The sequence below is a fragment of the Lissotriton helveticus genome, chromosome 12 (genome assembly GCF_964261635.1).
Source record: "Lissotriton helveticus chromosome 12, aLisHel1.1, whole genome shotgun sequence".
Classification (NCBI taxonomy): Eukaryota; Metazoa; Chordata; class Amphibia; order Caudata; family Salamandridae; genus Lissotriton; species Lissotriton helveticus.
The window spans coordinates 136829268-136901356 of record NC_136073.1 but is presented as its reverse complement, the minus strand read 5'-3'; the positions used below and the strand labels follow the sequence as shown (position 1 = coordinate 136901356).

Below are 72089 nucleotides of genomic sequence, written 5' to 3'. Positions count from 1 at the left end.
CCAGGAGCATGTCTACCAAATCTCGTATTTCTTTGGATTGGAGTTGTGGCTCTAGGAATCCGGTGATTATCCCTGCTAGCCCTCGTTGTATCTGGCAGCCCGTGATCGAGTCTATTAGGTTATATACTTTGCTCCAGAACGCTCTGACTTTGGGGCAGTCGTATATCATGTGGGCTAGGTCTCCCCTTGCTTTGTGGCAGTTCCAGCACTCGCTGTTGTCGGTAGCCCCCACTCTCTCTAGTTTCGCCGGTGTCCAGTGTAGTCTGTGTAGTATCCAGTATTTTGTTTGTGCTAGCTGTGGTGTGATCTTGTTTTTGGACGCAGATGTCCATAGTCTGGCCTTCTCTTCTTCACTTAGCCGTCTGTGGATGGTCTCTTCCCAGAAGGCTATTGTTTTGTCATTAAGTGTGGTGGTGCCTGGTATGATTATTTTGTAGATCTGCGCTGTTTGGTGACCTGTTGTGTTAAGGCTCTGTGCGTATTGTATGATGGTTGGTTTGTGTTTGGAGAGGTTCGCTTTGGTGATGGCTGCTTTGATTCTTAGGAACTTGTAGAATTCCTTGTCTGGTAGGCCAGTTGTTTGTTGGATCATTTTGTAGGTGAGTGGGTTGTCCCCTGCCTCTAGTTGTGCCGGTGTTGTTATACCCCTGATGAGCCATTCTTTGCTGTCTAGCGTTTTCCCTTTGTATGTGATTTTGGAGTTGTACCATAATGACTCCCATTTGGTGCCTCTGATGCTTACTTCTAGCTCTTTATCTAATCTCAGTAGTGCTATTTTTGTGTTCCGTATTATTGAGTTTTTGGCTTCTGGGTGTCTGTTTGCCGTGAGGGCCATGATTGGATCTGCTCCTCCTAAAATGCTCCTTTCTAGCTCCAGCCATACTGGCATATATTCTGGTGTTGGTGCTAACCAGTGTAGCCCTTGTTTGGCAAGGCATGCCGTCTGGAAGGCCTTATAGTTTGTGAGGTTCAGTCCCCCCTGCTCTTTTTTCAGCCTTAGCTTTGCTAGACTTATTCTAGGTTTTTTACCCCCCCATAGGAACAAGTTAATGGCTTTGTCGATTTGTTTGTGGAAGTCTGTCGTTAGTGATAGCGGTAGCATGGACAGCAAGTAGTTGAGCATTGGGGTGATCATCATCTTAACTGTCTCTACTCTGCCCCACCAGCTGACGAATTTGGGTCCCCATGTGTCTAGCTTCGTTTTGATCTTTTTCAGCATTGCTTCCTCGTTGTGCTCTAGTGTTGATCTAAGGTCCTTCCCAAAGAGGAGTCCCAGATATTTTAGGGGTTTCGTTTGCCACGCCAGGCCTGACTTGCCTAGTACTGCTCTGGTGGTGTGGCAGTTCATTGGTTTGCATTCTGATTTATCCCTGTTGAGTTTATACCCTGAGATGTGTGCATATTCCTCTATTGTTTGTACCAGTGCCTCGATTGACTCCCGTGGGTTGCTTGTGGTGATCAGGATGTCATCCACATAGGCCGCGAGTTTGAAGGCTTGACCCTCCACTTCCACACCTGCGATCTGCGTGTTAGTTCTGATCATGTGGAGAAGGGGTTCTATTGCCAGCAGGAATAGTCCTGGCGACAGGGGGCAGCCTTGTCTTGTCCCTCTACTTAGGGTGAAGGTTTCTGATGTTGCTGCGTTCACTACCACTCGAGCTCGGGGGTTTTTGTATAGGGACATTATCATTCCTCTGTATCTATCTCCAAATCCGAATTTGCGCATGCATTCGTTTAGGAATGGCCATGAGACTCTGTCGAAGGCTTTTTCTGCGTCTAGTGCGATCATTACTGCCTTCTCTGTGCTGTTTGCCGTGCGGTTTATTAGGTGGCAGAGCAGTCTTGTGTTATCCTGTGAGAGCCTATTTCTCAGGTATCCAACTTGTGTTTTGTGTATGAGGGTGGGTAGGTATGTGTTTATTCTGGCTGCCATTACTTTAGCGTAGATTTTACAGTCTACGTTTATTAAGGATATTGGCCTATAGTTTTGTGGGAATTGTAGGTCCTTCCCTTCTTTGGGGATGACAATAATGTTTGCCTCTGCCATTGAGTCTGTCATGCTTCCTTTCTCTGCACACGTCTGGAATACTCTCACTAATATGTCCTTAAGCTGTGTTTGGAACTTTTTGTAAAAGGTCACTGTAAATCCGTCCGGCCCCGGGGCTTTGTTGGGTTTAAGTGTGTCTATGGCCCTCCCTACCTCTACTTTTGTTATGTTTTGTCTAGCGCCTCACTTTGTTCGCGGCTTAGTTTGGGTAGGTCAAGTTTCTCGAGAAGGTTCGCCCCTCCATCCGCTTTTAGTGCTGTGTCTGCGGTGTATAGGTCTTTGTAAAACCTCCTGAAGGTTTAGAGGATTTGTTTGTTCCCTGTGTGCGTTATGTTGTCTGTGTCGGTGATCGCTGCGACCGAGTGTTGTCTCTGTTTGGCTTTTAGGTACCCTGCAAGTGCCCTTCCTGCTTTGTTTGCTGAGCATAAGTTTATGGATTTGTATTTGTTTATCCATGTCGTTGCTCTCTCGCTTAATAGTCTGTTGAGTTCATACTTTTTCTTTGTTAGTGCCGTGAGTGTATTCCTGTCTAGTATGTTTGCGATGTGGTTGTTCTCTAGTTCCTTTATCTGTTCTTCCAGTTCTTTAATGTGTTTGTTCCTTTTTTTGTTCATTCTTGCCTTAATACTTATAAGTTTCCCCCTTATTGTGGCTTTGAGCGCGTCCCACAGTGTCCCCTCCTCTGTGTCTTTTGTGTCATTAAATAAGAGATATTCTTTGATCGCCTCCTCAATCTCCCCGGTGTTGGCGGGATCCTCAAGTATATCGCTATTGAGGCGCCACCCCCTGCTCGGTAGCTCATTGTGTTTCCCGCTAATGGAGAGGGAGATGTGGGCATGGTCTGAAACTGTTATCGACCCTATTTCCGTTCTGTCCGTCAAGTGTGTGTGTGAGCTTGACATGAGGATGTAGTCTATTCTGCTGTATGAGTTGTGTGGTGCTGAATAGAATGAGTATTCCCTGGCGCTGGGGTGTTGTAGTCTCCATGGGTCCGCTAGTGCGAGCTTGGTGCAGAGGTTTTTGAGTATGTTCTGTTCTTGTGTGGCATGGCTCGGCCTGTGCGGGTGCCTGTCTGTGGCATTATCCATCGCCTCGTTCATGTCCCCTGCCATTATCACCAGTTCTCCCAGTGGTATCCTGCTGAGCTCGCTCTCTACCTCCTCCCAGAACTTTTTTTTTTAGGCATTCGGCCCATAGATGTTAGCTATGTGCATTACTTCCTCTCCTCTTTTGATGCTTGTGACTAGTCTCCTGCCTTCCGTGTCTGCTGTACTGCCCAGAGTCTTGAATTTCCCTTTCTTGCTTATAATGGTTATCACCCCTCCTTTTTTGTTGATTGCTGGTGAGCAAGCTATGTCGCTTATCCAGTTTGCCTTAAGTTTGTTAGCATGTTATGTTATGTGATTTTTATTTGGCGCACAGATGCTCCAGCTAAGGAGCGTCCTGGCGCCCGACAAGGCAGCTACACAACACAACTAAACTAAACTAAACCATAAAAGCACAAGCATACAACTAAGGAAATAAAAACGTTTTCACAGCGCGACGAAAGGAAAGCAAATCGCTCATAGCGCGAATTGCCGGGGGTAAGGAGTTCCACAGAGCAGCTGCACGCACTCGAAATGAGCGTCCACCAGCCCTACTTCGCTTGAAGCGCGGCACAACGGCCAATTCGAGGTCTGCCGACCTTAAGGGTCGGGCTGGGATGTAATTGGCCAGGAGGGTCGTAAGGATCATTGCCGGGGACCCCTTCAAGATTTTATAGGCGACGCAGAGGACCTTAAACTGGATCCGCTGGGCCACCGGGAGCCAATGCAGCGCCCGTATGGTACTGGAGGTAGGACAGAATCTTGGAAGGCCTACTACCGCTCTCGCTGCGGCGTTCTGGATCCTCTGTAGGCGCCCGATTTCTGCCACATTCAGACCGGCCAGCAAGGAACTTGCATAATCCAGCCTAGAGATGACAGTAGCTTGGATCATGAGTTGCCTGGTGGGGGCATCGAAGAACTTTAGCACAGGACGAAGCCCACGCAGGATGCCGAAGCAGCATGCAGCCGTGCGTTTAGTGTGGCAAGCAAACGTAAGGGAAGGGTCCAGCCAGACCCCGAGGTTCTTAAGCTCGGCGACTGGGATGGGAGCAGGACCCAGCTCCCCCGGCCACCATCTCTCTCCCCACAGTTCCGGCTGTCTGCCAAATACCATGACCTCGGTCTTACTAGCGTTTAGCTGAAGACGATTGGACGTCATCCAGCTAGCGACCGCCCTCAGTCCTTGTTGAAACCTGGAGGCGTCGACTTCGGCATCCCCGCTGATCGTGACCGCTAGCTGGGTGTCATCGGCATATGACACCATGGTCATACCCCATTGTTTGACAACCTCAGCTAGCGGCCTAACGTAAAGATTAAACAGCGTAGGGCTCAGCGAGGAGCCTTGGGGGACGCCCAGGTTCAACAGATGGAATTTGGACTGGTAAGGCGGGACGGTCACGCTAAAGGCCCGGTTGGTTAAGAACGACCGGAACCACTCAAGAGCAGTGCCGGTAACACCAGCCTCCTCAAGACGCAGCAGAAGGATAGGGTGCGAGACGGTGTCAAAGGCAGCGCTTAGATCTAATAGCACAAGCGCTGCCGTTTGTCCCGCGTCAAGCACGGAGCGAAGATGCTCCACCATATAAAGCAGAGCCGTCTCCGTGCTGTGACCTGCCCTAAACCCATTCTGCGTAGCGTCGAGAATATCTGCTCGACAGAGATGTTCCGAGAGAACAGCATTTACGTGTGCCTCCATCACCTTAGCCGGCCACGGCAAGAGTGAAATAGGCCGATAGCTCTCCGGCTTGCTCCCGTCCAGGCTAGGTTTTTTAAGAATAGGTCGAACCATGGCTCGCTTCCACTTCAGTGGAACTACACCAGATGTTAGCGACAAATTGACCAAGGAACAAAGCGGTGAGATGTCAAATACCGCTAGGTCCTTGAACACTGCAGGGCAAAGTGGATCCTCTGGGGACCCAGACTTCACTCTGCGAGCCAAAGTGCCTAGGCTATCCAAAGTTAGCAAAGGTAGAGAATGTAATCCCTCAGATGGCGGTGGCTTAAGAGGTGGATTCGCCGAGGGGATGACCGACGGAAAGGCTCGATAGATGGCATTCACCTTTTCCAAGAAAAACTCTGCCAACTTTTCACAATGCTCCACAGAGCTCTGATGTGATGTTGTGACTTTTTTGGCAGTAAGGTCTTTCAATACCTTGAAGATAGCCTTTGCCGGGTTCGAGCTATTCCTGAATTGTGTCGCGTAAAAAGCGGCACGCGTTCTACATACCGCCCGATGGTACACCTTCACCGCTGACAGATATAGAGCTTTCTTTGAGCTGGCGTAGGCTTTACGCCACGCCTGCTCGGCGCGCCTACAAGAGACCTTCAGAGCCCGCAGCGAGTCGTCGTACCAGGGGCTGGCCTTGCCGGTTCTAGTTTTGCAGGTTACCAAGGTGGTTACTCTAGTCTCTTGGAGCACGTACACGTCGGCTTTGAGCCTATTCAGGTAGTCTAGTGTTTTCCGTCGCTTGACGGGGTGGTTGAGGCCTTTGACGTTCAGTGACACAATCTTGATGTCAGATGTAATCTGTGCTAGGCCTTGAGTGTTGTGAGTAGTCATGGTATACCTATAGGATAGCTGCTCTCTGGGTTGTGACCTTTGTGTGATCTCTGCCTCCGGTGTAGACTCACCTCTCTCTCCCCCTCTGTGGGCCCCCCCCGGGGTCTGGGTTGGGATAGGGAAGTGTGTATAAGTAGGTGAAAGGGAAGTAAGAAAGAAGAAAAGAGTTTATAGCCCCACCGATCATGGATTGTCCGCGCTGCATGCCCCACCCCCTGCCTCCACCCCCCCTCCCTCCCCCCCTCCCCCCTCCCCCCTGTCAAAGTACTGTAAACGTGCGACAGCAGCGGTTCACTGCCCTCCGCCCCCCGGATACATTAGATCCTCCCCCCGCACCCTTCAGTATTAAGCGTTGATAAAAGGATATCTTGTCTGTCTCTGTTCCCCAGTCTGGCTCAAGAGTTCTGGGTGTAACTGTGGTCTTGGCTGGGTCTCGTGTCCGTTCCCTGGGGCGACTCTCTTTTGTCTTAGCTTAGTTCTATACTCCTTTATCTTGAGGTAGGTGTGTCTTTTTTCCCAGTTGAGGTAGCAATGTTCAATTTTGGGTAATAGTCCGATCTGCCCGGTCTCTTGACAGTGTCCTTCAGCCACGACCTGCTGTGCCATTTTCGCCTGTCTCCGAGCCGTCTGAGGATGCTCTTCTTTTTGCCGTTCCCGGACTTCTTTGTTCCATCTCCTCTTGGTCTGGTTCCCGAAGGTATTTGCGTAGCTCTGCCGGATCATCAAACGTTCGCGTGCCCTTCCTGTCTGTTATCCTCATTCTTGCTGGGCCCACAAAGCTGCAAGTTATCCTGGCTCTCTTCATTGCCTCCCTTAGTGCCAGGAACGCCTTCCTTGTCTCTACTGTGCCCTTAGAGAAGTCTTGGGTGATGACAATCTTTTTGCCCTTCCAGTTGAGGGGTTGGCCTTTACGTGCATAGGCAAAAATGGCTTCCGTGTGGTTGGCTCTCAGCGGTTTGCAGATGATTGTTCTCGGGCCCTTCATGTGTGGCTGTCTTGTGGCAGGCACTCTGTATGCTTTGTCAATTTCGAATGTTCTTTCGAAGTTTAGCCCTGTCAGCTTGGGTATCAGAACTTCGAGTAGAGCTGCGCATGAGCCTGCTTCTTCCTCTTCTCCTTCCGGTATGCCCAGGAGTCTGATGTTCCCTTTCCTGTTTTTGTCTTCTTGTTCTGCTAGCGTTCTTTGCAAGTCGCTGGAGATCTTGGATATGTAGCGAACATCTTTTTCCATGGTGTCTGATTTGTCTTCCATATCACTGATTCTCCTCTCCGTTTCACCTACTCTGCCTGCTATTTTACTCTGGTCGGCCCGTATGGCTGTGAGTTCTAGTTGAACATTGTCCATGGAGATCTTTGTGGCTTTTGCCAAGTCGTTGGCTTCTGTTATTTTCTGTAGGAGCAGGTCCATCGCTGTCTCCGTGTTCTGTAAGGTCTTCAGCTTGATTGGTGACTCTTGATTCGTTTTAATCTTTTTGATGTCGTTGGTCGTCATCCCGCCAAACCCTTTTGTTCCTTGATGCACGGGTGGCCACCCCTTCTTGTGCTGATCCGCTTGTTGCGCGCACTGTGTTGGGCTGGATTTGGCGTGGTTCGTGGGTTTCTCTGTCTTTGCTGTGTTCCCAAAAGTGAACCTGCTGGGCCACTTTATTGTCCTTGTTCTGGTTCGCCCTGCCGCCAAGGCTGCTTCCACGTTGTTGCCTTCGCCCCCTTTGCTTCACTCTATCTTAGATGGCCGCCTTGATATCATGTCGTTTGCCCAGCCCCCTCGCTTGTGCCTTACTGTGTGATCTAGGGGCACCTGTGGGTACCTGTTCCAGCGATCGTTGGCCTGTGCCACACCGTTTATTTTTGTGTGGTACACCCACTTCCAAGATGGCCGCCGTCGATGCTCGGTACCTTGGGTACTGTGGGCATGGGACCTGTACTTGCTGTGTTCGCTTTCCCTGCCGCTCTCTGCCTGGCTCCTTTTGGGATCGTTCCTAGCGCTCTGCTCCCATGCGTGCTGCACGTGCGCTCGAGGCCCGTTCTTCCTTGGCTTCCGCCCCTCACAAGATGGCCGCCGTTTATATTTCCTTCTCTTTTAGGTGTCTTGTGGGTTCAGTGTTGGGCATTTACTTGGTGTTGTGCGCAGAGGACCTGCGCCTGCTTCCCTTGGCTTCCCTTTGGCCCGAGAACTTCGCGCTCTGCTTCCATGCGCTATGCCTCGGAGCCTGTTCTCGCTTCTGCCCCTCCCAAGATGGCCGCCGTTGTTTCCAGACGTCTGTTTGCACTGTCTATGCCGCTTATGCTCAGCGCTTCAGATTTATTTCCTTTTAAAGGGAAAACGCCAGCGGCTTACTTGCTGAGGCTGCGGTTGCGGTTACTCCCTTGAGCGGCGCCTGGCCTTGTTGGCTACCTCCGCTTGGCTGGTGCGCGTCTAGGGTAGGTGTATCGCTCTGGCGCCTCTTCTCCGCATCTCCGCTACCCCACCTCAGTGTCTTGCGTTTTGTGTAGCTGCCCACTTGTGGATGTGGATGTGGAGGTTTCTTCGGTCTAGACGCGCTTCCTGTGCTACCTCCCCGTAGCCCACTGTTGTTGTTTGGACACCCAAGATGGCCGCCCTTGTTGTCTGTTTCCTTGCATCTCCGTCTTTATTCTTTTTCTTTTCCGTCTCGGTCAGACCTCAGTTGTTCTTCTACGGGGCGCCACACCTTGCGTCCCAGAGCTGTCTTGACTCAAGCTTGCTATTGCTGTTGCTTCCGCTGTAGCGATGTTACCGGGTTTTACGACTCCGCCATCTTGGGCAGCATCCTTCGTATCCCCTGCCTTGGAGGATTCAGGCTGTTTCTGCTTCGGGCGCGATGTTCCCAGATGCACTTGCCGCTCCTGTGTTGCGCAGTGTGTTCCTACACACCTCCTGCCGCTTTGTGCGGGGGTTCGATCCGTTTCGCCGTTCTTTTCGCTGGTTTTTTGCCCGGGGTCACGGAGCTCGCGAACTTAGGCAACCGCCTGCGCTGCCATCCAAGCCACGCCCCAGTGCGCTGTTATTTATTACAACCATTACGCCTTCCCACAAAACAACCTCTAAAATAATAAAAATAACGAATGAAATTATCCTTACACTAGTAATGCTGTGACAGTGCTATAAAAGATTACACACACACCATCTTTTCCAGTCTTTACAAACCAATAAACAATTAATATGTGAGTATGAACGCTTTAAAAAACACGGGTGATCGAAGGGCCTGTCGGAGTCAGTCAATTCGCCCCTCTCTGTGCAAAATGTTAATTCCTCTCACTGTGTGCAAAGTTGTAAAGCAGCAGTGCCGGCTGCACCGACTCTCGGAGGCGGCAGTGTTTGTTCTGTGTCCGACCTTGGGCTGTGCTCTATTTTTGGTCACAAGTAGGAGGGAAGGGTGTCGAGTCACCGGCCACATCACGCACTTTATCTTTGTATTCGCTGTCTCCGTTGTTTGGAGTTTCCTCCGCCCCTTGTGGGCCTTTGCTCTGGCTTCGCATATAGAAACGTCACCGCCCTTGCATTTCATAGGGTGTGCTCTGGATTGAGCGCTGAGATAAGGGCCTGTCCACAGGGTCGTGTCATTGCTTGATTGAAAGACCCACTCAGCATCTTTTTTGGTTCAGGTAACATAGCTGGGCAGGTACAGAAGACAGGTGTTGTGGCTTCTTCCCTGCGCCCGACGTCTACAGCCTACTGCTTCCGCCATTTTTGGCCACGGGGGGGCATCGGGTCCAATGTGGGTCGAACACCCAGCCGGAGTCACATGAACTCAATCTTTGTCTGACATGCATACCCAGGAACAGCGCTGGGGTTTTAGGGCCCTACAGGTGTTGATGACTTGCCAGGCACGGGCCCTCTTCGCCAGGGTCGCTTAGTGCCAATATCAGCAACACTCCCCATCCCCTCCCACAGCAATAACGCGGAGAAATAATCGGACCAAAAACTTTCTTAGTGGAGAAAATTTGCCGCAGGTTTATTTCTATAACAAATATGCCAACATGGTGGGTTATCTTACGGGCGATCCCAGGGCAGGCTGCCCCTCGCCGCCTGCCCGCCTGAAGTGCCAAATTACACCGTTGCCAATCCAATCGGTGTTTGTCAGATTTGGAGGAGGGGTGACCCCTCCCACCGGCGGAATGCCAGTCCACTCCTTTGCTCACGCCCCAGAGGGGGGCAGAACCTTACAGGCAACCCCAGTTGCTCAGGTCCACAACCGCCCGTAGGACTGACGGGGCGCAGTCGCTCCTCCAGTGTCCAACGCGAGGACCTCCCTGGGGATATTTGGTTTTAGAACCCTTACTGTGCTCCTGCAGAGGGTACCCCTCTGTACCATACATTCTCTGGATCGCCCTGTAACTCCACCTGCAACACAAAATAATAGGTTAGATAAACACCCCCCCTCCCTGCCTGTACGCCGGGTAAGCAGTGGGGAGGGAAACAGCGTCAAGGGAGCATAAAAGAGGGCAAACAGTAGGCGGGAGAGGTATATGTACCCCTCCCCCGCCCCCTCCTGCCCAGAAGTGACGCGGTCATGGGGGACTCTCGAGGGTCCCAAACACTGTGAGGCTGACTCATGTGCCATCCTGTGGCACTAAGGAGGGGCCGCCCTCTTAGGAGGCCCCCTTTGTGGGCCCGGGGCAGCCCTGCATTGTCATCTTGCAAAGAAGGGGGTTTAGCCTTGATTTTGAGTTGTTTTTTTGAAAGGCCTACATAATACTTGGGTGTGTCTCGAATTGATGAATTGTGGAGACTGTAATGAGTCTTCTGGTGACCGTCTGAAGGTACATCTCGGCTTCTGCGTATTTATTTCTAACCAGATGCATGCGGCTAGTGAGTTTTCTTCTGCCAGTGTAAATCTGTGACAAATTTAGAGAAAAAAAATTGTGGCCCAAGTTTGTATTAGTAGCCTGATCTCCAAGTGCAGTTGTGCTGTGAAGTTGTGCTAGATGCATTGTACTTTGTTTCTCTTGTAGTCCATGTTTGCATGTGTACATGTGCATTATTGTTATTGGAGTTGCCCACCATGCTACACAAACGGTCTGTGGGGATTCCAGCCAGGGTTCAGAGAGCTGTTAGTATCCATATTGACAGGACTTGTCGCATCGTGAGTATTCTCATTTATGGAATAAACCAAGTGAGAAATGTGCTATGCTTTGTAGACATTCATCACATCACAGAAGTGTAGCTTGATAGCTTATACACAGACTGATAAGCTTTGGCTGTCAACAGATCTACCTACCTGGCCACCTTGCGCACTGTGATATTGCATCCGTACGTAATAGTTGGTAGGAATGTTGCTGCTATGGCCTTCTTATAAGGGCCCTAGAACGGGGCCATGCAATGATTTTGAGAGGGGTTTGAAACCTAATGTCAGGGATGCAGCCTTAGGGATGCAGCCTCCATATGTGGGGCAAAGGAACCCCTAGATTAGAATACAATCCCAAGATATCTCTAGTGTGCTTCGCAAATATGCCGCAGTCCAATGGTGTTCCATGAGCCAGGTATGCTTAGATTCACACTAAACCTGACAACTTTGGTTTTCATGGGATTGATTTTGAGTTTTTTCCGCTGCTTAAAGATGAAGAGAGTATCAAGGAGTTGCTGTCCCCTTAATGGGACAACCGTCTCTGTCCAGGCAATTGAGAACGGGAAGCATATTTGAGAGATGAATGTTTACCTTTCAATAGGGATGTGTCATTAATTACAGTTTAGTCTGAGCGCATAATAAAGCTTAAAAAAAGGTTTCTGTGCATATATGCGCAGAATTTGTACAGGGCAGATCTTCAGTATGAAACATTATAACACAAGCATTGGCATAGCCAATAGGTCTGGCCTATGGGGCCTTATAAGTGTTTATACAGAGCTATTGGCTTTTAATAATGTCTTTAATCTGTGTTGTAGAGCATTGTGAATGTTGTGCAGCATGTTGAAAAGTTATAATTAAAAAAGTGTTATAATTATTTTTTTCACCCTATATCAGAGGTCTTCAAACTTTTGTAGGTTGAGCCCACCCAGCTGAATTTTTTTTTATGTTGCTCCACCACCAGCTGACAGAAATTTCTGGAATCTGGAACACTACATAATCGACAGCCACGCGCATAACCTGTGCCATATCCGTTAAATATTGTTCAACACAATAAAAGAATTTAGTAATTGCAGGTTTGTGAGCGGGTGTGGTGAAATGACAGAGGCGTATTACACAGCTCAAAACATAATTTTTCAAGAAAAAATGTGTGCACATTATTTTAACTTGGATGCTTTGCTTTACACATGGCATAGATTGATAGTAACACCAGCAACATAAATGTGACGGGTGTGCCTGTTTTGTGCCACAGAGACAGTCAATCTGTGGATGGATTTTTGCTACTGCCATGCTTAGGATGTGCTCCACATCCAGTCTTGAACGGTACTTAGTCTTTAATACCACAAGTGCTGATAACCCAATCTCACATAAATAGGATGATCTGAATGGCAGGAGAGTTTTGATCAGAGTTTCTCTCAAAGCTGAATATGCTGCAGACATTTTCAGCCAAAACAGTAACTGTAAGGGAGACAGTGCTATCAGATTTTTCAAGCACTCCCTAGCTCAGAGCTCGTACATGAGAAATAATTCTTCAATAGAAATCATTAACAAACATTTTAGGCAGCATTATAATCGGATAATTGCCCACCAACGAGTTATGGATCTGAAGACAAAGGTGAAATTCACAGAGAGGGTGCTGAAAGAACACCTAATTAAGAATACCTTAGAGTTACGATAAGGTGCTTGCCTGAAGCAGTGGCAATTTAGTACACGTCTTGCTTATGTTTAAAAAAAAATAGAACTAATATTAAAATAATGTTGTTGCCTATTTTACTTCAGAACAATGTTGTCTGACAGCCTTTGTCGTGGCAGGGACATATTAAGGATTTTGGGTGACCTGGGCCAAATCTATTTGGGGGGCCCCTGTTCAGATCAGCTGTGAGTTTAAATTATTCACTTTCAGCTCTGCCATACCCTCTTTAGCCAGGCTACTAACGGTGCGCAGGCACAATGGTCGAAATTCTAAAAGTGTTTACATATAATATTCATACATAGTGATGTGTGTTTTCACTGTTGTAACAAAGCAGCAGCCCACTAATTTTACAGCGAATAATATCTGTGATATCCTCCAATTTCTCATATGTGAGGACCCGCTTTGATCTAAAATAAACTTTTTTATGGTTGTTGCATGAAACAAACACAATTCTATGCAAATAGTAATAGACTCTCTCACATTATTCACATAAAAAAGAAATTAAACAAAACGGTATTTACAAGAATCTTTTTAGGAATAATTCTAGGCCATCAGGGCAAACAACAGAGCTGTCTCTATCAAGGGGCCCCCTAAAAGGCTGAATTACAGAGCATGTAAATGTGTACTTTGCAATTTAGGACAACAACCTTGATGGGGCAGGACATGCCCCTACATGTGTACAGGGGCGCAACTAGACCCGAACTTCAAGTGGGGGCTAACACTCCCAGCCAGGGCTGGTCCTAGCACTGGTCGCACACAGTGCATGTCTTTTTTGGTCCCACTCCCCTATTTCCTCCTTCTCCATGAATTTCCTCACTGCCACTCACCAACAATTTATTTATTTATTTATGTTATTATTTATTTATTTAATGTGATTTTTTATAGCGCGAACATTACCCGAAGGTGTCAGAGCGCTGTACAAAAGAACCAGCTGCATTACATAAGGACTTTGGATTGCATGAGTTATATAAGAGATACAAACAGAAAACATTTCAAATGTACACATTTTAAAGTCATTCAAGGAAAAGATACAAACAGAAGAACATTGCAAATGTACAAGTTGTAAAGTCACTCAAGGGAGAGATACAAACGGAAAAACTCAAAATCAAATAGGAATGGTAGTAAGTACAAAGGTCTACTACATATACTAGTGATTAGAGTTCTATATATACAAATAGTAAATTCACGCAGAATTACATTTTAGCACTGATTAGACTTGGACAATTGTATCTTACATATTTACATATATATATTTATGAGTTACAGATGCATGGCTCAGGCTTAGGGAAAAAGTAGGCAAGGGGAAAGAAATACAGGGGAGAGAGGAAAAGAATAGGGGAGGTAGAAAGAGAGTGAGGGAGGGTAGAGGGAGGGGGTGATGAGTGATGGGCTTAGGGCCATCAGCAATATTCACAAATGAGGAGTAGATCTGAGGAGAAGATAGACGATCGAAATGTCGCCCAGCTAGAGACCGGCGGGACGGGAGGTACGGACCAAGGTCGCTAAGATGGCGGATAGGGCAAGAGTGTCTTTAGGAGATGGTCCTAAAATGGCAGGGTGCTAAATGGTCCGAGTCCAAAAGTTGCTCTCAAGGGTGAAAGCGGTGGGCGCCATGTTTAAAGATTCTCTCCGCTCCCCTGGCTTCCAACGGGTATTGAGAGTAATCCTGGCTGCCCCTTTACTCACCATCTCCAGGCTCCCACAGAATGTCATGAAGTGCCTCCGGAACACACCTCGCCACCCATGCGGCTCCCGAGGGTCACCTGTGGTATTTCCAATAGTCACACTCTCAGCTCTCCACCGATCCTGCTGAAAGGACAGTCTGCCTCCAGTCACCTTGGTTTCCATGTGGGTGACACTGGAGGCATGCCACAGATTTCAGCTCTCACCCGGCAACCTCGCGAGTCCGCAGCACCATCTTGAGGAAACTCTGTTGCTCTTGGGTCCCGTCATCTCGAGCTGGAGTTTTCCACAGACCAATGTCTGATTTCGTCCCAATCGGCTATCCAAGGTGTCAGGATCAGACCGCAGCTCACAGCAGCCACTCCTGTCTGCAGAATAGAGCGAGGTTCGGCGGCATCGCGGTGCACCTCCTTCGGCACAGGGAACATTCTGACAGCTCCCTGGGTGCCATCCCAGTATCACAACAGCCGGGGACGTCACCTCTGAGATTTCCACGATGCTCAATCGGAGCAGGGCGAAATCCAACTCCAGGTGATCCACCCTCACTCCAGCGGCGGAATCGCTGCCCTAGGTGGGAAAACAGTGCGGCGGAACGCCGCTCAGGAGGATGGAAAGAGGGTTAGCCACAGAGCAACAGCTCCGAGCGGCCATGATGGAGCTGGCTCCTCCTCCTAACAAATACACCTCATCTCTCTATAGCACCTATCTGGCAAATATTTCATTTTTTTATAGCTCTACTCATTGTTTACTCACACTCAGTTCTTTGATCTGCATGGTACATGTTCTCTGTAGCAGGTACATTAACCTTCTGCGCTGTGTGAGTGGCAGAAGTGCCCATGTGAGTGCACTGTGAGCCATGCAACAGCTTGAGAGTAGGGTAAGAGGAGTGACTACAGGGTCAGTGAGGTTTCCATGTGAATTTGGGTGCGGATGTAAGTACAGAGTGGGACTAATTAATTGTTGGTAGTGATGGACTTGTGTGTGTGACATTGCAGAAGGAGCAGTGAGGGGGACAGGTGAGTGAAGTGTCCCTTGAGTGCAGGTGGAGCAGTGTGCATTTGTGACAGCAGGGTAAGGTAAAGGGTGAACAGCGCAAGTGCATTGTGTGTGCAAAGTAATCACTGTGAGTGCAGGGTGAGCCGGTGATCAGTGTGAGTGCATGGTGATCAGTGTGAGTGCATTGTGATCACTGTGAGTGCAGGATGAGCTTGAAAGTGATGGGCGAGAATGAGGAGTGAGTTGTCTGAATGCATGGTGCATTCCCAGACACTTGAAGTAAATCAGCATGTTATTGACGGCAGCGTAGGATTTCAGATATGTTAAAGTATTGATATTATAGCTTTAACCAGGGATTGAGGGTGGAGGAAATAAATGTACTGATCTTGCAATAAACTTCCAGTTTTATGATTAGTGTTGCCAGCTCATTATTTTGATGTCCCAGGCGGTACAAATATAAGCAGTCACCTAAAGCTGTATTGTAAGCACTTGTCTGTGTATACTTCAAACAGCAAATATAAATAGAAAGCACTTTTAATTGTGTTCTAGGGCAGCCTGAATGATCTATGACTGATAATAAAAGGGAACAAAGATAGAAAAGTCACATTACTAATGAATATATACTTCTTTATTTATAACCGTATTTAGTGTCAAGACAAGCAATTTGCAGACTGTTTAAAAACATGGCTGGCATTCTTCTTTTAGCCCGGTAGGCGTTGCCCGTCTGCTTGTGTAGTTTAAAAAAAAGTTGTCTCCTTTCTGGGAAGACCTAACCCTCCCAGGATGGAGTTAAATTCATAAAGCTGAACTGCTTCAGCTACACTGGGAGGTAGTAGCATCAGATTGGTAACGTCGCTCTTTCACAGGGTCTGCTCCAAGAATATGGAACGCCTTCCCGTCTGACATTAGAAGTATCCACTCCTTGGCACGCTTTAAAAAAGAGGCCAAATCCTTCCTCATGGCCAAATTCCTTGGCTAACCTGCTCCACAAGCACCAAGAGACTTATTACCTTTGTGATACCCTGTTCTATTGTATGATACCCTGTGCTATTGTATGATCCTTGACTCTGTAAAGATCACTGTGTCAATGTATGACCATTTATTCTGGAAAATGTTCCGATATACCTTTTCACCCCCTCCCTCCTTGCACATACCCCTTTGACTCCCTGCCTACCATATGACCCCTGTTTCTGTATACCCCCCGATTTATTGCTATCATTTTGTCAACCGTTCTTTCTGTATTACTCTTGAACCTGTAAAGCGCTCTGATACCCTCACGGGTCAAGTTCGCGCTCTATAAAACTTTAAAATAAAATAATAAATAAAATAAATGAGCACTCAGGCAATTCCCGAGGGGACGGTATCCTAATCCCAGCAGTGGGCTGCTTTATTTAAGCAGCCTGGGGGGCCGATTTGGGCGTTTTTTTCATTGTTAGATGCCGCCAGTGGCCCAGTGGGTGTCTGAGTGGCATTTTGGGAGTTAGATGGGTGTCCGTTACCTCCCTTTTATCAACGGCAGAGGTGTCACTCCCTTTCTCTCTCTGGGCCATCCCTTTAATATATGCATATTGAGCGGGACAGGGGGCCTGAGCAAAAGTGGCCTCACTTGTTTTCAGGTGTTTCACCAGTGTAAACTAATCCATGCATTTCTTTTAAACCTCCCCCCCCCCCTTTTTTTAAATAAAATATCGCCGAAGCAGTATTTTGCGAAAGGCAATATGCAAATGTGGGCCTCTGTTTTGTAGCATGCCTGGGCCGATTTTAAATCCCAATCCAACCCTGGAGGCAGGATGTCTCGTCTGCTAAAACTGAAAACAAGATACTGACTCCTTTCAGTTGCAGTCTAACATTCCTACAGAGAAGTTAAAGTCTGGAAAAGTCAGCATCAACTTTGAAACTCCTGCTTTAAAATGTTGGTCCCCTTTCACAGACAGGACTTAAAGCAGCCATTTAGTTTTCTGAAGACGTAAAACCCCCAAACTTGCAAGCAACTCATGATTTTGGTTTATCTGTATAGCTCAAGTTGAGCCCACCCTGAGTATATAAAACCATAATGTTTTTCTAGAATACATCCGTACAGGATTTAGCTTCCCATGTGCTCCGTATTGCGGAACTTTATTAACATTCTTAACTCAATGACTACTTCCTTTTCTCCCATGCGCATGCTCGAATTAATGCCACAGATGATCCATCTTTTTTAGCTACACTGACTATAGGCACCTATTAACACAGACAATAAGTACATATTCATGTTTATTATATTGTTTCCAGTGTTTCTTTGTGCATATTTTACTTGTTTCAACTTATCAATGGTTAAACTGTACACCTTTCATTAATTCGTAGAGCTGAAATGCTTCAGCTGCAGTGGGAGGCAAGGATTCTCCTCTGCTATAAAATCGAACACAAAGGAACAAGACTGTGTGTTCCTTTTCTTTTGGTTTTATCAGAGGAGAGAGACTGCCTGCCTCCCACTGCAGCTGAAGCATTCCAGCTCTATGAATTAACCCCCTCCCGGGACGGTTAATGTATCTGCTCTTAACATGACAAAAGCACAGGCATGTAGTGCCTCATCAATTTACCCTCCCTCCCCCTCCAACCCTCTGTTACCAGAATTCTACAAGAAAAAGAAACCCCATTTGAAATAGTTGAAGACTTGCGAGGCGTGACAGTGAGACGAGCAAAGGTAAGACCTTAGGGTCAAGAGCCTAGGCATCACCATCTGCAAGGACCTCTCCATGAAGGCGCAAATCAACTCAGTTGTTTCCGTCTGCTTTTACCATCTGCGCCGTATCCGTAAAATCAGCAGACTTCTCTCCCGAGAAGCTCTGGTGTAGGTCACCTTGGGACTAGTCATGTCTCGCATCGACTATGCGAACTCCTTATATGTGAGCATACCAGCATATCAATCACAACGCCTCCAACTCATCCAGAATCAGGCAGCCAGGTTGATCTATGGCCAGCCAAGATCCAGCTACACTAATCCTCTCCTTAAGAGCCTTCATTGGCTCCCTGTTTCCCAGTGCGGCCTCTTCAAACTTGGCTGCCTGATTCACAAAGCCCTCTCCTCTCAGGGGCCTTCTTTCATTTCTTCCCTCTTACACCGATATATTCCCCAACGTTCTCATCGCTCCTCAAACTCCAATCTTCTTACCCCCTGCTCTTTCAGGCGTAAGAAACATGGAGGCCTTAGATTCTCCACCCAGGCTCCTCACCTCTGGAACTCCCTCCCCCCTGCTCTCCGTTTTATCCCATCCTAAGCTCACTTCAGAAAATCACTAAAAACCTGGCTTTTCTCGTTAGCTCACAACTACTCCGCCCCACGATGTGCCGCACAGCCCTTCCACTCCAGAGCCAAGAAACCGTAGGTGAACGTGGCTCTACAAGTCCCATTTATCATATCATATCATATCATATCAGGGTGGAGTGCGCGCCCCCACCCCTGAGATGGTGTCACACAACCCCGGGGCACAAACCCCATATTATGAAGAACTCTGCCCTATATGTAACATAGAAAACATTATATACAACTGAACTACCCTAATAAAAACCAGAATTAACACATCCAATGCTGGCATTAAAGTTAAAGACTGCATGAAGGTTGTGCGTGCAGGTTGTGATGGTGGATGGGCCGTCTGTAGAGATTGTAACAGTGGAAGGGCCATAGCGCGTTAGAGACTGTTATGGTTGTGAACGTGCAAGACTGCGTGCAGGTTGTGATGGTGGTAATGCCGTCTGCTTAAATATTGCAACAGTTTAAGGGCTGGTGGCGCATTAAAGACCGTGTGCAGGCTGTGATGGTGCAAGGGCCGTCTGCGTGAAGAGTGTGACGGTGCAAGGGCTTGTGGCACGTTAGAGACTGTGTGCAGCTTGTAGGGTGGAAGGGCCTGTGTCATGTTAAAGACGAAAGGAAGGTTGTAGCGGTGCAAGGGCCAGTGGAGTGTAAAAAACTTTATGAAGGTTGTAATGGTGCAAGGGTCAGTGGCACGATGGAGATCTGAGGTCTGGACAGAGTCTCCTGTTTATCTCTAAAGAGTAGCCCTTTGGTATGGAAGGTAACACTTTAGGTCACAGCATAAACAAACTGGTTGAAAAGCATACCACAAACCCGGCGCTACCTATCTGCTGGCACACTAAGTGCAAATAAGAGCTGGCAGCTTGCAGAGTGCACCTTTTTTTAACTAGTTTTGATGCTCAAGCTGTCCCAACCAGTTCTCTTCATCATGTAGTCATGAATCTGGAATGTGCTGTTCTAACAGTTTGTGTGTATGTTAGTACGAGGCCGCGGTTCAGTCGTTCTCTGTTGGGCACACCTGTTGTGCTGGTTGGTATCGTCACTACAGCCCAAGTAGTTTCTGTGCTTCATAAGATGGACCAGAGGCGTTGAAAAAGAAACTTCAGCGTGACAACGAAAACAAAAACGTATACGGGATGTCTGATAGTTATCGGGTAATAGAATAACACCAAATAAACCAATGGGAGATAGCGTGACAAATTAAAGGGTGCGAGAAAGAAATGAAGGAGTGCACATGAGGAAGAAACACAGACAAGTGGATAGCAATCGGGTAATGTAATAACGTCAAATAAACAAATGGGAGATAGCGCGACAAATTAAAGGGTGCGAGAAAGAAATGAAGGAGTGAACATGAGGAAGAACCACAGACAAATGTGGAAGAAAAAATGGGGCGAGCATTAAAATGGATATCAGTCGAGGAAAGTAAAAGAGAAATTGAAGGATAACAAGCACGGCTGTGAAAGCGAAAGCAACTGCGCGGTGTTTAATTAGTAACATGATCCACGACCAGGAAGAAATGCAGATACCACCTGAGGTTCCGTGGGTTTTTGGGACCGGACTCCATTTTGTTTTGCGTTGTTCGAGACGCCATTTTGTGGTTCCCTCACGTAGGCCGTAGTAGTAAACGAACAAACAAAGTTACATGGGCCTAGTTGTTCATGTACAATTTAACGTGGGCCTTTTCGACTTGCGAGTGAACTGCAAGATGCTGAACCCTTCACCTGAAATTGACCCTTCTACGAAACTAGTTTTGTTAGCTGATAGTAATCTGGAAATCCAATCATTGTTCAGGATATCGTTAGCCTTTAGTTTCTTCCACATATCTTATCCTACTCTACCTCTGAATTGCTCTTTCCTTTATGTGTTTTCATTACATGGGTATTGGTTTCAATTATGGGTTTGTCCGGCTTTTGGTAATCGATTTTGGGACAGTCCTAATAATTAACTTGTGGGGTTGGTACAATGTAAAGTGAGCTTTTTGGAATGTGATAATGTATAGAAATGTGTTTCTATTGGTCAGAATTTTCCGCAATGGGTGTGCATTCGTAATGGGTTGAAACTGTGCATAAAAGAAGATGTCTTGCTCTACACAAATTGAGCAGGTTCCTGAGTTGTACACCGTGTTGTATTGCTTGGTTCACTGTTACTAGCTGCAGCTAATAAATTTGATCTCTGACGCCACCTAGAAGTATTCCTTGTCTCTGTTTGCCAAGATAGGTGAATCCGAAAACATCGGGTGTGTCCCTGGCACTGCCGGTTCTGAAAAAGACCCGGTTCTTCAGTTGGCGCCCAATGTTGGGCGACTTCAGCGGTACCAGTCCAAGTCCGAGGATCGTGAGGAGCCACGTGAGGAAATTCTGGAGGAAGGCCGCCACTTCATCGACCCCTGCATGTCGACGTGGACCGAAGGTGTTTTCTGCGAGGCTTCCCGCTTTCCGACGGCTACGAAGGACTGCTGCCCTGACTGTCGCCCTGTCTTGGACCCTCGATAGATCCTTTGTAGAGCGAGACGATAGACGGTCTTCTGGTGGCGTGACAGATATTTTGGTTAAGTATAAGTGGGTCGCTCCCACGATCTTTGTTTGCTTCTTGGTTTTGGGTTGATTCGGTCACTACAGCAATCGAAGCCGAGGGGCTCGTATATTTGCGAGAGTATCGATAGTCGATAACCCCATGAAGTTGGAAGCTAGATTAGTGAGCTATAAGATGCCTGGTCTTAGCAAACTTAGAAAATGGTTTAGTTGTGGTTACAACAAGGATTCCCGACTAGAGGATTCGTGTCCGATACCTCCGGTTGGAACTCCGACTTATGAGCTCTATTCAAAACACGGAGTGGGTCCTATTACTTATAATGGAGTATGGGTCCGCTATACTAGAAAAGATGGTATCTTACGATGGCCCCAACATGGTAGTTTTGAATCAAATATTTTAGATAATCTGGAAGTTGCGTTATTTAAGAAGAAAGCCCGGCCGGCAATGTTTGACTCTTTCCGCCTTTGGCGAAAGGAAGCCAGACAGAAAGAAATTAAACAAGCTAAGAGAGATAGGAAAGATAAGAATATGTCAGTAATACAAACTGCTAGGCAGTATAGGGATGATGGAGAGGAGCGAGCGAGTGAAGTTCTAGATAGGTAGCGTTGTATGGCCATAGATAAATGTTATCCGGCCTTGCCGTCTCCTCCTCCAAAAGCGATTGAAGATCTTGAAAAAGATCCTTTGATTTCTCACTTACTGAGATTGTCACCTCGTTATGTGCAGGGTGCTACTGCACCTCTATTACCCCCGGTTGTTCCACCCTTTGTTGTTCAACCTCCTGCTGTTGTTCAGCCACATGGTACTCCACAGATGGTTTTACCTCCTCCTGCGCAACCCGCTCTAGGGTCGCCAGCTTTGCTACCAGCTTTGCCTCAGACACCTTTGCCTTCTACTTCTGCATCTGAGACTCCTACTGTTCTTATTTCTACACCTTCTTTGCCTGAAAATACTTATTCTCCTGTTCTTATGACTGCTTCTTCTCCTTCTGTTCGAAAACGAATGACAGAGACTGTTTCTAATCTGTTGTCTCCATTGTTTGGGTAACTGAATATGACCCCTGTTTCGGAACATAAGCAGAGTCGTAGTCAGCTTCCCAGTTCCGAGGAACGGGCTGTGTTGGATTTGTTGGCTCGTAGATGGATTATAAATGCTTCAAGGTATAATTTGCCAGCGGTTATGGATGTTTTCTTTCAGTGGGAACCGCCTAAGCAAAGGTATGTTTTCGATGTGATGTGTACTTTTTTGCGTCAGGAATGGGAAGATAATGAGTTGGGTCCGATTCTGCAGGATGTGCTCGATGTTCAGTCAGATTTTGCTAAAGGGATGATAGTGGAATCTGATGTTACAGATGCCGTAGAGACGATACTGGATTTTAGGTCTAGACGTCCGCCTCAGACATTGTACGAACCTGATTCCTCTGTTAGAAGAAAAGCGAGACAGTATCCCATGAGAGAAGTTCCTCCTGTATGGAAGGAAGCAGTTCAGGCTGATGCGAATCGTAATATTGTTGCTGCTCCGGCACATTTTCAGCGAGTATGGGTACATATCCCTTGGAAGAGAGCAGAGGTCTTGGCTCTTAAGCAGACCTTACTTGACCCTCGTAAGAATCCTGCTGGTTATTATAAAGAATTGTCCCAGACAGTGGAAGCGTGTATTATGAATTTAGCTGACATAGATATGTTGATGGGTAATGTAGTTCCGCAACCTTTGTGGGCGAAGATTCGTCACGAGAATCATGTGCAAGAGTTGGGAGATACGTGGGCAAATATTGTTGCTGCAGATGCTAGACAAGAGGGAGGTGCTAAACCTGAACCTTTAGTTTCAGAATTGCCAGGTAGAATTATTAATTTGATGAAAACGATGATGCCTGCGTTACGAGTGAATTGGGATAAGTTAGCAGCATGCAAGCAGAAGAAAGACGAGAGTGTGTCTGATTTCTTCACTAGGTTTGAAGAGACGTTTATCGATCATAGTGGTCAGGACATGAGTACGGAAGGTAGTCAAAGGTTGTTCGTGGATAAATTTGTCTTTAATTTGCTTCCCGAACTTTCTAATAAGCTGAAGGACTCTGAGAGTTCATGGGCTGTTTCTTCGTCGGCCCAGATATTGGCTACTGCCCAATACTATGAGAATAGGAATAAAGATGAGAAGGATAAAGCGGAGAAAAAAACGAAAGATTTAAAGACAAAAGTTCTTTTGCAGCAAGCTTATCCGCCTCATCAGAATCAGCCTCAGTTTCAGCAACCTCCACAATTTCAGAGATTGTTACAGAAGCCTGAGCCTTATGTTCAGCGATTCTTTCCTGGCCCTAATCAGTGTCCTTATTGTAGAGAGGAAAGTCATTTCAAGAATAGTTGCCCGGCTTTGTTGCAACGTGCGAATGGTGCACCTGGTCAGAGAGGTCGTGGTGGTTTTCAGCAAACCCCTAGGGGTAGGGGACGTGGTGTGATTCCCCAGAATGAGCGTTCTCCTTCCCTTCAGAATTCTGCGAATTATTTTGACAGACAGAATGTTGCGAGTGGTCAGTCTGCTCAGTATTATGTTGAGGATTACTATGTCGAAGGTGAGAGTTCTGGTTATAATGATAGCTAGGACAGCCATGGGCAAAGAGAGGGAGTTGTGTCAGTTCCAGTAGATCAGAGTGGACCTTATGTTGAAGTGATTACATCAGGTGTGGTAGAACCTTTTCTTTTGGATACTGGTGCGACAAAGAGTTCTATTATGCATTCTAAACTCCCAGGCGCACCTTTGTCTGGCTTGGCCAATGTTTCAGTAGGATTTTCAGGCGCCCCAGTTCGTAATCCGGTTTCTAGTCCTTTGTCACTTTCCATTGGCCCTTGTGAATTGGAAGCTCCACTTATTCTAACGACTGGTTTTAATGAGAATCTGTTGGGTTTGGACTTGCTGAAAAGATTGTATGCGACATTGCATTGTTCTCCTTCAGGAGTACAACTTACTCTTGGTAAGAAAGTGATTTCTCCAATGTATTTGTCTAAAGATTGTTTGCCACTGGAATTGCGTTCGCTTCCTGATACGCTTTGTGCTACGGGTCCAAATGATGTAGGCCTTTTGCAGATTCCACCGTATATTGTTACGCTCAAATCGAATGCTAAACTACCTCGTATTACACAGTATAAAATATCGAGCGATGGCGAGAGAGCTCTTTTGGCGATTGTCTATGATCTGGTTGAGAAGGGTGTAGTTAAAGAAGCGAGAGGAAATGTGTGTAACAGTCCTGTTTTGCCTGTTCTTAAGTGTACTGATGCTTCTAAGCCACCTGTGTATAGGTTTGTGATCGATCTTCGAGAGGTAAACAAGATTGTGGTGCCACAGTTTCCTGTGGTCCCTGATATCACTGCTTTGTTGACTCTGATCCCTGCTTCGGCAGCTTGGTTTTCTGTGATCGATCTAAAGAATGCTTTCTTTAGCGTTCCGATTGCTGAGGAGAGTAGGGATATTTTCGGCTTCTCTTAAGGAGGACGAAGCTTCCGGTTTAAGAGAGCTCCCCAAGGTTATTGTGAAAGTCCCTCAATCTATAGTCAGGCGTTGAAAACTCAGCTTCATGGTTTTGTGTTACCTGTTGGTGCTACTCTTATTCAGTACGTTGATGATTTGTTGATTCTGCTGATGACGAAAAGATTTGTAAAGAGGCTACTCTTTCGTTGTTGCGGTATTTGTCTGACCTTCATAATAAAGTGTCACCTTCGAAGTTGCAATATTGTCGCCAAGAAGTAACCTACTTAGGTCATCTCTTGTCGAAGGAGGGAAGGCGGTTAACCCCAGAACGAATTCAAGCGATTGCGCAAATGAGTGTGCCAGCTACACAGAGAGAAGTTCGTGCTTTTTTGGGTATTACTTCATATTGTAGACAATGGATCCCAAATTTTTCTCTTCTTGCGAAACCTCTGTTGGCATTGACTACGAAAGATACTCCGTATCCTTTTCCTTGGTCTGACGAATGTCAGAAAAGTTTTTCTGAATTGCGTGATGCATTGTGTTCGGCTCCTGTGTTGGTTACTCCAGACTATAGCAAGCCTTTCACGTTGTACGTACACGAGAGAGAAGGTTGTGCGTTGTCAGTGTTGACACAACCTTTTGGGGACAAGCAGCGTCCATGTGCGTATTTTTCAGCGACGTTAGATCCGGTAGCTAAAGCGTTGCCGAGTTGTCTGAGAGCTACAGCGGCAGCTGCTGTTTCTATCTGACAGTCTGCTGGTTTGGTACTGGATAACACGTTGATTGTGATGGTTCCGCATGCAGTGGATACCTTATTAAACAGGACCAAGACACAGCACCTTACTAGTGCACGTCTTTCAGGTTACGAGTTGACACTGTTGGCTAGCCATGTTCATATTAAGAGTTGTAATGTGTTGAATCCAGCTACGTTGTTGCCGATCTCTACAGAGTCGGATGCTCAAGAACAGCATGATTGTTTTCTTCGGACAGAGGAAGAAACAAAGGCTAGGATCGATCTGAAAGATACGCCTCTTGAGAATGTTGATGGTACTCTGTGGGTTGATGGTTCGTGCTTTAAGCTTCCGAATGGTGAAACGACTGCAGCGTATGCTATCACAACTTTACATACAGTTGTTGAGACAGCAGGCATACCACAGAATTCAGCTCAAGCAGCAGAGCTAATTGCATTGACATGAGCGTGTGTGTTGTCGGAAGGAAAGCGAGTGAATGTTTATACCGATAGCCAGTATGCGTTTGGTGTTGCTCACAGGTTTGGGCGTTTTTGGAGAGAACGAGGATTCCTTACTTCCCTTGGCACGAGAATTCAGCACGGGCAGTTAGTGAATGAACTCTTGGAATCTCTCACTCTCCCAGAGCAGATTGCAATTGTGAAGTGTAGTGCGCATAAGAAAGTTGTGGACGATGTTGGTCGAGGGAATGCGTTTGCGGATGAAGTTGCGAAGGAAACTGCGAAAGACATGATGAGCCGTATGTATGTTGCAGGCCCTGCAAGATGGGTTATGGCTGGTGGAATGTGTGAAGACACAATAGAAAGTGTGAAGATGATTCAGGCTGAAGCTACAGAGAAGGAAGTGAGTACGGGGAGAGAAAGTACGGGTATGTTGGATTCTACAGGTTGTTGGATTGAGTTGTCAGAACACCAGCGATGGTTGTTACCAGATGCGTATGTGCTCCCAGTGGTTACGATGGCTCATGGAATGGCTCATATCAGTGTAAAAGGGATATGCAAGTTGTTGGCTATGGTTTGGCAGAATGCTGGAATTCCGAAATGTGCTGAGAACGTGGTGAAACATTGTATGATTTGTCTGAAGTATAATCCTGGTAAGGGAACTCCAACTCCAGCTGGTCATTTTGCTCCTCCGACTTATCCGTTTGAGGTGATACAGCTAGATTACATTCACATGGAAAGATGCAACAATCTGAAGTATGTTCTTGTGGTTGTTTGCGCCTTTTCCAGATGGATAGAGGCCTACCCCTTGAAGGATAATACTGCCTTGTCTACAGCCAAGGTTTGCTGAGAGAGTATTTCCCTAGGTATGGTTCGCCGAGAATTGTATGGTCGGACAATGGGAGTGAATTTGTCGGTCAAATTATGAAGAAGGTGTGTGCTGGAAGAGGGATAAGGCAGAAGTTCCATGCAGCCATGGGTACTCACAAACTTTCTCTCAGGGGCCGAATTTACAGTGTGGTTTGTGGCCGAGGGCCGCACCGGTGGGGTGGGGTCATTTGGGGGCGGGGTCATTGGGGGCGGGGCTAGAGGGAGTAAAAAAAAATCACTGCTGTTTCAAAACATTACTAGACAATGCTGTATAAAGAAATACCTAGGCTTATGGCCATTGTAGTCATGAATGGGTATCTATAAGGGTCATTAATGTACATTTAAGCCAGCAAGAAGGACTCACGCTTGGGAAGAACATGGAAGCTAACATGCTGAAGGGGAATAGGGGGGGGGTGAATTCGTAAATTCTGTGATGTTAAAGGGCGCGCTTTATAGCTGCCATAAACGGCACATTCAACCTGGAGTATTTTAACTAATAGGAAATGCAGATTTGTGTTGGTTACTCCAGCAGGCATTACAAGGGGGCGCAGAAAACGCAATAGGAGCTAAATGACAAATGGGTGTGGTACACATCAAGTGCCTTCTGTGGGCTACAATGCAAGTACTGTCCTCGCCACACACAGGGTTAACTGGGTTGTGCGGTAAAGCAGTCAACAGACAATAAGGTGCACTTCATAGTACTTGCAACCACAAACCCTCGAGGATGGCATCATACTCATCATAAATCCTTATGGTAAATGCAAATGTCGCAAAATTGGTAAAAAAAAGGGCGTTTGCATGTTCTCAACAAAAATAGGAAAGGAAGTGGGACAGGAAGCTGGAGTGGAGGTGGAGATGAAAGGACAAATAAACATACAGTTTCTATTATTCAGTGTCCCTCCTTAGTCAACATCCCCTTAGTTATGTTTGTGACCCCTTGTGTGCCTTCACCTGATAAGACTTTTAGAGAGGACTTCTGCATTTGGTATGTATTCTTGAAAGGAAAAGTATACCTCTGAGTATTTTGTTCATTAAATTATCTTATGTATACCCACTCTGCTGCCTGAAAGGAAGCTGTACATCACATAACTGTCTGCCTGCCCCGGATCTTTGACAATACCACCCTGTGGCTACAACAAAGGGTGCCGCTAGGATGTAAATCATATCACCATTCTGTACCCTAGCCCCGCAACCCTATCAAACATTATACCACAGGCTCTCGCTGACTGGCAGGCTTGTTTTAGATCTCAATCCCGCCTGTCACTTGGTTTTTCAATCCCTAGGACTGGTGCCTGTTTTTTGTTTATGGACTAATCTTTGCACTGTATATAATTGCCATTCATGTGGATTATTATATATGTTATTGGTTTCTTTTGGTGTGTCTAACCACGTTTGTTTGATTCATTTTTTCAAATTTGTAAATGTGTACATTTGTAGATACTGTATATATGAACCCTTTGAACTGACGGTGGTTCTGTTTGTGCCTGTTTTTCAAAAAATTTTTGCTGATAAATGTATAAAAAAGAAAAATAAATTCGTTTGGAAAATCAAATCCAGTGGTCACATGGTACAGATTGACTGTGTGTCTGGGGAATTGTTTTGAGAATAATCCTGTCCAGCCACTTTGTTCTGTTTTTCCTATTATTGAGATCCGGGTTGGTCAGATGTAGGATCCGATACCTTTACTGTTTCACAGCCGGATCTTTACATGGCATCATACTCATCATAAATGCTTATGGTAAATGCAAATGTCGGAAAATTGGTAAAAAAGGGCGTTTGCATGTTCTCAACAAAAATAATCCCCCACAAACGTACATCTCTTACCCCTGACACCTACAACTAAACAGCACCGCTGGGACTTAAACACAATTAGAGCTTGCCGGAGGGATCACACAAGGAAGGGAGAGGGGGCAGCTTTAGAGGAGGACAGCGCGGCACCCCAGCCAGGACCAGGGCACGTAGATGACAAAAGGCAAGACAAAAAGGTACGAATAACAAACGGCAGCATTACACTATGCTGTCGGCCCAAACGCACAGCTTTAAAGAGTCCATACACGTCTTTTCCATTTTTTTCATTTTTAACATGTTTATTCAACATTTATCCAAATTCTTCAACTTCACTTTCTTAATCACAATAACACTGTCCAGAAGCAATATGGGCTTCTGGACACGTGTTAAAAATGAAAAAAATGGAAAAGCTGTGTGTTGACTCTTTAAAGCTGTGCGTTTGGACCGGCAGCATAGTGTAATGCTGCCGTTTGTTATTCGTATTTGCACACGTGCAACGAGGCGAGGCACATTTAACCCAGTCTGCACGCCAAATGGAAATAATAATTAAACATGCAAACAATGATGTGCAACGGCGACTTATTTGCGCAAAGACAAAAAGGTAGCCATACATTACAAAAGGTAAAAGTGACATATGCCCGCAGTTACACTTACCTGAAGGCTTTCGGCTGCAGTGAAGATTCTCCGGGGCTGGGGGCTGCGAGGACGTCAGTGAAGATTCTCCGGGCTGCAAAGAAGTCGATGGCGATTCACCAGGGCTGGGGGCTGCGGGCTGCAAGGACTTCATCACCACGGACACAGGAAGCTTCTAAACAGGTCTTTTAAAAGTCAGCTGTAAAAGCGCTAGTTACAGCTGACTTTTAAAGGGCCTGTGCTTCGCGCCGGTGCCGGGTGTGACGTCACAGAGGCCTAGTTCAATCCGAGGCAAACATAAGCAAAGAAGATGGCCGCAGGAGCAAACGTTGTGAATACGTATTCAGTACGTATTCACAACGTACGCGCCTGCGGCCATCTTCTTTGTTTAACTGTAAACTTTACCCATGAAGGACTTTTATGACTACGAGGTCCGCGGGCTGCCAATTAAGGCTGGGCGGGCCGCCAGCGCCCCGCGGGCCGTACTATGAGTACCCCTGCATGCAGCGAATCACCCCCAGTCTGCTGGACTTGTTGAATGCTACAATGGTACCTTGAAGCTGAAATTAGCTAAGGTACAAGCGAGCACTGGTCTCACATGGCCGGATGCTTTGCCGTTGGCTCTTTTGTCAACAAGGACGACTGTGCATTCTCGAGTGGGACTTAGTCTGTATGAAATTGTGTTTGGTCGTCCCGCGAATGTTTGGGGTGTGCTTCGTCCGAAAGAATACAGCAGCATTGAGTACCATATGTTGGTGGATTACTTACATGACTTGACTGCTAAATTACGTGTTCTCCACCAACAGGTCTATGACAGTTTGCCGACAGCTACTACAGATCCAGGACACTCCATCGAACCTGGACATTATGTTCTCGTCAAGAATTTCCAGCGCACCAAGAATTTGGAACCGAGAACGATTGGTCCTTATTTAGTGCTTTTAGTTACTAGAACCGCTGTTAGAATAGCTGGCAAAAAGAACTGGGTGCATGCCACTCACTGTAAAAAAGTTCCTTTGCCCTTACCATATGATCAGTGGGTGAGGGATGGTAAAGCTGATTCGGAATGTGAGCGAGTCCCTAGATTCATTCCTTTTAGTGATGCTCATTTGACATGGACTCGGTCAGAACGCGAGGATGATGATGTTCTGCAAGCTGCTGTGCCTCCACATCTGAAGATTGATACCACCAATCCGGAACTTTTGTTTCAAGATCCTACTGTGCCTGATAAAGAACGCTACGATTTCAGACCAAGAAAGTTTGTACATATGGACAAGTGAAACTGGAATTTTTTTAGATAGTGAATTTACACCTTGTCGGATCAGGAAACTTTATTTTCTTTTTCCTTTTTCGAGTCACCATCCGGACTCTGCTGCAGGGTCACGGTAGGAAGTTCTTAAGGGGTGAGCCACGTATTGACGCAAGGTCTGTGGTCCAGGGTCGTTAGTGCGATCTTGGCGCACACTTAAGTGAAGAAGGTAACGACCTTGAGCAGCACGTTAGAGGATGGAGTTTTCTGAGTCTGACCAGAGTGTTAGGAAAGTGGTTTCCAAAGTCCGAATATGTATATTGGTTCGTAGCAAATGTTTTTTAATAATGTGTTTTCTAAAGCTTTTGAATGTTACGTTAGCTTGTGTGGGTTTGATTTTCTATGCCACACAACAGCCGCTTACATCTACCTCCCAACCTGTTCTTTCTTTTTCTACTGTTTCTCCACATGACTTTCATACGTTACCTGAACATGAACAGACACGTAGATCAGAATTTGTGAACAATTCGTTTATACAGCTGTTGCATCAGCATCAGCTAGTTGTGAATACCACAAATTGTTGGGTGTGTGGTCTTATGCCACATACGACAGATAAGGGAATGTCATATTTGGTTTTGCCTTTTTCACCTAATGGGTCAGTTTGGGCAATCCAATCGATATTTATCTATGCGAATGAAGCCTCTCCAGTGCGTTCTGTTAAGGATAATGTGAGTAAGAATGCTTTGGTACGGGGAATAGTCGATATGATTAGAGATATCGACGCGTATAATGCTATCCCAAAGATGAGGTACGAGCATATGTCGGTTGGAATAAGATGACATATAGTGTTAGCTTGACGGAGAAAGTGAGACAGCGAAGATCTGCTCCTATTTGGATTGTACCCCACCAGGGTCATCTTTGTTTACAAGGTAATGGTCAGAATCCGAGAGCTCAGCTTGGTAAGAGTGTGTGTGTTCACACATGCGTTTATACGTCCCAGAAATCTGCTCTGTTTGTGCCAGCCAAAGGCACGTATTTTGTTTGTTATGACAGAGCGTATACATGGTTGCCGTCTGATTTTTCGGGCACATGTTATGTAGCGTTTTTGCTTCCCCCTACATATACAGCTGCTTTCGACTACCACAAGACAAGATTTGGTAGAGGTATTATCGATGTGGAAGATACTGCGGCACAAGAAGTTGGAGACTTCTTTAAGGGTTTCCTGCCCTTTTGGAGTCCTATGGCTAATAGTAGGAATATTCGTCAGCTTACGAGAGTGGTTGAGGCCACTATAAATGAGACTGTAGGTGCCCTTAGTAATATTACAGCTGAGCTTCAAGCGGATCGCCTTATGACATTACAGAACCGCTTTGTCTTAGATATTATACGGGCAGATAGAGGTGGAGTATGCAAATTGGTCGGATCTAGTTGCTGCGTTTTCATACCAGATAATGCCCCGACGGTGTACCAAGCCATCCAGAAGTTGCATAAGTTTGCTGAGTCTATACACGTAGACGAAGGTAACTGGTCGTTGATGGGATGGTTTTGGGAACTGCTGTCCAAATGGGGATGGAAGATTCTGATGTTTCTTGGTATGGCTTGAGCAATCCTTTTCTCGTGTTGCTTATGCATCCAGTGTGGTCCCGCCATTTGTGGCCTTTGTGCTACGATCTGTGTGAGAAGACCCATTTTGAGAGAAGTGAAAGACAATAAGATGATGTTGCAGCAGCACCTTGATGATCTGATGAGAATAGATATAGACCTGGATTCAGATTGACGTGAGTTTAGGTCATTGCCTACGTAATGGCAAAAGGAGGGGCTGAGGTTCCGTGGGTTTTTGGGACCGGACTCCATTTTGTTTTGCGTTGTTCGAGACGCCATTTTGTGTTGCCCTCACGTAGGCCGTAGTAGTAAACAAACGAACGAAGTTGCATAGGCCTCGTTATTCATGTACAATTTAACGTGAACCTTTTCGACTTGCGAGTGAACTGCAAGATGCTGACCCCTTCACCTGAAATTGACCCTTCTACGAAACTAGTTTCGTTAGCTGATAGTAATCTGGAAATCCAATCATTGTTCAGGATATTGTTAGCCTTTAGTTTCTTGCACATATCTTATCCTACTCTACATCTGAATTGCTCTTTCCTTTATGTCTTTTCATTACATGGGTAGTGGTTTCAATTATGGGTTTGTCCGGCTTTTGGTAATCGATTTTGCGACAGTTCTAATAATTAACTTGTGGGGTTGGTACAATGTAAAGTGAGCTTTTTGGAATGTGATAATGTAGAGAAATGTGTTTCTATTGGTCAGAATTTGCCGCAATGGGTGTGCATTCGTAATGGGTTGAAACTGTGCATAAAAGAAGATGCCTTGCTCTACACAAATTGAGCAGGTTCCTGAGTTGTACACCGTGTTGTATTGCTTGGTTCACTGTTACTAGCTGCAGCTAATACATTTGATCTCTGACGCCACCTAGAAGTATTCCGTGTCTCTGTTTGCCAAGACAGGTGAATCCGAAAACATCGGGTGTGTCCCAGGCACCGCCGGTTCTGAAAAAGACCCGGTTCTTCACACCCTGCGCGCCGCTGCTTGCTCCCGAAAGCAATACACCGTGGGAGTGACCAGTAAACAAAGAGGTGAGACATGTGCCCACCTTTGGCCATTTGCGTGCTTTCATTATTCAAAGCCACACGCAAAGGCCAATGAAATGTGTGGGAGTTGTCAGACCACACGGAGAAGTTTTGGGTAAGTTTTGCAGTGCTCACAAGAAGCTTCTAATAGAGCAGCGGAGGCGCCCTGCGCTAGGCTCGACCTAAAAAGCACGATATTAAATTCAAAAAAATAATATTCCCACTGCCGTCGTAAGTCATAGGATGGAATGACTTTGCTTGATAAAAGCTGCCAGTTTCATCAGTTGGATAATGTAGAAGTGTGGCATGGTCTCTATTTGAAAAAATACTTTATATATATTCAAAATCTATATTTACCAAAAAATGTCATAACCAACTGCTGTGACATTGCCACCTGCAATGCTGTGACTCAAACTTACACCGGGGTTGCTGCGGCCACAACACAGAATACTAACCACTATACGATCACGGCCATCTACTTGGGCTCTGAGACCTGGCTCTCATAGGCTGTATCACATCAAGCCTGTGTTTTTTTAAATGGGGGTTCTATGTATACTAAAAGAACTTCATATCACCTGCTCTCGCCAGCGCTCCAAATACGCCCTTCAGAAAATGACTGAATAAGGTGGAGTTTGATTCTATAACTAGGGGCTATTTTCCAGATGGAAATTCAAGAATATTCCAAATGGGAATTCAAGAAGTGTATTCAGCTCTTTAGATGTGGCTTCCAGACATTGTTGTATTATAGGTGAGTCTTCAAAAACTGGGCACAGACCCCAGGAAGGGGCCACCAGAGATGCGCACATCAAAACGTGGCCACCATAATTGAACACAATGACCTAGTGAGGCCTAGAGACGTGGCACAGAATGCAAGATATGATATTCCAACACTCACAGAGTTGGATCAAAACTCTAAGGCAGACATCGAGAACTGGACACCATAATGCAGACAGGGTGTGAGGCACTTGACACAATTCTACAGCTGAGGCTCCCAAGGTTGACACAATATTTCAAAAAAGGGCTCTGGAACTGGATACAAAACTTCAGGTGAATCCTTCATAACTGAACAAAAGCATAAAATACACACGTCTTCACAACCGGATGCAGAGCTGCAGGTGAACAATTTTAGCTGGGCACAACACACCATGTCATTATCCACATGCATGCACACTCATGCACACTCATACACACAATACTACAGAGAAAGCCTCTAGATGCCACATCCAGAAATGAGGACAGTCTCCAAGATTGCTCCAAAATGGAAAACTATACTAATGAAAAGGCTAGAAATCAACCCAACACTGTAAATGTGGCCTCCTAAAATAGTAAAAGATCCACCTGAGACATCTACAACTAGACACAATACTGCAGATAAAGGCTTCAGAACAGAACACCACACTCCATGTGCAACATCCAGAAATGTGGACAGTCTCCAGGCTTGGGCACAAAACTAAAAAATAACACTCTAGATGCATTGACCAGAATAAAACACAACACTGTAAATGTGGCCTCCTAAAGTAATTCAATGTACCAGGAGAGACATCTACAGCTAGACACAATTTTCCAGCGCGGCTTTAGTAACAAGATGATACCTTCAGCGCTGGACACATTCTGACAGTGATGACCTCCAAACAAGAGAAACAAAACTTCAGATATTGCCACTAGAACTTGATACAAAATATGAGATGCGACTGTGATAACAGGCACAGCACTCTAGATGAACCCTCCAGAATCAGACACCATACACTGTAGGCGGCAACCAGATCTGCAAAAAGTGTGCTATATTTAGTCCTTAAAAGTAGCATCCTTCCTCCTGGTGACCTGTAAACATTTTTGTAGAACTCCAGACGGAATAATGTGTACTTGACACAATACCCTGAGTGGTCTCTGCAGACCTAGATACAACTCTTCAGAGGGGCACCAGGTGTCGATGACAATAGGGTGAATTGGTCTGGAAAGTGAGAAGAAATTGTCCAGGCGAGACAGCACGGTCTAGACACATTACTCCAATGGAGCTCTTCGGAAATGTACAAAGAACTGGGCATGAGGCTTTACTTGTGCTGTGCACAGTGCCTGGTTGTAAAAGTGCTTCCACTTCCACCTGGTTTTATTACCGCTCCCTCTGCACCCCAACATTTATTTTGGCCTCCTCCCTGTTTTATCATGTAAGTAAAGCTTGCAAGGCCGCTGGCTGGGCTGTAACCATCTGTACTGTAAAGCTATATATACACTGCTGCCTGTGCTGTGCCTGGTCTTGAAACAGTGAAGCTTGAACCTCATCTGCCTGTTCTGTAACAGTGTTAGTTGTGGCATTTAACCATCAAAAAATGTTTAGACTCTATACTGTATTCTCTTGTATCTGTGCATATTTATAATAAAAGCAGCAGCAGCAGTTGCAGACAGCACTACTTATTTAGTCTGTTTGGAATGTGTTTAAAAAACCAAGGCACTGCTGAGATTCGAACTCAGGATCTCCTGTTTACTAGACAGGCGCTTTAACCAACTAAGCCACAGCGCCGACTTTCTGCACGACTCTGCACTGTGCCTACTGTGTGCCAACTGTCTAGGTGTCACTAGTACACAGTACACATTTCTTGGTATAACATCTTGTTGTTTTTTTCCACAAACTTTACACAAGAAGAACCAACCTGATATAAGAATAGAAAACATTCACATGGGGTGATGAAAAACGTGTATCATTATATGTATATGTTTGCATTTGTGTTCTAATGTTTTAAAGTATTAGTACCACAGACTGGTGGACGAAGTGCTTTACATACTTAAAAACAAACGAGAGTGCAACGATATGAAGGGCACCAGTTTAGACAAGGCAATTTAATGATGCCTACATAACCATGTGCTCTTCCCTTCACCTCTCGTCACCTTTGGACATCCCACCCACAAACCGAGGAACCGGCACCAGACAGGGTCCCCATTAGTCGCGCGTCCTGGTTCAAATAGGGGTATTTGAGAGACCCATGATAACATGGAGGAGGCTGGTGTGACAGAAAAAGGAGAGGACACTCTTAGTCCGCAGTGTCTTAACATGGTGTTAGCTGCACACACATTGCTCCTGGTACAGACGCCTGACACCAGTTATTTACTAGATTAAACAAACAACCGTGTGAGGTGTTATTTGAAACTCCTTCTAATATATGCATTTTTTTTCAACAAGTATAACAGTTAAAAACAATTGGCCAGTACGGGGATCGAACCCGCGACCTTGGCGTTATTAGCACCACGCTCTAACCAACTGAGCTAACCGGCCACGATGAATTTCAGCTGTGATGTAGCTCCTCCTCCGAGTGAGGCGTGGCAGTTTCACGTGCTGCGCTGTACAGTGCGTTTTCCAACTAATATATCATCTTTTGTATTATTATCCACATTCTGTCCCAAGAAAGAAACCCCATGGTGGACTTTCCACTTTTCAAGCTCAGCCTTTCAACGAATTCACAGCCCACTCTTTCCTCCCTGCTGTGACCGCATTGAGGGTACGATGTGACTCCAAGTCATGAGGAAGGCAGTGCTCCACTACTTGATTTTCGGTTGCTATCCAAATGCATTTTGGGAGTTGAAGTCTGGTTTACCCACTTCAGTTCTTCCAATTGAAATAACACACCTGAAGCAAAAAATATGTAAAGGAATAAGTTTGAACAAGAGCAATGTGTCCGTGGTGAGGTGGAGTTATCTGGTACTTTTACAAGTACAGCACATAATTGAATGAGTACATTGCTCGGTGCAGGTACATATGACATCACCTGCCGGTGCTGCATGAACATTTCTGGACCACTGATGACGAGTTCCTTCCCTGGGTAGAGGGTGGGGTCAGTGCATTCGATGATTTCTGTGCTGCTTTACTTGTCTCTAGCCATTAGGCGACCTGTGTGATTATTGCTGTGGGGTTCTGGCTCCGGTTGAGGTCCAGGGATGTGGGGCGAGGAGGGTGATCGTGTAAAAGTTGGGGTGCAAGTCACTGTGCACGTGTTTTGTTTACAATTTGGTATCTGCTGTCCTGACGACCCCAAATATAAAACAATAACTATAAGTTAAACAAGCATTTGCAATGCAATAGGTCTCGCATTAGGAACGTTTGAGCTATTGGTATTGTAAATGACACATTTTTTACTTATGTTTTGTTTTTGAAAATAGCGAAATTAATAGCTTTGTTATTTACAATGCCAATAGTTATAACTTTCGCAAATGTGACACCTATAGCATTTGTAATGCAATATGTGTTGTATTTACGTGACTTAAATGTATTGATATTACAAATAACAATGGCTTTACATTTTTTTAAATAATTAATAATTAAATAAAAGTTATTGTAATTTATAATGCCAATCGCTTAAACTTTTGTAAATAACTTTTGTGAAGATGATGTTCAGTGTATTTTATTGTGACGAAAATCCAAGAACAGAAGTGAAATATTAACATCTTTTTGTTACATTTGTAATAAAGCTTGAAACATTGAGAGAACATATTTGAACCAGTTGTTGTGAATGGTTGTGCAGATTGATGCTGTGGTGACGCTGAGTGATGTTGTGGTGGCGAACGAGTGATGCTGTGGCGTTCAGTGATGCTGTGGCGTTCAGTGATGCTGTGGTGGCGCATAGCGATGTTGTGGTGCCCCTGAGTGATGCTGTGGTGGTGCTGAGTGATGCTGTATGCTATGCTATGTTTTGTTTTGCTATCCTATGTTTTGTTTTGTTATGCTGTGCTGCTATGTTTTGCTGTCCTATGCTTTGATTTGTTATGCTATGCTATGCTGTGTTTTGTTATGCTATGCTATATTTTGTTAGGCTATGCTATGTTTTGTTATGCAAAACTTTGTTATGCTATGGTATGTTTTGTTATGCTATGTTTTGTTATGCTATGCTATGTTTTGTTGTGTTTTATTGTGCTATGCTTTGTTTTGCTATGCTATGTTTTGTTATGCTATGCTATGTTTTGTTGTGTTTGGCATGCTATACTATGTTTTGCTATGCTATTATATGTTTTGTTTTGCTATGCTATGTTTTGTTGTGTTTTGTTAGGCTATGCTATGTTTTGTTGTATTTTGCTATGCTTTGTTATGCTATGTGCTGTGCTGTGTTTTGTTATGCTATGTTTTGTTATGATATGCTATGTTTTGTTATGCTATGTTTTGTTTTGCCATCCTATGCTTTGTTTTGTTATGCTATGCTATGTTTAGTTTTGCTATCCTATGCTTTGTTTTGTTATGCTATGCTATGTTTTGTTGTGTTTTGTTATGCTATGCTATGTTTTGTTGTCTATTGCTATGCTAGGCTTTGTTATGCTATGCTATGTTGTGTTATGCTATGCTTTTTTGTGTTTTATTATGCTCTGCTTTGTTTTCCTATGCTATGTTTTGTTTTGTTATGCTATGCTATGCTTTATTATGCTATGTTTTGTATGCTATGCTAAGCTTTGTTTTGTTATGCTATGCTATGTTGTGTTTTGTTACTCTATGCTATGTTTTGTTGTGTTTTGTTATGCTATGCTATGTTTTGCTATGCTTTGCTATGCTATGTTTTATTATGTATGCTTTGTTTTGGTGTGTTTTGTTATGCTATGATTTGTTGTTTTTTGCTATGTTTTGTTATGCTATGTTTTGTTATGCTATGCTTTGTTTTGTTATGTTATCCTACTTTTTAGGGCTCGGACTCCTCCCCACTGTAAGTGGGGGAGGAGTTTCGAGATCCTAATGTTATAAGAAAAAAAAGAAGAAGTATCCTTAGGGCCTTGGAGAGAGGAATTCCACACATTCCTTAGCGTTTTCTGTCATCTGGCCAGTGATTCGTCTTCCTTGTGTTTTCGTTTTAATAGGCTTGAAGTGATAGGGTAAATGTAGTTTTGTTCCGCCATTTTGGGCATATTTCGTTCGTGCTCGCGCAAAGAAGTACATTAATTATAATTAGGAGCTGTCAGGGTGCCTCCTTAAGTGAATCCAGATGGCCGGGCGCGTTCACCATTCAGCAGCGCTCAGCGCGCAGCTGCTCCATGCCAGGCCGGGAAAGGGCTTCATTAGTTAAAGAACAAGAGTGTCTCGTAGGTAGGCCAGCCTACAGATTTGGTTGCCATTCATTCGGAGCGGCTTGCATAAACCCGCATGCATTTGCGGTTGAATGTAGTATTCGATGAAATCCTCAAAGTACGCGTGTACACTCACCGCAACAGAAAGGACGTGTCTCAAAGTAGAACGCTATTTATTTTCCGAGGAGACCCTGGTGACAATATGGTAAACACACCGTGACGTGCAAAGGAAGGTTTCGCACAGTTGGTAGCTAGGGATGCGGCAGCCAAGGTGTGATATTTGAGTGCTTGGAGACTTGCGTTCATTTAATCGAAGTGCCCGAATGCTTTTTTTTTTTTTTATTTCACATCCGACAATCCAGGTTACTTTTTGCGTTATTTTTGTCAGGCCATACACAGATCTTGTCAGTTCCGTCAAGTTTGCAATGTCCGCTTGTATCCGGGTTGGACTTCAAAGGCCCGTCGCCGCATGGGTGCTGCCAGTTAAGCTGTACCACCTATTCACGGAATAAGTCTGTGTGGGTGTCGGACCGCCGGCGAGTGTCTGCTCTGGGTTCTAATCTCGGCTTCTCGACGTTTTGTCCATGTTCGCATTGCACCCTCGGTCCCGTATTGCAAGTGTTGAGAAACCTGTGTAATTTTTGTATTCGAACTCCGCATATTTACTTGTCAATATTTTTGGCAGGGGGTGTGAATTGCCCTTCGTAAAATGATGAGTGGCGATGTTTCATAATCTCCAGTGATACCTTTCGCTTCTCGACACGGCCCCCCTAATGAGTTTCGGGGATTAATATACCCGTCCCTATTGTTCCAGTACAACCCCCTTCTGTGCCCACGGGATTGGGATCCTTGGTAAAATCACCTTGAATCGGCGAGATAAAAAAAAAATGTCGGTCACCTGGCAACCTCCCCCTATGCTTATTGGCTGTTGCGGTCTCCACCCTCTAGCAGATGGATTTGTCTATTTTTATGCACGGCAAGTATTCATGAGGAACCTTTGCACTTAACTGACCCTCTCTCCATAGAGGGATATGAGCCTCGAGGTCTGCCCCCCCCCCTCCTCCTCTTCGAGGCTCCTCCAGGGCTTCTTGAAACATTGTCTGCGTGGGAAGCGCTAACCATCCCGGGTACAGAGGGGATCCTGCCGCTCGGGAGATCTGATGCAGCTCCTTTATCCGTCCTGTTTCAAAAGTTAGATTAGCGGGTGCACAACCCATTAACATTAGGCTATTTGCCCATGCGGCTTCCCCGTAGAAACCATTTTTGAAATGCCCCCTTATATTGTAATAAGTGCCTGTCCAACTAAATGTGTAAGCCTTTTATTTAGCAAAGCACTGTGAAGCGAGGTACAACCTGCCCGAGCACGCTGCTATACAATGGAAGTTCATGTCCGTTCAACCCGATCGGCTTGTGTATCGGACTCTCAAATATTCCCTCAAGTGTCTTTGCCTTTGCCTTTATTATTGGTATATGCACACACCAACGTGCCATAAGGACTCTTGGGGTGGATGGGGGGTGCGTGGGTTACAATATGGCAGTTCATTACTTAGACAATGTATTGGGAAGGAGGGCCTAAAAACAGCTGCATAAGTAACTCATCAAATGTATGGTAGTGTGACTAGTGTCGTTGACCCCGCCCCTCACCACTATTTTTGAATATGATAAACTGTCAAATTTGATGGAAGTGTTTTGAACAGTCTTATCGTGATTATGACGATTCTCCGACCCTGCAAGCGTCAGCGTGATTTCTCTTCGGCTGAGTGGAAGCCCAGCAGAATGTGCCCGATCTAGCACCAAGCCTGAGAATACTGCTGCTGATTGTAGTGACTCGCATTGCCATGTTGCCAGTTTCAAAGCATTGCACATGTCTGCCCGAGGAATGGCGGCACATGGGCCTAGTGATTTGAACAGCCTTGTGCCCAAGGTAGGCACCTCGGGATTGCATTTGAGCCAGCTGGTTTGACAGTAAGCCCCTAAACCACGAGGGGTTGTGCTCTTCGCCTGTGGCGATTGGACACGGGCCCAGACAGCACAGCTACCCATCTTTTTACCCACGTCCCCGTAGGGGTGTCTATGCTCCTCCCCATGAACAAGTTCAAGTGTATGCTGCTCAGTTGCTAAGGTGAAGGGGTCTGGCCTTTGCCTTGGTCTGCAGGGGTGAGAGCGAGCTTGTTTTCCTTACTTCCAGAGAAGCACTTGAAGTACACACCATCATCTACATTTTGCTGTTTTTTTTCCTTGTTTCCCACCCTGTTTACGTGGACCATCGTTCCTTCGTTTTTGGGGGGGAGTTCCACCCTACAATTTCCATGGTATTTAAGATATCCGGAAAAGGGGTAATGCCAGTTTACTCCACGAATGACTGCAAAAATCCACCGAGGTCCTATTACTTGCCCCCCCCCCCGTACCCGAAGGCTCCAATTCACCTTTTTAGTTTGCCAGAGGATGTGCAGAGTGGCAGTGCGGCGGCGCAGAGTGGCGGTGCAGAGTGGCAGTGCGGCGGTGCAGAGTGGCGGTGCAGAGTGGCAGTGCGGCGGTGCAGAGTGGCGGTGCAGATTGGCGGTGCAGAGTGGCGGTGCAGATTGGCGGTGCAGACACACACATACACCACACACACATAACGCACACACAAACCACACACCTCAGTCTCTCAACACCACACACTTGTCACCACTCAACACAACACACTCACCACCACACTCACTCCCCAGGCTCACCCCCACAGACTCACCACCACACACTCACCAGTACACAGAAAACAACACACACAACAACACACCCCCAGCCGTCAATGAATGCTTTCACCATGCACAAACACCAACAACCATCATCCATCTGTGCACGCTTTTACCAAGCACACACCCACCAGCCGTCAGTGCACCCTTCCACCAGGCACACACACCTCCAGCCGGCAGTGCACTTTTCCACCAAGCAATTGCAGTATGGTACACTTTACTTTTAAACATATTCATATAAAGCACAGCATGCCACCATTGGTAAAATTACAATTCAACCAACATACTTCCACTAGACACCACATGCACACACTCCATAACACATGGCAAAAAGACATTGGCATTTACAATGCCATTAGCTCAAACTCAAATAAATCCGAGCCCGATTGCATTTCTAATGCTTGTTATGTTATGCTATGTTTTGTTCTGCTAGGTTTGGTTGTGTTTTGTTATGCTATGCCATGCTTTGTTATACTATGCTATATTTTGTTTTGCTATGATTTGTTATATTATCCTATGCGTTGTTTTGTTATGTTATGTTATGCTATGTTTTGTTATGATATGCTATGTTTTGTTCTGCTGTTTTGTTGTGCTTTGTTATGCTATGTTTTGTTATACTATGCTATGTTTTGTTTTGCTATGCTTTGTTATGTTATGCTATGCTTTGTTTTGTTATGCTATGCTATGTTTTGCTATCCTATGCTGTTTTTGTTATGCTATGCTATGCTGTGTTTTGTTATGCTATGCTATGTTTTGCTATGCTATGCTGGTGAGGGTGTGTGAGGGGTGTGTGAGGGTGTGTGAGGGTGTGTGAGGGTGTGTGAGGGTGAGGGTGTATGAGGGTGAGTGAGGGTGTGTGAAGGTGTGTGAGGGTGAGGGAGGGTGTGTGATGGTGAGGGGGGTGATGGTGAGTGTGTGTGAGGGTGAGGGGTGTGAGGGTGAGTGAGGGTGTGTGAGGGTGGGTGAGGGTGAGTGAAGGTGTATGAGGGTGAGGGGTGTGACGGTGAGGGTGAGTGAGATTGTGTGAGGGTGGGTGAGGGTGAGGGTGTGTGAGGGTGTGTGAAGGTGTGTGAGGGTGAGGGAGGGTGTGTAAGGGTGAGGGGGGTGAGGGTGTGTGAGGGTGAGAGAGGGTGAGGGGTGTGAGCGTGAGGGTGAGTGAGGGTGAAGGTGAGTGAGGGTGAGGGTGAGCGAGTGAGAGGGTGAGTAAGGGTGTGTGAAGGTGTGTGAGGGTGAGAGGGTGTGTGAGGGTGAGGAGGAGTGAGGGTGAGGGTGGGTGTGTGAGGGTGGGTGAAGGTGATAGAGTGAGTGAGGGTGTGTGAAGGTGTGTGAGGGTGAGTGGTTGTGTGAGGGTAAGGCTGAGTGAGGGTGTGTGAGGGTGGGTGAGGGTGTGAGGGTGAGTGAGGGTATGTGAGGGTAAGGGTGTGTGAGGATGAGGGAGGGTGTGTGAGGATGAGGGTGTGAGGGTGTGAGGGTGTGTGAGGGTGAGGAGGTGTGAGGGTGAGGGTGAGGGTGTGTGAGGGTGTGAGGGTGAGAGGGTGTGTGAGGGTGAGGAGGAGTGAGGGTGAGGGTGTGTGAGGGTCTGAAGTAAATTGTGGCAGGGCAGACATCATAAGACAGAGAGAAACACAAATGTTAGATAACAGTGCTCGAAGGGGTTGTAAGAAGGTGGAAATGGGATTAAAGGAGAAAGGATGAAAAGTTAAGTAGGAAAGTGGCCAGAAAGGAGACACAAAGGAGTGGAGTGTGTGGCGGAAACAGGGAAAAGCAGAAAAGAATGAAGATGGATCAGAGAGGGTGCAAGTAGGGTCACATGCGGGAAAAGGAAGACTCGTTAGGAGATTATAGGTAATTTGAAGCAGTGACACATTGACGTGCCCTCCTCCTGCTCTGCAGAGAAACCTTGTGACATTGATCCCCAGATGAGAAGATTGTTACGACTCTCAAATTTAACAGGCCTAAATGTCGTGATGTTTCAGGGTTCCCGCAATGACATGCTCGTATAGTACAGAAAAGCACCGCCCGTTACCTAAGTGCTAAGTGTGTGATTCTGGACACACCTTCTGCATTAGTTCCTGTGTCTGGCATCACTTGAGCACTTAAAAGCTGGCCAGCATCAGCATTAAGCACTATACATATTACACCCTCTGCCGCATAATTTTCAAGATTGCACTAAAATAAAATCTGTCTGGGATGGATAAAAAGTTACCACAAAGTGCCGCGTTTGTTGACGCACAATAGTGGCACACCCTTTCCAAAGAAGAAAGTGGTTACCTTTCAGGTGCCAGGGGCTATAGGAAGCTAGTAAACTGGTAGTAAAAGGTAAATCTTTTGCCCAGTTGGTATTAATGTGTGCTTAGGTGACACAATGGTAAAAACGCACTGTCACAGGTTGCACTGTGCCGCATTATCGTGCACAATGACACTTTTGTGAGGAAAAAAACCATAGAAACAGAATTTGGTGGTCTTTTTTTTTAATAACAATCGAGCAAAGTTTGATAACGCGAGATTCGCCCGAGGGCAGAACAGTCCATGCTGTTCACACATGCACGGATTTTCCACTGAAATGCACGCTGTACCATAAAAGTGTAACCAGGATGTTAGACCTTCTACAAATTAGCAGCAATTTGAACTGAAATAATGTTTTGGTGCACACCTCATATATTAACCAAAATATATTTATGTAAATAAAGAATGTGAATAAAAGCAAATCTCAATTCGAGAATATTCCAGGAGAGTCACCTTACTGTTCCATCTGCATTCATAGCCTGGCTGGTGACCTGTGCTGCGTGAGGAGGTCACACTGCTCTTCGCACGGATAATCTATTCGGGGGTGGTAGACACAAGGTACATACATGTCCACATCGCTGCGGCTACATATTATCAGCATCTCTGCAGTGTGACTGGGCGTCAACCATTAGAACACCTTCAGTCCAGCCGCGACGCATGCGCAACGGTGACGTCATGAATGATGCCAAGTTAAGACTGTCTGGCACGTCAAAGTTGGAATCGGCCCACTTGAGAGGTCATCTTATGAATTTAAAATCATTTCACTAAATGCATCAAAGTAATTCATTTCTTTAGTTTCCAAACGGTAACATACAATTATAAATGAAGGGCATGCACTGCTATGAATAATACAATTAAAATAACATTTTATTCACAAACTGCTTCCACATGGTATGATGCTCCTACAAGGCTTGGCAAGGGCACAGCCCACCTATGCAGCTGGCCCGTAGTTGTTCACTGCAGTACCCAGCTCCCAAAAGCTCCAACCCTAACAGACTCGTAACTAACCCTGTGCGTCCGATTCGGCTACGCCCACGGAGTAGGCGTAGTGTTGCCTTCTACGCATTTTGCGTAGACAGCGTAGCCGGCAACACTACGCCCACTCCGTGTGCGTAGCCGAGTCGGCCGCCACCCGCCTCCCTCCCGCCCTCCCCTAGATACATTATTTAAGCAACTACCCTGAATAAAACAATTTTAAAGCACTTACCTTGTCCGGGGCTCGTCCGGGGCTCCCTCTTTGAATAGCGTCCTTTCCTGGAAACAAATGCGCATGCGCGGGCGGCCGCGCATGCGCATTTCTCGGGAGAAATGCGCATGCGCGGGCGGCCGCGCATGCGCATTGGTATCCAGTAAAGGACGCTATTCAAAGAGGGAGCCCCGGACGAGCCCCGGACAAGGTAAGTGCTTTAAAATTGTTTTATTCAGGGTAGTTGCTTAAATATTGTATGTAGGGGAGAGCGGGAGGGAGGTGCGTAGTGGGGCTACGCGGAGTGCGGGAGTGGGCGTAGCTTCTCGCCCAATCCGCGTAGCTCCGCGGAGCCCCACTACGCCCACTACGCCCAGGGTTACTCGTAACGCGCTCACATTTCTTAGGTTATTACGGGAATCCTTCCAGTTCTTGATTTTATTTTTTTATGTCCCACCTGAAAGTCAAGCCCAATACAAGAAAGGAGGCGATTCTTTGTTGTGTTTGCATTTAATATTTATTCAGCTAGTAATACAATCCGTTCTGCCTCTAGGCGCTATGAGAATTCGAGCAGGAGACATGTGGAGAAGGTTCGGATAGGTGTGCTCCACAGCTGTTCCGAAGAGCTGGGTCCGAGGTGCTGCCAACCCCAGCCGATTGCATCCTGTGCAGTCCTGTGCGCTGATTTTCTGGAGAACAGTTGGTTGGTTGAACCGTTTGGACTTTAAATTAAGTGAGGTCAGGGTGCAACGGAAAACAAACTTATTCCACGCAGAGAAGAGGCAACGTGAGATATGCTGGGGACATGGAGGCACAAACAAGCTTTCAGTACGAGCCCCCTGCGAGGAGACATGGTCCCTTCACTGTGAAGGAGGCTAGACTTGTGTGATAGAAACAAACAAGAGAACATATTAAACATATCCGCCATTGATAAACAAGCACGCATCAGGAGATAGTCTTAAACGTGTAGCACGCTTTCCAGTCCGTGCGTCCACTGCTTGAGGCAGTGTGTCATCGCTGCGTGCACATACAAAGCAGGGCCTCGCAGCCGTGTAAGTGAAACAGCCTGGAGCATTTGATTTGCGTTGGGGGACATTATTGTTTCCTTTTCTCCACATTGTTTACAATTTTACAATTGTAAAAGAGTTGGAAACGGCATTTCCTCAGTAAAACGGCAGATCCCACAAACAAAACATGAAATACAGGTAGTGGGAAATACAAGCTCTTGGCATTGCTGTGGGGAGGGAGGGAGGAGAAATGCGAGACATGGCCTGGGGGCCGGGAAAAGTGTGAAGCAGTGGGCGGGGGAGCGGATCTCTTTGAAGTGCAGCTAAGCTTCACTTCAAAGGCAGGAGTCAGGCAGGAGGCTCGTGCAACAGATGTCTGCCTTTGATGTGGTGATGCCAGGCAGGCAGGCAGGCAGATAGAAGCGCGTACACGGGACACATGCACTTCTGGAAAACCGCATTTTTTGAGAGCTTAGTTTAGCTCTTAGTTTATCCCCAATAGTCTTGAGCTATTAATTCCTGCGGAATTTAATAGTCGAGACCTAAAAAAACACAACCAAGAAAACCTTGAATGGATAATCTTCTAAATTGCAGATTTGCATTTTACGTAATGACTTGTCATTTTCATAATGTTTCCGAAATGTTCATAATCACACAAAAGCCAATTACCCAAATTTCGCAAACCCGTAGTCCTGGCTTTGTTTCCATTCTTTCCATCTAACTTTGCTCAACCTTTATCTGTTGCATTATATCTCTTAGCGAAAGCCCGCCTTTGTTGCAAATTCCCCAGGGGTCTTCATTTTAACATCTGTGTCCGCCCTCTGTCAAACCTGATCAGATCCATTGGACTTTAAGCCTGTTCATATGCTGATGACACCCAAATCATTACTAGACTAGACCAGATTGCTCCAAAGTCATCAATCAGACTGAAAGGCGATGAACTCACAATATGCCAGTGGATGAAGTCCAACTTGTTAAAAATCGATGCAGCCAAAACCAAACTTCTCCCAGTAGGGAAAAAAACCCTAATTTGAAAGAGTAACATTCTTTGACTCATGGAACAGGGGGCCTTCCACAGATCTGCCCCCACTGTTAGGTCTGCCTGCTTAGAAAGCTTCAACCTTTGAAACCCAAGTAACACATTCCACAGTGGTCTCCTCCTTAATCTTGTCTTGACTATATTACTAAGGCAGCATTCATGTGAAGCTTTGAAGTTTCCCATTGAGCAAACTTCAAATCATTATGAATTTCGAAGTTCGTATTGTGTGCATGTTACTGGAGGTGGGCGAGTCTGCTGAAAGCTTGAGCCTGGCTCGGGCTCAGCTCCAGGCCCTGATGGAACCTCGAGCCTATGACGAGCCGAACTTTCATTTGGTTTCTGCCTGCCACCCATGATCTACCCCCTGAACAAAGAGGTAAACACAAACCATTGACATATGAGATCAAAAGGAGAGACAAACAGATGACCATTTAGTGACTGATATGTACAATCTGAAACCAGAAAACCGGGATTAACATTAGCTTCCCCGGTTAACCAAATTGTGTGATCTAAGTATTTTACAGATCTTCCTTTTTCTTCACTATCGCATATGAAAGCACCTTCAAACACATGTGTTGAGAATACCAGTGGTACAAAAACCTACAGCGTTTTATTTACTAGACTATAATGTTGTTCGTCTAGAATAGGAATTTGGGACACATACAGGGTTCACATGACAACTGTGATTCCTTTTAGTTAACTAAGGACACTGATGTCAGGGTGAGGTGAGTGATTAGGCCAGGAATTCTTTTCAGTTCCTGTTTAAAAACTATTAGAATTGATATAATGTGACATATTAATGTTAAAGCATCTGTATGTTAAAGAAGTAAACTTTTTTGAATATTAAAGAGACTTTATCATATTTATTTGTAGTCTTTGTTGAATTATTTACATGGCAAACATGTTCAGTCCTTGGTTCGCGCAAGGGTTCCCAGAGCCACCACAGATCCTTTGCTTTGCTCTGGTCCGGCTCGCCTGCTCTTTGCTTCCTGTCTTGTGGCTTCAAGTTATTGGACTTGTAAAATTAGATATCACTTTGCTCAGGTTAAAAGAACTATGGGATTTCTAAAAAAAACCTTGCGTTGTTTTAAAGTTGACATACAACAGGCGTTCTGATGGTGAGGAGGGCTTCCCGGAGCGCATTAAGGTGTCTTTCTAGAAATAGGACCTGCTTTTATATATCTGTTTGCTGCACCTTTGTGCTGTTTCTAAGCTTTGCAAATATAAGGCACTACTCTCACAACACAAAGGTTTCCATAGCAAGTTGTTCATTTAAAAATTGTGATTTGTTTAGGGACAAATAAATACATTGAAAGTATATATAAAGAAAAAAAAACAACTAAAGAGCTCAAATCCTTAAACACCAATTAATTAAAATAAAAAATAAAAACACATGAAGAAAAAGTAGCTTTAGCAGAGGATGGTTTCGATCCATCGACCTCTGGGTTATGGGCCCAGCACGCTTCCGCTGCGCCACTCTGCTGTATTGCCACGTGCCCCAGGGTTCCTATTTGGCTCTGTATTGTGGAAGAGGTGGGGCTTCTTGAATGCATGGGCCAATGAGGAGCGTGAGTTTCATTGATGCTTGGAACAGACAGGGGGCGGGGTTGTGCGTCTGGATCTCATAGCCTACTTACCTGCTGCTTCATCCTCTACGGAAATATGGGGGATCCCGTGAGGGTGAAAGATGCGCAGGCGACTCACACTCGCTGGTTCTGCCGTCACCTCCCCCCCCACCCCCCCGCATAGAGACACGGTGCCATTGTGCCGCATTGTGCCTCCTGCTTGTTCTAATCCTCTTAAAGAAACAGCAAAGGAAACTTTTCTGCTTTTGGAAAGTGTGATTTTCCTGCCAGTAGAATCCTCGGAGAGTGCTGCCCTGGAATGTGAGGCTTCTAGGCGGGGAGGGAGGCTTTAAAAAGCGGTATTGTGTTCAGCCTGCTCGGTGCTGTCCTTTACGCTTCCTCGCTTGTCTCTTTATTTTTCTCATTGCTGGTCTCAGATCCGTAACTGGGAGCTGCATTGTACAAAATGATGGAATTGGCAGGGATGTACGTTGTCTGTTGCACAGTGGCATGGAGGCCCTTCTGACCGGCACACAGGGGTGACTGATAGTCATTGGTGGGAATAGGGTTTTTGTAGTTGGAGAACTAAGCTTTTTTTTTAAGAGCAATGCTAAACCACATGTGTGTCCAGTCTGCACAGTATTAGTCATCTTCACATCCAGACACACACGATTAATTCTGTAGGCAAGCGTCAGAGCGATTATGTGTCCTTGTGTCATAGTGTGTGTGTGCTTATGTCAGAGCGTGTGTGTCCTCGTGTCAGTGTGTGTCTGTGTGTCCTTGTGTTAGAGTGTGTTTCTGCTTATGTCAGAGTGTGTGTGACTTTGTGTCAGAGTGTGTGTGTGTGTGCTTATGTCAGAGCGTGTGTGTCCTTGTCTCACAGTGTGTGTGTCCTTGTGTCAGAGTATGTGTATGCTCATGTCAGAACTTGTGTGTGTCTTTGGGTCAGAGCATGCGTGTCCTTGTGTCATAGTGTGTGTATGTGTGTGTCCTTCTGTCAGAGCATGTGTGTGCTTATGTAAAGAGTGTGTGTGTCTTTGGGTCAGAGTGTGTTTGTCCTTGTGTCAGAGTCTGTGTATCAAAGCATGTGTGTCACAGGCCGTGTGTGTGCTTATATCAGAACGTGTGTGAGCTTGTGCCAAGTGTGTGTGTGTGTGTGTGTGTCAGAGCAAATACGTTAAAGCGTGTGAGTGAGTGTGTGTGTTTCCTCTCCATAGCTGCTGGCAACAGGGCATACAAACTGTTATTGCTTCACTCACTCGCCAGCTGCAAGGAGAGAACATGTTTTTTTTTTAGTTCAAGTAGAAGTTTATTGAGATGAACAGATATTGGTATTACAAAAAACAAAGTGAAAACAGCATCAGCAATATGGATAATAAATTAGGACATCATAAAAAGTATCATAAGATAAAATAGGGAAAAGGGGAACAAGAAAGGGAAGAGGGGAAAAAGAAAAAGGGAAAGAAAACGGAGATGAGGCTAAAAATTTAAAGATTACCATCAATGAGGCTATATAACATGGGAAGCAATGCACAAATATGCAGAGAAGTAAATACTAGTAAGAAAGAAGGAACAAAAGGTTATTCAAGGGGGTTTCAAAACTTCTTGCTGAATTGGGGGTAAATGAAAGGATCGTTTGGCACAAACATCCAGGTAAAGGGTGATGGGGAGCCATAGCGCAAGTCTTTTCGGGGCTAGGGTAATGGGATAAACAAATGCAGTATCCAGTCTGTGATTATAACATACATTGAACCACCAGGCTTTAAAAGTAATGCCCTTGGAGTCTTTCCAGTGAACAGTAATTTGCTGAAACGCAACAGCTAATAACAAATCAATAATATGAACATTTGCTTCAACATCAATCCAGGAAGAGGAAAGTGAGCCAAGGAAAATGTCAGTGATAGAAAAGGGGGTAGAGGTCTGGAAGATAGAATTGATTTGATTCCAGACTTTAGTCCAGAATGCGTGCGTGAGAGGACATATGAAAAGCATATGAAAAAGTGTGGCGTTAGGGGCGGAGCAAGACCAGCAGGGATCCGGAGTCAAAGGGAATCGTTTGTGAAGGAGAGATGGCGTATAAAGAAGTCGATTGTAAAGGAAAAAAAGTGTTTGTGTGAGAGAGGCAGCCCTGGAGGACTTGCGAAGCTTAGTCCATATTTTATCCCACAAGGATGTGGGCCAGGAGACAGCGAGATCAGATTCCCACTGCTCTTCAACTGTGGTTTTAGGCCTAGGTGATGGAGGATTGTGAAAGGAATTATATATGGAGGACGCTGATGAGTTGGAGCGCAGTTGGGTGTGTAGAGAAGAAATGGGAGTAGTAGAAATCGCAGTTGAATTAGAATGAGAAAGGGAGTCATATGCATGGAGTTCTGGACTTTTTGGTACCGTCCAGAGGTGTCAGGGACAACACCCGAAGACCCCTGAGTTCTACCTGTCTCGGTGCACACATAAACAGAAACACGGGCTTCTCGATGGTGGCGTCAAAGACCAAAGGTTTATTACTGCAGGGACACAGAAATCACAGAATCTACACACGGGCAGAGTCTAGGAGACTGTTCAATTTGTACAAAATGAGTTGCTCCTTAAATACTATATTTTCAGCTTGGGGCAAATTCTTTACATGCTAGTACGTTTCTAAGCCTTTGTGTCTTAAACAATAAATATTTGGCATTACACAAGAATCGTCCACAGTATCTGATGTCAAAATATTACGAACGAGGGGTTCCCACTGTTCCATCACAATCCCACATCAACTTTTCATTCACGAGCCGGACCGCCTCATCGTAAATTTCATTACCTCCCCCTAATAAAGGCCCAGAAGGAAAAGAGCCGAGCCAGGTGCAGAAGATAGGAAAGTAGGATAAGAGATGTTTGTGGGTCGTAAATGGGCAAGGCTACCAGCTTCGGTCGCTTTATCATGATCAGGCCAACGAACACGGAAACCAGTATAGCAGGACTGGCCTCAGGCTGGGGAGGCAGTTATTTGCCGATTCATGCGGCCACAGCGTTACTGACCCAAGGTGCACGTGTCACTAGCAAGGTGAATCGCCGGCTAAAGCCTACGTGTCATTAACTGAAATCAAGTAATCAGAGGTCACTGTGTGTTCATTGGCTATGTGAGGGCAAGAAGACAAGATGGATGCTATGATCTAAAATGGATGCCCTCGCTGTATTGGAAATGTGTTTATAACAGGAGTGCTCTTACTCGTAACGTAGTGAAAACACCAGGATATACTAAATGGATCATTTGCGGTTCAACGGTACCAAAATTATGAGTTTACGACAATGTTGAAAACACGGGTTCAAATCGTCGCGGAACCTCAGACCCTCCTTTTGCCCTTACATAGGCAATTACTCAGTCTGTCTCCGAGTCTATCTCGATGTTCATCAGGTCAGTGATGTGCTGCTGTGTCATCATTCTTTCTCGTACCTTGTCTCCAAATACAGGTGGTTTTCTGAAACAGGTTGCGGCACAGAGGCTGCACAAAGCAGGACCACATTGGATAATAAGGCAGCACGAGAACAGGAACACTAGAATAACACCTACGACCATCAGAACCTTCCATCCCCACGCTGACAGCAGAGTCCAAAGCCACTCCATTAAGGACCAGTTTCCTTTGTCTACGTGAATAGAGTCGGAAATTTTGTGTAGCTTAGAGATCGCTTCGTATACTGTCGGAGCATTATTGGGTATAAAAACACAGCAGCTCGATTGGATCATTCTACATACCCCACCTCGATCTGCAAGTATTACGTCTAGAACCATACGATTCTGCAACGTCATGAGACGATCCGCCTGAAGCTCAGCTGTTAAATTACTAAGGGCACCAGCAGTTTCTGTAATAGTAGATTCAACTACCCGTGTTAGCTGGCGTAGATTTCTACTATTGGCCATAGGCCCCAGAAAGGAATGAAACCTTTGAAGAAGTCTCCAGCTTCCTGACCAGCGGTATCTTCCTTGCTGAAAACGCCTCTTGCTACTCTAGTCTTGTGATAATCTGGAGAGGCAGTGTATGTCGGAGGCAATAGTCGAGCAATATAACATGAACCTGAAAAGTCAGCAGGCAGCCATGTATATGCTCTATCCTGACAGATGAAATAGGTACCCCTAGCAGTCAGAAAGGCAGGGGAAGAGTTAGACGGATACTCGTAGGTCTCAACACACTCACTCTTCCCTAGCTGAGCTCTCGGATTTCTCCCATTTCCTTGCAAACAGACTTGACCTCGGTGAGGTACGACCCAAATTGGAGTGGAGCTCTTACGCTTGTTTTCACCCAAACTAATGCTATACTCCGTAGAATTCCAACTCAAATAAACTCGTAGTTCATCTCTAGGGATAGGCAGTGAGTTATTAACGTCTCTAACCATATCAGTTACTCCCTTTATCAAGGCTTTATTAACAGATGTATACCTAGTGGAGCGAGGAGGGCGCGGGGGATAGGTTTCGAGAGCATAGACGAATATGGTTTGGAATGCCCAACATGATCCATTATAGCTGAAAGGCAGGACCAGGTAGGGAATGCCTTTATCCATAGTGTGGGGTATCAAGCCACATACCCAGCAGTCTGTTGTGTTAACTACCAGTTGGTGTTGGTGCAAGAGCTGTACAAAAGTGTTGTTTATGAATTCAGAGCGTCGAGCTTGTTCGTGTTCAGGAAACGGATGAAAGGAATGGTAAGAAGAAATAGTAGGAGGCATAAGATCAAAGGGAGGCACTGTGGTTGCTACCGGTGTAAAAATTAAATGTACACCAAAGGCGATTCCACCCACCAACGTCATTAGAACGATCAAGAACGTAATTGCACATTGCATCAAGAAACATTTGTTATGAAGAATCTCGTAAAGTCTATTTCTGCGGACATAAATTACATTCTCTCGGTGCAGCCCAGGAAGCTCCATCTTCTACAACCGCTCGCGACCACTGATGATGTGTACGTAGTTGAAAATGCCTCTATCAGCCCTGGGAGTTCCCAGAACTAACAGAAAGACCGACCTTGTGTCTGGCCCCCGCAGATTCAATTAGGCACACAGCCACGACCCTACGGCTACCCAGACGGCAAGGTAATTCAAAACAACATAACATAACATGTTAGCAAACTTCCTGGCTGGAGGCAATGTATCGAGATTCAAATATGTAAAATAGGCAGTTTCCTGCTTTATTTGTCCTTTGTGTGAGAACGTAGGTTATATCTCAATTTTCCTGTAATTGTTTGATCCGGAAACAGTTTATCTTCCGCAGGGGCGGCAATGTTCAAATTCGCAGATGGCGAATGTTCTGTTGAGGCAGAGGACAACTTTCCAGAGTTTAAAAGAGTAGTTTCAGAAGGGGGTTCAGAGTTCGGTGAATCAGTGATCAGTTCTGCATCGCTGAACGGTATGTATTTTGGAATCGGTTCAACTTCGGAGGCCCCAACCCCTTTCCTCACCCAATTATCATACGGGAGTGGTAAGGGCACACGCTTGGTGTGTGTCGCGTGGATCCAATTTTTTCTACCGGCCACTCGTACAGCAGTTCTTGTCGCCAAAAGCACCTGATATGGTCCAACGAATTTTGGTTGAAGATTTCTGGTTCGTCCAAAATTCTTCACAACGACGAAGTCTCCAGGCTTTAGCTGATGGCCTGGACTTTCCGAAGGTTTTGGCAATGCATCGAAAACCTGTTGATGAATAAGACTCAATTTAGCAGTCAAGTCAAAAAGATAATCGATTAACATCGGGTATTCCAGCTGCTTAAACTCCCTCGGTCTCGGTACTCCCCAAACATTAGCGGGTCGACCGAACACAATCTCATAAGGGCTAAGCCCTACTCGAGAATGCACAGTCGCTCTCGTGGATAGCAGGGCCAAAGGTAAGGCGTCTGGCCAGGACAAGCCCGTGGAGGCTTGTACCTTAGCCAGCTTCAGTTTGAGGGTGCCATTGTACCCTTCAACTAAACCTGCTGACTGGGGATGATTTGCACTGTGGAACTTTTGCTTTATGCCTAAGCCTGCACACACATTCTGCATGACTTTCCCTACGAACTCACTTCCGTTATCTGACCATACAATCCGTGGCATGCCAAACCTAGGGAAATATTCTTTGAGGAGAATTTTGGCAGTCGACAAGGCAGTATTGTCTTTGAGCGGATAAGCCTCAATCCATCTTGAAAAGGCACAGACTACCACTAGGACGTATTTGAGATTATTACATCGGTCCATGTGAATGAAGTCTAACTGAATCACTTCAAAGGGACAGGAAGGTGGAGCGAAATGACCAGCAGGTGTTGGGGTTCCCTTGCCAGGATTATGCATCAGGCATATCATGCAGTTTCTCACCACTCGTTCTGCACACTTACTAATTCCATCATTCTTCCAAACTGGGGCCAACATCTTACAAATCCCTTTCGAACTGATATGCGCTGTTCCATGCGCCATTGTCACTACCGCAAGCACATACGCATCAGGCAACATCCAACGCTGCTGTTCCGTCAAATCAATCCAACATCCATTCGAGTCTAACTTACCCGTATTCTCTTTCCATGCAAGCCTTTCCTCTTCAGTTGCTTCTTCCTGAATCATTCTCACACTTTCCATTGTGTCTTCACACATTCCTGAATCAGTAACCCACTTTGCAGATGTTGCAACATACATTCTACTCATCAAATTCCTAGCTGTCTGTTTCGCTGTCTCATCAGCAAAGGCATTTCCTCGACCAACATCATCCGTGATTGCTCGATGAGCACTGCACTTCACAATCGCAACTTCCATTGGTAAGGTTAGAGATTCCAGCAGGTCATTAACTAGTTGACCATGCTGTATTTTAGTCCCATGTGACGTAATAAAACCTCTTTCCTTCCACAATCGTCCAAAACTATGGGCTACGCCAAATGCGTACTGACTATCTGTGAACACATTCACTCTCTTTCCCTTAGCTAAAACACACGCTCTAGTCAACGCAATCAATTCTGCAGCTTGGGCAGAATTCTGACTCACTCTTGCAGTCTCCACAATTGTATTTAAAGTTGTTACTGCATAGGCAGCTGTCACATCACCATTCTCCAATTTAAAACACGACCCATCAACATACAACGTGCCATCTGGATCTGACAACGGAGTGTCTTTAAATCAATTCGTCCTTTTGTCTCTTCCTCTGTTCTGAAACAACAATCATGTGATTCGGAATCACTCGACTCTTGACTCGTCGGCAACAATGTTGCTGGATTCAATACATTGCATCTTTTGATCTGAATATGACTTGCAAGTAGTGTCAGCTCATAGCCTGATAATCTAGCACTGGTAAGGTGTTGTGTCTTTGTTCGGTTCATGAGTGTGTCCACAGCATGAGGAACCATGACCACCAGCATATTGTTCATAACCAACCCAGCAGATTGTCGAATGGACGCTGCAGCTGCCGCTGTAGCTCTCAAACAACTAGGCAACGCTCTGGCTACCGGATCTAACGTTGATGAAAAATACGCACAAGGGCGTTGTTTATCACCAAATTGCTGTGTCAGAACACTCAATGCGCAACCTTCTCTCTCGTGGACATAGAGTGTAAATGGCTTACTGTAATCAGGAGTACCCAACACAGGAGCTGAAAATAGTGCATTTCTTAACTCAGAAAAGCTCTGCTGACATTCGTCAGACCATGGTACTGGACTTGGAACACCTTTCCCCGTCAAAGCCACCAACGGCTTTGCCAGGAGGGAAAAATTTGGAATCCATTGCCTACAGTATGAAGTAATACCCAAAAACGCATGCACTTCTCTCTGTGTGCTAGGAACATTCATCTGCGTAATTGCTTTTATTCTCTCTGGGGTCAACCTTCTTCCCTCTTTTGACAAGAGATGACCTAGGTAGGTCACTTCTTGGCAACAGTATTGCATTTTTGAAGGTGACACCTTATGATTTAAATTAGACAAATGATGCAATAAGGAAATTGTAGCTGCTTTGCAAGTTTCCCTGTCATCGGCAGCCACTAGAAGATCATCGACATATTGCACTAGGGCAGAACCAGGAGGAAGGACAAAGGAGTCTAACTGACTTTTTAATGCCTGACTGTAAATGGACGGGCTCTCACAATAGCCTTGTGGAGCACGTTTAAACCTGAAGCTTCGTCCTCCTAGAGAGAAACCGAAAATATCTCTGCTTTCTTCGGCTATCGGAATGCTGAAAAAGGCATTCTTCAAGTCGATCACTGAGAACCATGTGGCTGTGGCAGGGATCAGCGTTAGCAATGCCGTAATGTCTGGAACCACAGGAAACTGTGGAATCACAATTTTATTAACCTCTCTAAGATCGATTACAAATCTATATACTGGAGGCTTTGTTGGGTCAGTTCGTTTCAGAATAGGCAGTACAGGACTATTACAGACATTTCCTCTGGTTTCCTCTATTACATCTCTTTTTATCAAATCTTGCACTATTAATAGGAGCGCACGCTCACCTTCACTAGAAATTTTGTATTGTGGGATTCGTGGAAATTTAACGTTTGCTTTCAACGTCACTACATATGGCGGGATTTCCAAAAGGCCGACATCGTTAGGACCAGTCGCCCAAAGAGTATCGGGGAGAGAACGCAGCTCCAGTGGGAGCGCATCCATTGATAAGTACATTGGGGAGATGATTCTTTTACCTAATGTAAGCTGTACTCCTGAAGGAGAACAGTACAATGTCGCATATAGGCGTTTTAACAAGTCTAAACCAAGCAGGTTTTCATTACAACCAGTCGTCAAAATCAAGGGTGCTTTTAATTGACGAGGCCCAACAGAAATAGACAAAGGACCAGAAACAGGGTTGTGAACGGGGGCGCCTGAAAAACCTACAGAAACATTTGTTAAGCCGGACAAGGGTGCGCCAGGGAGTTTCGCATGTATGATAGAACTTTTTGCTGCACCAGTATCCAACAGAAACGGTTCGACTACACCTGATGTGGCTACTGCGATATAAGGCCCACTCTGGTCTACTGGAACTGACACTACTCCCTCTCTTTGTCCATGGCTGTCCTAGTATTCATTTTGCTGGAATTCCTCACCAATTTCACAGTAATCTTCCACGTGATACTGTTGAGATCTAGCTGGCTGTGTAGACTGACCATTTCGTTGGTCAAAATAATTAGAGGGGCGATCACTTGTTTGTGGAGGCATAGCACCTCGTCCTCGACCTCTAGAACCTTGCATAGAACCACCACGACCTCTCTGAGCTGTAGCAGCATTATTCTGCGCTAATACTGGACACTCATTCTTGTAATGACCTTCCTTTTTGCAATACGCACATTGATTCCATTGGTATTGCGGTCTCTGTGAACTATAGTCATTTCTCTGATATGACCTTTGCTGCGTATTCGTTTGATTCATGTGAGGCGGATAAGCTTGTTGCAAAAGGACCTTAGTTTTTAAATCTTTCGTCTTTTTATCTGATTTTTCCTTCTCTTCTTTATCCCTATTTTCATAGTACTGGGCAGTGGCAAGTATCTGCGCAGTCGTAGAGACAGCCCACGCACTTTCAGAATTCTTTAACTTATTACTGAGCTCTGGTATCAGATTGTGCACAAATTTATCGACAAATAATCTCTGACCTCCTTCCGTGCTCATATCTTGACCACTGTGATCTACAAAAGTCTCTTCGAATCTGGTGAAAAAGTCGGAGACGCTTTCGTCTTTCTTCTGCCTGCATGCGGACAACTTGTCCCAGTTAACGCGCAACGCGGGCATCAGAGTTTTCATTAAGTCAATTATTCTACCGGGCAAATTAGCAATTAAAGGTTCAGGTTTAGATCCCCCAATTTGTTGGCCATCTGCCGCAATAATAGCTGCCCAGTCTCCACCCAGGGCCACTGGATGATTTTCTCTACGAATTTTAGCCCAAATTGGTTGCGGTACTACGTTACCGAATAGCATATCAATGTCCGCTAGATTCATCACACAAGCTTCAACCGTCTGAGCCAATTCCTTGTAATATCCAGCTGGATTTTTACGCGGATCTGGCAAGGCCTGTTTTAATGCTAACACTTCAGCTCGTTTCCACGGGATGTGTATCCATACTCTCTGAAATTGGGCTGGAGCGGCTGCAATACCAAGGTTTACATTAGCTTGCACAGCTTCACGCCAAATTGGTGGAACCTCTCTCATTGGATATTGACGATTTTGTTTCGTGTTACGTTTCTCTGAATCTCTTGGTGAGTGCCGGGAAGGGTCAAATCTAAAATCTAAAACTAATTCCATTGCTTCCTTTATCTCTCGACCAACTATCATACCTGCAGCAAATTTCTGCTGAACCTGAATTAATTCGTCTGGAACTTGTTCGGAATCGTTCTCTTCCCAGTCTTCACGCAAAAGAGAACACATGACATCAAACACATAGCGTTGTGTCGGCTCGTTCCATTGCATAAATGTATCTAATATATCTTGTATACTATATCTTCCCACTTTCGAAACCCATCTAAAAGCAGTGGAATCCAATATTCCTCGTTCTTCGATACTAGGAAGCTGACTGCGTCTCTGAACAGATTCAGAGGCAGGACTCCTAATCAAAGTTTTGTAGAAAGGAGAGAGAATATTAGAGACAGAGTCAGTGATCCTCCGACGAACAGAAAGCGGAGTCGCATAGCTTGCGGAAGTCTGAAGTAGTGTAGTAGTTGGGACAAGAGGAACAGCACTAGTAGGAGTAGTAGGCAAGATAGCTTGTGAAACAAAAGGTGTTAGCGGTACATGCACAGGCAGAGGAGCTGGCAACCCTGGAAGAGGGGGTGCCGTAGGAACATTGATAACCACGGGGGGTGCAGGAGCTTGATTTAGGGGAACAGGAGCCGGTATACCAGGCTGTCCAGCAACCGGTAACACGACATTCGGCAGAGGTGGAGCTGTAGCACCCTGTGCATACGGTGGAGGTGACCTTAACAAATAAGACAGCAAAGGATCATTTTCCAATATCTTAGTTGTACTAGATGGCAAGGCAGGGTAGCACTTATCTATCGCTAAATTACGTTGTCTATCGGCTACCTCTATCGCTTTCTCAGATTCATTGAGTTGCAGCTGCTTGGCCGACTGTTCCAAAGTCAATTCCTGTTCTTTCTGTTCTTTCTTCAACTTTTTAATCTCTCTCTGTTTAGATTCTTTCCGCCAATAACGGAAAGAATCAAACATTGCCGGCCGGGCTTTCTTCTTAAACAACCTTCTTTCTAGATTATCGAGAACTCCAGGTTCGAAACTACCATGTAGTGGCCAACTAAAGACACCATCTTTCTCTGTATAGCGGATCCATACCTCGTTATAAGAGATAGGGCCCACACCAAATTTGCAATAAAGATCATAAAGAGGAGTTCCAATCGGAGGGACCGAACACGAGTCCTCCAACTGGGAATCGCTGTTGCAACCAAAACATGAAAACACAGAATTTTTCCGACTTACCATTTTTAGAAACCGGAACACAGAACAAACACAAATAACAGTGCGCACTCGAACTTAGGCCTACCAAAGAGAACAAAATGTATCGATACCTAGACTAAACCAAAAAGGTTATCGTAACCAGAACAACCAACGATAATCTTATAAAACCAAACCAAGCCAAGGAACTAAAAATTATCTGGACCTTTACGAAGTAACAGAGCAACTCACAACCGCTTAATACTTAACTGAGGTACTGAAGACGTCACCAAGGAGAAACCCGTCACGTCTCGCTGTACTAAGGTCTGCACCTCGGGTCCAAGACAGGGCGACGGTCAAGGCAACGGACCACTGCAGCCGTCCGAATGGGAACCCTTGTGGAAGAGAACGTCAGGCCACTTTTGCGATATACCGGGATCGATGAAGTGGGGCGCCTCCCTCCGGAATCTTCACACGAAGTTTCTCGAACTCTTCAGGCTTTTGGACCGGAACCAAATGACGTCGCCCCACGTTGGGCGCCAATTGGAGTTCTGGACTTTTTGGTACCGTCCAGAGGTGTCAGGGACAACACCCGAAGACCCCTGAGTTCTTCTACCTGTCTCGGTGCACACATAAACAGAAACACGGGCTTCTCGATGGTGGCGTCAAAGACCAAAGGTTTATTACTGCAGGGACACAGAAATCACAGAATCTACACACGGGCAGAGTCTAGGAGACTGTTCAATTTGTACAAAATGAGTTGCTCCTTAAATACTATATTTTCAGCTTGGGGCAAATTCTTTACATGCTAGTACGTTTCTAAGCCTTTGTGTCTTAAACAATAAATATTTGGCGTTACACAAGAATCGTCCACAGTATCTGATGTCAAAATATTACGAACGAGGGGTTCCCACTGTTCCATCACAATCCCACGTCAACTTTTCATTCACGAGCCGGACCGCCTCATCGTAAATTTCGTTACCTCCCCCTAGTAAAGGCCCAGAAGGAAAAGAGCCGAGCCAGGTGCAGAAGATAGGAAAGTAGGATAAGAGATGTTTGTGGGTCGTAAATGGGCAAGGCTACCAGCTTCGGTCGCTTTATCATGATCAGGCCAACGAACACGGAAACCAGTATAGCAGGACTGGCCTCAGGCTGGGGAGGCAGTTATTTGCCGAATCATGCGGCCACAGCGTTACTGACCCAAGGTGCACGTGTCACTAGCAAGGTGAATCGCCGGCTAAAGCCTACGTGTCATTAACTGAAATCAAGTAATCAGAGGTCACTGTGTGTTCATTGGCTATGTGAGGGCAAGAAGACAAGATGGATGCTATGATCTAAAATGGATGCCCTCGCTGTATTGGAAATGTGTTTATAACAGGAGTGCTCTTACTCGTAACGTAGTGAAAACACCAGGATATACTAAATGGATCATTTGCGGTTCAACGGTACCAAAATTATGAGTTTACGACAATGTTGAAAACACGGGTTCAAATCGTCGCGGAACCTCATGCAGACATAACTGCATTCTTGAGTAGGATGTATTTGTGGACAAAGGAGGAAGGGAGAGAGAAGAGTCGACTAAGAACTGGAAAAGGTGTGAAGACAGATCCAGTGAAAAGTTGGGAGACCCAGATTAAACCTCGCTGCCTCCAAGTTTTCCAATAAAAGGGTTTCAATTTGATAAGAATGCTGTTATTGTACCAAATCGTGGTGGCGAGAAGTTCTGTAATGGAGGAGGGAGGAGCAGGAACAGTGGCTAAAAGTAGTTTCGCAGTATACTTGGGAATTGGAGTGGATAAAAATTGGGGTTTGCGGGAAAAGGAGAGATACTCAGCAAAGGAAAAGGGAGAAAGAGAAAGGCGTTCGAGTTCAGCCCAAAGAGGTAGGATCTTTAAGCCAGATGGCAGCCTGTTTCAGGAGAAAGGCTTTATGATAAGCAGGAAAATTTGGGAAATTAACTCCGCCTTCTGATTTGGGGAGGCGTAGGCGCGATAAGGACATGTGCGGCTTCTTTCCAGACCAAAGAAATGAGGATAAGGTGGAATTAATTTTAGCAAAAAATTTGGCAGGGATGGAAACCGGTATATTAGAAATGGTATAGAGGACGATTGGGGACAGCATCATCTTAATGGTGTCAAGACGGCCCCACTAGGAAAGATATAGGGGATGCCATCTAGAGGTGAGGTCAGACAACTTCTGAGTACATTTAGTAAGGCATAACGAGATAGTATCTGAAACAGAAGGAGTAATATGCAAACCGAGGTATTTTATATGGGATGGACTCCATTTGAAAGTAGATGCAGCAAAATCAGGTTAAAAGGTGAATTTGGTGAGAGGTAGGATTTCGCATTTATCGCCGTTTAGTTTATATCCAGAAAGATGGGAATATGTATGAACTTCGGCAAGGAAAGCTGGGATGGATACAGATGGATTCGAAATGAAAAGTAAGATATCATCTGCGTAGGCAGCTAATTTAATTTGCGACTGAGCAAGAGGGAAGCCATGAATGTTTGGGTTTTGGCGTAGTTTGGATAAAAAAGGTTCTAGGGCAAGATTAAAGAGAAAGGGGGAGAGAGGACAACCTTGTCGTACGCCTCTACCAAGGCCAAAAAATGAGGAAATGAGACCATTGGCACAGACCGCTGCTCTAGGATTTGCATAAAGAAAGGAGATGAGGGAAATAAAATTAGGGCCGAACCCAAACCATTTTAATGCGGAGAAGAGGAATGGCCATTCTACCCTGTCGAATGCCTTCTCGGCATCTAAGGCGATTGCGGCTAGGGAACCATTAAAGCGTGACGACTTAGATAAAACATTAAAGAGGAGTCTGGTGTTATCGGAAATGAAGCGGCCCATAACAAAGCCTGATTGTTCAGGGCCAAGGAGATCTGGGAGAAAAGGATCTAATCTGATGGCTAAAGATTTAGCATATATTTTATAGTCAATGTTGACAAGTGAGATCGGTCTGTAATTCTTGCAATGTTGGGGATCTTTGCCCTCCTTTGGGATAACGCAGATATAAGCATCTGAAAAAGTGCCCAAGGAAGCACCACTGGTCTTGAAGGAATCAAGAAGGCGAAATAGTTTGGGCAATAAAAGAGTGGCGAAGTGTTGATAAAATTCGACGGTAAAGCCATCTGGGCCGGGGGCCTTGTCCTTCTTAAGTGAGTGAAGTGCAGTATGTAGTTCGCGAATGGTAAGGGGAGTTTCAAGGGAAGCTAGGTCAACAGGAAAGTTGGGAGGAGGGTGTATGCTGGAAAAGAAAGTGGAAATAGAGTGATCAGAGGGTTGAGTGCCGGAAGAGTAAAGTGTAGAATAGAAGCGAGAAAATACCTCCAGGATATCAGCATCTTTATGTTGCAGCATTGAATTTACATCAAAAACAGACTCAATATTCGATTTGTTTTGTTTGACTTTCAAATAATTAGCAAGTACTTTCCCCGCCTTATTTTTCCCACCATAAATTTCGAACTGGATTTCAAGAGGTACAGTGAAGCATCATCAGTAGACTGTTTGTTGTAGTTCATTTTCGCATTAACAAGAGCTGTCAAACTTTCCTGGGTATGAGAGGTATAAAAGGAATGCTCTAGGGTTTTGATCTGAGATAAAAGATCTGTGGTACGCTGACGAGCAAGTTTACGCTTTGCCGAAACATGTCTGAGGATAAAGTCTCTGGCTGCAGCTTTGTAAGCGTCCCATACAGTGTGAGTGGGTAAGGAGGGGGTATCGTTAATAACAAAAAATTCAGTAGTAAACTCAATAAAGGTGGCGGTAAATTTGGGATCAAGAAGGAGGGTATTGTTGAATCGCCATCTTTTAGGACCAATGGATTTAGGTAAAAAGTCAATGTTGAGTAGGACTGGGGCGTGATCAGAGAATACAATGGGGCCAATCTCAGCTTGGGTGAGGGATTGGGAGAGATGATGGGAGAGAAAGATATAATCAATACGGGATTGAGAATGATGGACCGGGGAATAGAACGTAAATTCTTTATCGGTTGGGTGACATAATCGCCAGGCATCAATTAATTTATGTTGGGAGATGGCGTGAGTAAAAAGCTTGTGGGATTTATTAGGAACAAAAAGAGATTTGGGAATGCCTATCCAAAAACGGGGTCCAATGGTAGGTTAAAATCGCCTGCTAAAATGAAATTATCATCAATACAGTCAGTAATACGAGAGGCAAACGCACTCCAGAAAATGGGACTCCCACCTGCAGGGGCATAGACATTGAGCAGAGAAAAAGGGACACCTTTAGAGGAAAGTTTGACAAATAACCATCTGCCATCAGGGTCAGAGTCAGAGTGCAACACTGAGTGAGTAAAAGATTTTCGAATTAACAAAACAACACCATTTCTTTTGCCATCACCAGGAGCTGAAAAAACCTTTCCCACCCAACCTCTTTGGAGCTTAGCAGCCTCACTGTCAGATAAATGGGTTTCTTATAAAAAGGCAATGTCTACATTGAATTTAGCTAAATGAGAAAGTATATTTTGCCTCTTTATGGGCGAATTTAAACCTTTAACGTTCCAAGAAACAATGCGTACTGACATCAAGAACGAGTAAAAAGGGAGAATGTAGACAGGAAATGGAAGAAAGCCTCATAAAATTCGAGAAGGGAGAAACTAGAAAAGAAAGAAAAAAAATAAGAAAGTACGAAAAAGAAAGTAGCCAGAGAAACACTAATAGGGAATAGCATGAAGAAGAAAAACTTTGTGAGAAGAGAAAAAAATCGTAGTAGGAAAATAATATGAAAGTGGGCGAGAGAGAAAGCAGTAGAGAAAGAAATCGATAGAAGGTAAGTGAAAGATACTGTGAAGAAATAACCTGAAAAGGGATGCAAAGGAAATAGAAAAGGTGCCCGAAGGAAAATGGTAAGAGAAGACAGAAAAAGAATGGGAAGGATGAGAAAATACCAGAGACATGGATATGCCAAGAAGATAAAAAATAGGAAAAAGGTAGTAGAGAAAGGTATTAGAGAAGAAAAGCATGGAGTTAAAAAGAAGAGGGCTAGCATATAACAATTTAAGGAAGAAGGGAGAAGAGAAGAAGTGGAAGAAAATTGCAGAAAAGAGCCAAAAAAAGAGAGAAACAGTTGACTGACAATAGGAGAAACTGGTAGTAAAAATAAAAAGCAGATCAGGAGCGATCCAAGAAATAGTGACCTCATAAGAACCAGCAATAACAAGGAAACAATCAAGACGAAAACATGCGGAACAATAGGGATCATGTCAGCAATAGAAAAGGAGAACGTAGGGCAGTACTTACAAAAAATGATGGGGGATGGGTATGTTCAAAGGGCAGGAAATAGAAGGGGAAGAGTGGAGACGAGAGGAGGGAGGAAAGGCCAACCAACGGAGGACAAGCAGACGGGGCCACGGGACGTCCCACCGGAGAGATATGACGGAACACAGGGAAATAATCTGTGAGAAAAAAGAAAAACAACGAGATTAGAACATGCAAACGACTAAGTAACAGGGGAAAACGTAAGATTAAATATTTGAAGAACAAGTAATAAGCCAGCATGGGCGAATAACGGGTAAATTATGCAATAGCTGAGGAACCTGTGGAGAAAAGAACACAACGTCATGTAAGCAACAGAGAACCAGGAATATCAGGAAAATCAAGAAATATTAGTAACAAAGTCAAGGTGGAAATGAAGAGGAGGGCCCAGAGAAATCCATGTCAGCTGGACCACAGGAATTCAGGAAACTGCGGAGCCGAAGAGGATCTTCAAAAGTCATGGTCTTGTTGTTATGAGTGACTTTGAATAAACAAGGGTGAAAAAGTCCATATCTGGCCCCAATGGAACGCAATTCTGCTCTCATATCAAGAAATGCTTTGGGTCGGGAGGCAGTAGCTTGGGCGTAATCCTGGGCAATAAACAAGGTGGAATCCGACCATTTAAGATGAGGTATAGCTTTAGCCGCAAAAAGAACCTTCAGCAGATCTGTATATTCGAGAAAATACATTATTACACCTCTAGGCTTCGTCTCAGGGGAAGTAATGGAAGGAGCTCGACCAAGCCTGTGTGCGCGCTGTATGTTAAGAGAGGTGCCTTCAGGAAGATGCAGAAGCTTGGGTAAGAAGGACCTAAAAAAGGCAATGGCATCATTCCCCTCGCAACCTTCCTTCAGGCCGTAAAGACGTAGGTTGTTGCGTCTATTCCTATTTTCAAGGTCCTCCACCTGCTTCTGGAGAGTTGAGATTCGCGTATCCATGTGGACTGTCTTGGTAGCGGCTTCCTGAAGAGATGACACAGTCTTTTCCACCATGGAGACCCTGGTATCCATTAATGACCAGTTATCAGTTAGAGTTTGCAGCTTTGAATTTGTCTCCTCCATAAAGGGACGTAGTGCTCGTATTTCCTCAAGGAGAAGCTCCATGGAAATGGCTGACGGTGACTTTGGGGGAGACGGAGGGTTGTGCTTCAATCTCTTAGGAGTGGTTTTCGCACCTGGCTGAGGAAGAGTGTCCATGGTGAGAGATGGTTCGCAACTAGAGGAACCTGCAGAGGCTTCTAATTGAGCCAACGCAGTAAATAGCTTTGAGTTCTTGACAAAGTTGCGTTTAGAGGTTTTGCCAGGACCCTCCGCCATGGAAGTAACAGGTAGGGGTAATCCCCAGTAATGTATAAACCAGATGAGCACTACAAGTGCGAGGAAAAACCAGCAAAGTCAATAGTAGGAGGAGGTAATGTGAAATCCAAGATGAGCCAGATAGAAATGGGAAGCAGGCGTGCGAAGGCTGAGCAATACCAAGTTGATATTAGAGGCAGTACACAAGCTGATTTAGTAGAAAGACTAAAATGGCCGCCAAGGCTGAGGAGAGAGCTATAATTCAAATAAAAAAGGAAAAAGACGATTCCAAAAGTAAAATAAAGTCACCTGTAGAAGTTGTTATGGGTCACCTTCATTCCCTGCAGGTTTATGCCATTTTCGAAAATGCGCCCGCTGCAAGAGGCAATATGCGTAGCAGACACGCTCCTCAGGCGAGCGCCGTCTGAAGAATCAAAATGGCGGTCGCGGCTATAGCAAAGCCGCGACCGGAGCAAGACTGGAGCTGCTGGGCGAGGACGAGGAACTCGGCGTCAACATGTGTTCCTATGGATGCCCGGAGTGTTCCGTGGTCGTTCGCTGTGGAGCATGTTGAAAAATGAGGGCTGGAACCGCCATAAATCTCCGGTGAAGACAGAGCCTTACCCCGGTGCGTCCATTCGTCTCGGGCGCTAAGCCACGCCCCCAAGAGAACATGTTTTTAATGCTCCACTAAGTCCAAACCTCAGCAGCCGCTACTGCAGGAGTTCAGACCAACTCACCACTGCACAACCTCATTAGCGCCTGCAAGGAATGTGAAAGGAGCCCCACTGATGAGTGGGCATTGGACACCTGCGCATCGTGTTGAAAGTTGAACAAATGCTTGACATGTGGGACCTGTACATCACTGAGCGCCTGACACGTGGCTCTGCTGTGGGTCACTCAGGAGGATGCAGCACATTAGTTACCAACCTCTGTCCCAGATGTGACCTCACTCGAGTAAATCTATGTCTAACCCTCCACTGCCTGTCTGCTGAGGATCTGCCTCTATAAAACAGAAGAACAATCCACTCCAAGCAGGAATCTAGAAGACTATCTTCTCTGCTCCCCCAGAGGCCGGGGATGCTACTGAGGACCACAGACCGGCTACAGAGGAGAAGCAACATCTGGAGCTCAAACAGGAGCAGCTGTGAGGACCAGAGTGCATGTGAGGCGGTCGCGAGGACCAGCAGGTTTGCTCATCTCCACCCAGTAGCAGAGAGCTGGACCTTTCCCCAGAGAAACCAGAGCCCCATCCCAGGTCCGACCACACGCGGCGGCTCACATTACATGGAGGCCCAAGGACTGTACATGTCCCGTGGGCTTTAAAGGTTTCTAGCGAGTAAAAGGGGCTTCCTGGCTACCTAAAGCTCTAATACTCTCTGGATCTGATGAGTGGCGACCAGTCCATGAAGACATTCTTGCCATCTGATATACGTGCCCAAGATTGTAAGGATCCGGTGGTTAAACAGGTCTTAGACGACGCTCCTGCGTAGAATCGATACCCAGGGGTGGGGCATCGAAATAATTAATTGCAACCAACATCACACAAGTCTGAGATGCTAGTCCTTGAGTGTGTCCTGGTCGCCCACTGTTATTGCCAAGAGCCAAAGAAAGCTCTGGGGCACTGAGAAGAGTCATCGGAACATTCTTCAGCAGACATTGCAAGAAACACAGTCCCCACGCTTCTAGTAAATTTCCCAACCAACGAACCTAAGTAGACTGTTAACTTGTGCTCGGTGGTAGGAGCCTAAACCCATTGAGTTGTCTGACCTAAAGAACCACTCAGACTGCAGAGCCAGAGATTGCTCATCTTGTGTCATCTTCTGTTTCTCAGCAGCTGTAGTGGTGGAAATGCTCTGAGAGTTGCAGACACTACTGGCCTCTCTCGGCTTCCTAGCAGGGCTGATGTCAGGGATGATTCTGAAGACACTTTTCAACAAGACTTCATTACCTTTTAAGGCTGCATGAATCCTACGTTTTCAAAGAGACGTCTTTCTTGTTATCATTACTTAATGATAGATGACAAATCTTTATCCTCTGCCCATAACTGTTTTACAAAAAGCAGGAACATTATACCTTACACTGATGACCCTCCCAGCGCCCTTCAGGGTTCTCTGAGTGTTTATCTTTTGCTCGGTGGCATGGTGCACACCGCTGCATCCCACACTGCGGCCCTCCCGAAGGCACTGGTTTCAAAGTCAGGGGAAATGCAAAACAGACACAGAAACATCAGAAAGATGCAGATTATTTCTCTGGGTGCAGCTTGTTTGAAACATTCTTGCTGTGTCCTCTTTTCTGAGGCGCAGCTGGAGTTTCCTGTTGTCTAAGATGTTGTCTCTTGTGTGAGTGTTTGTTACACTTTCATCTTGTCTGAGATGTTGTTGCAGTTTCCTGTTGTGTATTTGTTACAATATCCTCTTGTCTGAGATGTTGTTTCTTGTCGTGTGAGCCTTTGTCACAGGTTCCTTTAGCTGAAACTCTGTTGCAGTTTTCCACTCTGACACTCCTGCATTTTCCTCCTGTCTGAGATGTTGTTTCGTGTTGTGTGAGCCTCTGTTACAGGTTCCTTTAGCTGAAACTCTTCTACAGTTTTCCACTCTCTGACACTTTGTTGTATTTCCCTCTTGTCTGAGAGGCTGTTGCAGTCCCCTCTACCGTGACAGGTTGTTGAGTTTTTCTCTTGTGTCTGACACTGTTGCGGGGCTCCTTGACCACTTTTGGTCTTTGCACGTCTAATAGACTTTGGCAGAAAACCAGCACGAGTTGAAGGCCCGTACTGCTGATAAGAGAGTGAAAGCAGTGACGTCGCCAGTGCGTCATTAGTTCTAGTGCTAGGAAGGAAATACTCACCTGGTGACGTTTGAATTGTGAAATGAAACAATAATCAGGCTGCAGTGGGCCCCTCAGCTCTCTGGCCCCAGTGCCACTGCACCTGCTGGACCAGTGGGACCAAGCCCCAGAGCGAGTGAAAGATGCGCCGAGAAGTGTGAATGGGAGCTAATGAACAACACAGCAACGAGGCAGCGGAGGGGGGGAGGGGGAGCGACCTCGGGGAATGGAAGAGAAGTGTGACTTCTGCACTTGTCTCATATTATTCTAGATCCCATGTATTTATCTACTCAGATAATTTCTATGGGAAAGAACTGAGAGGCCTATCCAAAAGAGGCACAAAGAGCATCAGTTTCTTTACTGAATTATCAGTCTCTGTGGCGCAATCGGTTAGCGCGTTCGGCTGTTAACCGAAAGGTTGGTGGTTCAAGCCCACCCAGGGACGAGTATTTTCTTTACTGGACTCACCTGGTAAATTCATGTTTAAATAACTAATTACAACCGTTACTTTCGCACAATACAACCTCTAAGATAATAATACAATTATCTGTACATTAGTAATGCAGTGACAGTGCTATAAGGATCATACACACACCCTCTATTCCAGTCGTTACAATTCAATATATAATTAATTTGTGAGTATGAACTTCATAAAAAGCACGGGTGATGGAAGGGTCTACGAGTAAATCAATTCGCCACTCTCAGAGCAAAATGTTAATTCCTCTCACTGTGTGCAAAGTTTTAAAGCAGCAGTGCCGGCTGCACCGACTCTCGGAGGCGGCAGTGTTTGTTCTGTGTCCGACCTTGGGCTCTGCTCTATTTTTGGTCACAAGTAGGAGGGAAGGGTGTCGAGTCACCGGACACACCACGCACTTTATCTTTGTATTCGCTGTCTCCGTTGTTTGGAGTTTCCTCCGCCCCTTGTGGGCCTTTGCTCTGGCTTCGAATATAGAAACCTCACCGCCCTTGCATTCCATAGGGTGTGCCCTGGATTGAGCGCTGGGATAAGGGCCTGTCAACAGGGTCGTGTCATTGCTTGATGAAAGACCCACTCAGCATCTTTCTTAGCTCATGTAACACAGCTGAGCAGGTACATAGTGCCAATATCGGCCCATACCCCGGACAGTTCCTCCTCCAACTTCCCAAATAACAGACACCACACTCTGATTTGTTGGAGAAAGTTGTTGCAGCTTTATTAGCACATACATTATGCCAACATGTTGGGTTATCTTACGGGTCGATCCAGAGCAGGCGCCTCTCGCGACCCGCCCACCTGATGAGCCACAACCCCCCGGGGTGTTAACCGCGTGGGCGTTGTCAGTTTTGGGGGAAGGTCTAACTCCTCCCCTCGGGGGACCCTATTCTGCCCCTTGCTCTCGCCCCTCCCCCTCCGGGGGGGCAGAGCGTTGTTGGCAACCCCCGGTTGCTCAGGTCTACAACCGCCCGAAGGACTAACGGGGCGCCGTCACTCCTCCAGGATCCATCCCAGCGTGGATCTCCCTGGGGATAATTTGCTCTCGCACCCTTCCGGTGCTCCTGTAGAAGGTACCCCTCTGCACCTTCCTGCATTGGATCGCCCTGTAACTCCGCCATGGCTCTGGGTGCGGCAACCGCCGTCCCAGAGTCCCCCCACATACTAGCTATCTCCTAAATAGAACACGCCGCTACCAGTACTTCCACTATATCAGGCAGAAAGCTTGCCATCCCTACTTTGGATACCGCCTTCATCAAAGCACCCAGTGCATGTAGTATGTAGCAAATCATGTCTTGTGAAACCAAATCCCCTTTGCTACAAGGTACTCCAATGTATGTCGTGCGACACTATCCACCATATCCTCGTCACCCATAGACCTAGTGACCTACCGCTTGTTCAGTTCCAGGCCTCCCTCAGCTCAAGCAAGGACCTGTACTCTCCCTCTGGACAGCAAGGCTATCCAGCAACCAAACTCCCTATCAGTTCAGCTACTCCTCCGGGCTGAGAACTGTAACGGTAATGTCCCTGAACTTCTCAACCAACTGCAAAATGTGCTCTGGAGATGGCCTTCTTCGTGCTCCATCCCCCCAGTCCTTTCCACCCTGGACAGCTGTGCTAATCAGCAACCAATTGTCCCTATCCGGTCAGCCCGACCTAACTGAAGCGTCCGGTAACATTCAATCCATTTCGATCAGGGAAAAGGAGTAAACCTATGAGTAAAGTCCCTGAACCTCCCAAATATGCCTGCAAACTGCATTCTGGGGTTGTCTGAAATGGAACCCTGTCCCCTCCATTTCTGCCCTTAAAGGCAAAATCGCCCAATCCTGAAAATAACTAAGTCACACCCCTTTTCCAGGAAGGCAGATATTATGTTTAGCCCATAACCGGCATATATTCCATAAACCAGGGGTCTGCAAAAGATTTGCATGCTTGACTGCTGAGGTTGCATTGCACCTACGCGGCCATGAATTTTTTCCAGTTTCCGGCCGCCAAGTTGCTGCCCTTGCCCGCCCTATCCCTGGGCGAACTCAACAGAACCACACTGTTACCCCTGTGCGCAGCCGCTACAGCTAATGATGGCTCCCTACTGAACCAGTGAAATAGAGGATGTACATGCCTTTACTCATGGCGCATCACCCATTGACCCATACAGAACTTGCCAAACCCAGGAGCAAGCCTGATCTGGTTATCCCAGGTCCCTGCTGTGCCGCCTTACCCTGCAGAGCT

General features: G+C 45.7%; 4 non-coding genes across 4 annotated transcripts; 1 reads left to right on the top strand and 3 right to left on the bottom strand.

The window, feature by feature from the left end:
- Positions 1–35231: 35231 nt before the first annotated feature.
- Positions 35232–35305, bottom strand: TRNAT-AGU (transfer RNA threonine (anticodon AGU)). The gene has a single exon. It is a non-coding gene; the product is annotated as a tRNA-Thr (tRNA).
- A 676-nt stretch (positions 35306–35981) lies between these two features.
- On the bottom strand, positions 35982–36055 carry TRNAI-AAU (transfer RNA isoleucine (anticodon AAU)). Its single transcript has one exon. It is a non-coding gene; the product is annotated as a tRNA-Ile (tRNA).
- A 12429-nt stretch (positions 36056–48484) lies between these two features.
- Positions 48485–48556, bottom strand: TRNAM-CAU (transfer RNA methionine (anticodon CAU)). Its single transcript has one exon. It is a non-coding gene; the product is annotated as a tRNA-Met (tRNA).
- A 21203-nt stretch (positions 48557–69759) lies between these two features.
- On the top strand, positions 69760–69833 carry TRNAN-GUU (transfer RNA asparagine (anticodon GUU)). Its single transcript has one exon. It is a non-coding gene; the product is annotated as a tRNA-Asn (tRNA).
- Positions 69834–72089: the final 2256 nt, after the last annotated feature.